Source organism: Sphaerodactylus townsendi, linkage group LG16 (assembly GCF_021028975.2).
Source record: "Sphaerodactylus townsendi isolate TG3544 linkage group LG16, MPM_Stown_v2.3, whole genome shotgun sequence".
Taxonomy (NCBI): Eukaryota; Metazoa; Chordata; class Lepidosauria; order Squamata; family Sphaerodactylidae; genus Sphaerodactylus; species Sphaerodactylus townsendi.
Window position 1 is genome coordinate 29,093,356 of NC_059440.1, and position 67,608 is coordinate 29,160,963.

Genomic DNA, 67,608 nt, shown 5'->3' on the forward strand with positions numbered 1-67,608 from the left:
GCAGCCAGGGAAGGGCCTGCGTGGGGGTGGGGTGGGGTGGGTGGGTCACCTGCTGCCTGGCTCCTGGGAGCTATAGAGCTGCAGCAGCGTTGTGTCAACTGGACCCCCACCCAGGCAGCACTGCAGAGGTCTGGTTGCCCTTATTGTGGCAGAGATCCAGGTGGACCAAGTCAGGGAAGGGGCCCATGGGGTAAAGCTGGGTGGCCCCTATAGGAAGAGGGGGGCTACCTAATAGCCCTGAAGCCCCCCAGAAGAGCCGCCTTGGACCACAGCACTGGGGTGCGGGGGCAGAGACAGGTCGGTGGACGGGAGCCGGGACTGACCCTTCATGAGGCCCTCTCCTCCCCTCCGGAGGGCAGAGGCCTCACTCCCCGCCTTTCTTTCCAGGCCGCCTCTCTTCGGGCTCGGCCGCCGTGAGGTGGGGCGACCCGCTAAGCCCAAGGGCGGCGGCGAGGGGGGAGCGCCCCAGCCCTTCGCTCCCGGGCCCGGCCGGCTCCGCGGTCCGAGGGGATGCTGCGTCCGGGCTCCCGGTACCGCGGCGGCCGCCCAGGCCAGTAAGGCGCCCCCCCCCCCCCGCGCGCTTGATGGAGTGGGCTGGAGGCGGCGGCGGCGGCGGCGGCGGCGGCAGGGGGGCCGTGGCGACGTAGCGCGCAGCCGAGGCGACGCAGCCGGGCAGGCAGGGCCGGGAGCGGCTGCAGCAGGCAGGCAAGCAGGCCGGCGGGCTGGCGAGCCGCAGCCATGAGCGGTCAGAAGGGCCAGGCGCGGGACGGCCCCGGTGCCCTTCCCAACGGCGCGCCCAGCGGCACCTTCGTAAGTCTGGCGGCGGGCCTGGCCTGGCCGGCCTCGCGGGGAAGCATGGTTGGCTCCGGGCGGGCGGGCGCGGACCCCCCGAAGTCGGCCCTCGCACCTGCCGCCAGCTCCCGCCGGCCTCGCCTGGCTGACCCCGCTGCTCTCCGGCAGGAAGACGACGACGACGAGGAGCCCCTCTGCGCGCCCGGCCGCCTGGCCTCGGGTGGTCCCAACGTCTTCCGAGACGGGCGCACCAAGATCGGTGAGCGGGGCCAGCCGACCGGGGGGGGGGGTGGCCTGGGCCCCCGCCCCGCCCGCGCTGACGGCCGCCCGCCCGACTCTCTCTGCCTGCCGCTTGCAGACTTCGTGCTGGTCTGGGAGGAGAAGGCGCGGCCCGCCCCGCGGAGGAGCCGCGCTCAGGCCCGCGCCCAGGAGGCGGCATTGGCCGGGCGCCACCGGCGCTGGCGGAAGAAATTCCTGCGCAACCTGCGCGCCGCCGGCCTCCTCCTGGAGCAGGTGAGCGGGGCGGCGGGCAGGTGAGCGGGGCGGGCGGGGGACGCCTCCTGGGCTCGCCCTCACCGCGGGGGGCGGGCGGGCGGTCTACTTGACAGGAGGAGACGTCGAGCGAGCGGCGGAGCATCGGCTACCTGAAGCTGAGCGCGCCCTGGGCGCTGCTGCTCTACTACGCCGAGGAGCTCAGCCTGCGGGCGCCGCTGCAGGTGAGTGGGTGGGTGAGTGAGTGAGTGAGTGGGGGGGGGGCGGGCTGGGCCTGCGCCAGCCAGGGGGGCACTCCCAACGGCCTGGCTGACGCCCTGTCCTCTGGCCCCTGCAGGCCCATCCCAACCCGGACCGCAACAGCTCAGACGCCCTCTTCCGTCCGCTGCACCTGCCCAACCCCATGGCCCAGCGGGTCCCCAACAAGCCCCTGGACTTCTACACCTGCGCCTTCCGCCAGTCCAAGCTCGACAGGCGAGTGGGGCTCCCTTGCTCTGCCTGGGCACTTTGGGGGGAGGGGGCCTCTGGAAGAGCGGGGCAGCAGCAGGGGCAACTGGGGGTCAGGGCGGCCCAGTTGCCCCGTGGAGGGTCGGCAGGGGGGGATTGTCCTTGTTCTGAGGAGTTTGGACCACCCTTTTCACAAGGAAGCCTCTCCTCACCGGTCCCCTGGAGCCCCTTTGCCCGCTGCTACAGGGACACCCACCTCTGGCTCTTTCAGGTTTCTGGGCAGCGACTCCCCCGACTCCTATTTCAGCAACACGCAAAGGCATCGCATTGTGAGTTGGACATAGAATCCTGAGGGACCAGGGAAACTTGCAGAGGGCTGTCTGTCTTGGTCACTAACTGTGGAACCTCCAGTTTCAGGTGGAGTGTACCTGGGAGGAGGCGCTGGGAGAGCAGGCCTTCTACTGGGCTATCTGGCTCCCATCCGGCAGGGCACTGCTGGTGATGTAGGGCTCGGGGCAAGTCGTAGTGCTCCTCCGCCAGGCACCCTGCTCGTCCCTCCTTTGTCCTGCGCGTCCCTCCGTTGTCCTGCGCCTCCAGGCCTAAGTTGTTGCGGCTTGCTTGTCTATGGCAGGTGTACGAGATCTTGGCACGGACTGTCTATGGGAAGAGGAAGCACGCCGAAGTGGGCATCGACCGGCTGCTGATTGAGGGTGTCTATTCTGCGGCTTTCCCCTTGCACGAGGTGAGCTGCTGGCGCTGCCCGTGAGATGACCGGGGGCTCCATCTTTCTGATCCCCGTGACCTCCTCCTTCCCCCCAAGATGGGAGTCCCGCCTCTGGAAATCCGCCCGAGGGCTCAGTCCTGGCGCCCGAACGAGAGCAGACGTCTTGCCTTTCCCCCTCCCTCTCCCTCCTGCAGGGCCCTTTTGAACTGCCCGAGTACGAGGTGCCAGGTGAGGAGCTGAACCCTCGGCAGACCCTGTACCGCTTCTGGGCGCAATGGAGCTGCTGGAGCAAGTACCAGCCTTTAGACCACATCCGCGAGTATTTTGGAGAGAAGGTGGCCATCTACTTCGCCTGGCTGGGTGAGGAGCAGCGGGGGGAGGGGGGCTGACTCTTTCTTTCCCCGCCCACTCATCCCCTCCCCCCCCCCCGCCCCGCACTGCTCCTTGTACCCCAGCCTTCCCCTAGATACTGAGCAGGGAGGCTGTGCACAGAAAGGGAGGGGGCCGCTTGGGGATGCCCCGTCTGGGCCCTGCCCTGAGCCGCCTTTTGTTCCAGGCTTCTACACTGCCTGGCTCCTCCCTGCGGCGGCTGTGGGCACCTTCGTCTTCCTGGCCGGCCTCTTTGCCATGGGAACAAACACACCAGCGTGAGTGTGGAAGGAAGGGTGGCCGGGGAATGAGGGGCACCCAGTCAGCAGCGCTCAGAGTACAGCACCAAGGCTTGGATGTGTCGTGGGGGGAGGTCATCTCCCTTGTTCTTGGCCTGGGAGTCTTCAGTGGGGGCAGGGCCAGACGGGGCCCTCCTTGGGCATCTACACCCCACCCAGTCCTGTGTCTGCAGATAGCTTAGTGGTGCTCAGTCCTGTTAGCCAAATGGAAACTCCAGGTTCAGAGGCAGTCTACCTCAAACAACAAATTGCTGGAGGCTTGTTGTGGTGGGTTTTCCGGGCTGTGTGACTGTGGTCTGTTCCTAATGACACATTGTGTAACAGACTTCCCTCTGTGATATACCTCTGAAGATGCCAGCCACAGATGCAGGTGAAATGTTAGGAACAAGGTCCACCAGACCACGGCCACACAGCCCGGAAAACCCACCAGAACCAGTTGAATCCGGCCGTGAAAGCCTTTGACAATAGCTGGAGGCTTGTTTACATGCGGGCTTTCCTGGTCTTTGGAGAGTCCACCAGCCATCTGGATGCTCCTGCTCCTTGTCACTCCCATTTCCTGTACTGGCCCTCTTCTCCTGGCTGGGTGGGGTACATCAGGGCCTGCTGTAAGGGCCCTGGCTGAGACCCCTGTCATGCACTGAGTTCCTGGTCCCCCAGGCTGAGTTTTGACATGGGAAGGGGCAGAGAAGAAAGGTGGGTGGGTGGAGGCGTGGCCTCCTGAAAGTGGTTGCTTCTGCCTCCCCTCAGGCAGGAGATCTGCAGCAGTGGGAGTCAGTTCCTCATGTGCCCCTTGTGTGACACCTGCAACAACTGGAACCTCTCTGAGATCTGCTCCATGGCAAAGGTCTGTGTGCCACGCTTGTCTGCGGGGGGGGGGGAGCAAAAGAGGATTCTCATCGCGGGCTTGCAGCAGAAGCAGCCACAGGGGGCTCCAGAAGGGGAGCACCTCTGCCCAGGGCAGCCAACTCCAGAGGCCGCAAGGGACAGTGGCTCCGGCAGTTGTGGCCCAGGCCGTGGAGGACAGTGGGCTTGTGACGACCCACATTGGGGGCTTTTCTTCCTGTCCCGTCTGGCCCTCAGGTTGGCTATCTCTTTGACCACCCGGGGACCGTCTTGTTCAGCATTTTCATGTCCTTCTGGGCTGTGACCTTCTTGGAATACTGGAAGCGGAAGAACGCCACCCTGGCCCACCACTGGGACTGCCTGGACTTCCAGGAGGAAGAGGCAGGTACAGGGCCCTTCTGGGGGCCCCCAGCTCCTCCTCCTCCTCCTCCTCCTGTCGGAGCAAGCACGGTGGGGAGGGGGGCGCTGTGGTTTGGGCAGGTGCCGTCAAGCAGTCCAACTGACCTCCTTGCCTGGGCTGGGGGGGGGGTCATCTGGGAATGGGGGTGAATCATGCCTTGCTGCTGGGCCAGACAGTGCCTCCCACGAGGTCTTGGGACAAGTGGGGTGGATGGGGGCTGACGGAGGCAGAGTGGGCTTGTCCTGTGAGTGAAACGTGGGACCAGGTGGTTTGAGCTGGGGCAGGGCAAGGTGGAAGCAGCACAGAAGCGGGGAATGCCTTTCGGTGGCTGCCTACCCCAGGTGAGTCTGCAAATGAAGAACAGGTATTCATTCCATCATGCCACATCTAAGTGTGTTCAGTGGGGGGGGGGCTGCTGCTGAATCTCTGCACACGGGGTTCAAGAGCTTGCTGGGAGCAGACTGGTTGCAGCTGCTGAGTCGCACCCCACCTTGCTTTCCCCCTGTGTAACCGGAGGTGGGGATCCAGCCCTGAACAATGGGGTGGAGTCACCCACATCTGCACTTGCCCCGCTCCCAATGCTCACTCCTGGGCTCACAGGAACGGCCCCGGCCAGAGTTTGCAGCCATGGCGCCTTGCATGGAGCAGAACCCTGTCACTGGAGTGAAGGAGCCCTACTTCCCGGAGCGGGACCGCCTGTCACGCATCCTCACCGGGTCCATGGCCATCATTCTGATGGTAAGTGGGGGCTCCTGCGTGCCCGGGGGGGGAGCCCAGAGCCTGGAAAAGTGGGCCCAGGAGCAGCAGCAGCCTCCTCCTGTGGGGTCCCTGGCCGGGGGCTGCCGAGGCCTGCCTAGTAAGAAGGTGACCTCACATGCCCCTGGTGGCCTGCTGTTTGCCCCCACCCCCCCGCAGCTGTGTGTGGTGATGATCTTCTTGGTGTCAGTGATCATGTATCGTGGGATCGTCAGCACAATGATGTACCGCACAGGAAACCCGCTCTTGGTGAGCCAGGTAAGAGGAGCAGGGCAAAGGAAGGGCAGCTGGCCGGGGGGGAGGTGGGGAGGGCACGGCTTCCTCTGCCTCAGCCTCTGCCGTTGCCAGTTGCAAAGGGGCATCCTGGCTGCCAGGAAGAAGACCTGCCGGGGTAGTCGTCGTCTTCGAGGGTATGCCAAGCCCTTCCTCTGAACTGCCTTGTTCCTTTCGACCACCAAGGAGCCCTCTGCCCGGAGCCCAGGCGAGGGGAAACGCACGGCCAGACCTCTGCTCCATTGCCCCGGCAGAGAGAAGCTCGGTGTCAAAGGCAGGGCGCATGGAAGCACCTGGGAGGGCTGGACAGCAGCTGATGCTGTGTGTTTGTTGCTTCGGTGTCTTGTGGAGCACGAACTGGCTCTGAAGGCCCCCAGGGCTCTGGAGTCAAGGGGGGGGGGGCGATTAGGCCCTCTGTGAAAAGAGCTCTTTCCTAGAAGACCTTTTCTGGGGGGAATGTGATCTGTATTACCACGTCCTATACCTTCAAGTATTCAGGAATCGGGGGCTCTGGGGATGCAAGGGTGCTTTGGGGGGTGCCCCTGAATTGCTAAGCCAGCAAGAACTGGTTAAGGAGAGGCAGAGGGGCACAAGGCACCTGATTCCCCCCCCCCGCCCCCGCCCCATACATGGACATCCTCCTGCTAGAAAACTCTCAGCTCAGCCTTTCCTCCTCCATCCCATGAAGCAGAGTTCAAGGAAACCCTGAAAGAACATGGGAGTGTGAACATGGCTCCTCTGTGTGAGTTTGGGGGAAGAGGGCCCAGTGCAAGCAGAAGGAAAGACCCCTTTCTGCCTGCCAGAGCCCCTCCAGAGAGAAAGAGAGGGAGCCCCCTGCTGGGCAGGTGTGGGGCTGCAGAGCAGCAGTTGGCTGTTGCTTTGGGGAGGTGTTTGTGGGGCAGAGCAGAGCAGCTGAGGTCAGCCCTGGATCTCCAGTGGGGAGGGAGAGGGGTTATTTCTCTGCTTGAGACCCCCAAGGCCATTGGGGTGGCGGGGAGCAGCAGTCTCTCTCTCGCGCGATGGTCCCGGCATCTCCTTTCTGCCTTCTTGTAGGCCGGGAACATTGCCAACATCAGCAGCTGCATGGTCAACCTGATCCTCATCTTGCTCATGAGCCAGGTCTACACCTCTCTGGCTGAGAAGCTGACCAGATGGGGTGAGTAAGAGGCGGGTCTGTATCCTCGCTCAGGGCTCCGCAGCACGTGCAGGCCGCCTCCGGGGGTTTCCTCGCACATGAGTTTTAAAGCAGCGGTCCCTGATGTGATGCCAGACAGCTGGTTTCCTGACTGGCTCACCTTGGATCTTGAATGGGAGGAAAGTGCCCCAGGAGCTTGGAGTCACTGCCTGGCAAGGCAGGCCAGCCAGGCAGGGAACAGCCTCTCCCTGCACCCTTCGGCTTGGTTCCAGTCGGGTGTCCTGATGTCTCTGGTCTGGGGCAGGCAGGGGCCAGGCCAAGCTGGCTCTGTCCCCCAAGTACGCAGCTGAGCCCGGCTTCCTGCCACTTCCTGGTTGCAGGAAGGGCTCCAGAGGCATGGCCTTTGCTTCTGTGGGGAGGAGCCTCTTGGGGTGTAGCGGCCTCTGGGGTCAAGACCCACCTGCTCAGCCTTCCTGGCTGAGGCTCCTCCTACTCAAAATTCCCCACATTCTCCTAGACTCAATAAGGTTGGGCATCTCTGTTTTGGAGTGGCACGGGTTCCAGCTGCCCCCTTGCCCCTCCCCCACCTGCTTCCGTGACTTCCATCACCTCCATGTCACCTCTGCAGAAATGCACCGGACACAGACGCAGCACGAGGACGCATTTACCTTCAAGGTGTTCATTTTCCAGTTTGTGAATTTCTACTCCTCGCCTTTCTACGTGGCCTTCTTCAAAGGCAGGTGTGGGAGATGGACATACGCACACAAAAACCATGGTGCCAAGCTGAAAGGCACTCCAGACGGAGGGGGGTACATAGCCTGGCCTCTCCCCAGCTATATGGGAAAGTCCTCTGCGTGGGCATTTCCAACCCCTGCCCCCAGGAAAAAGGGCTCCGCTCTCTTCTCTGGAAACCGTGGTGGGTGTATGCAAGGAAAAGGCCACCTGATGAGGGAGGGGGGGGATTGTGTGACTTTGCAAACCGGGATCCACCCCCTTGGCAGCTTTTGCTGGGTCCCTGCCTGTGCCCAGCCCCCTGCCCCCAATTCTTACAGGCCAGGGTCTTAGGATCTACCCTGGACAGGAGATCCCAAAATCCAGAGCGGAAGGGAGGCAGGAGTCTTTGCAGACTGCCCGCTGATGGGGGCATTCTATGGAGTCAATGGACTTCCTTTCTCCTGGCAGGTTTGTGCGGTATCCGGGTCAGTACGGCAAACTCCTGGGCATGCGGAACGAGGATGTAAGTGGGGTGGGGCTGACCTCAGGATGAGACCTGGCAATTTTACTTGTCTTCTGCTGCCTCGGCTGGTTTGCAGTGGAGGTCATGAAGTGGGTGGGAAAGAACAGGCCAGGCTGAAGGCAAGCAGCCCGAGAACGCTCGCTGTCTGTCTGTCTGCCTGCCTGCCTGCCTGCCTGCCTGCCTGCCTGCCTGCCTGCCTGCCTGCCTGCCTGCCTGCCTGCCTGCCTGCCTGCCTGCCTGCCTGCCTGCCTGCCTGCCTGCCTGCCTGCCTGCCTGTCTGTCTGTCTGTCTGTCTGTCTTGTCAGCCGCTACTTGTCAAATAGGGCATACAAGAACCTCCCAGACATTTGTGCGCAGAAGCAATTGTAGTGTTTTTATGGAGCAAACACTATTGGAAGGGAGGGACCCTGCTGTCTAGAACCAGGGGACCTGTTCCTAGATTGGCACAGTGATGGTGGGCAGGTGTGTGTGTGTGTGGGGGGAACTGTGCCCTCCCTTGGACAACTAGCAGTGCGGTCTGGAGAAGGTTTCTGTCTTGCTTGAGAGCTTCCCCATCACACTCTTGTCCTGCAGTGCGGGGCGGGCGGGTGCCTGATCGAGCTGGCCCAGCAGCTGTTTGTCATCATGGTTGGGAAGCAGATTATCAGCAACATCCAGGAGTTCCTCATCCCGTGAGTCCTGCGGGCCTGGCCCCCCTTCTTCTGGGTGCTGGAGAAGCGGGCAGGGGTCCCTGCTGTGGGAGGGAGCCCAGGGAGGCGCCGTGCCAGTGATCCCCCCCCCTCTGCTCCTGCAGCAAGGTGAAGTCCTGGCACCAGAAGCGGAAGCTGGCCCGTGTGCGGGGCACCCAGATCAGCCAGGAGCCCAAGCGCTGGGAAGAGGACTTCGAGCTCATTGAATGCGAAGGGCTCTTTGAGGAATACCTGGAGATGGGTGAGGGGACAGGAGCCTCCTCTGTGTGGTCTGTGCTGCTTGGCTGGCAGCAGCCCTCGGGAGCCCACGGGAGGCCATGATTGGAACGCTGGGCTCGGGCGGGCAGGCGGGAGTCCTTTCGCTCCCTCTGTAGACTGTTGCTGCCGCAGCCCGTGGGTGCCTCTGTCTTTCTGGGCCCCGAAACCCTCGCTACCAGTTTCTAACGGGGGAATGGTAAAACGGGCTTACGATGCAGGGTTGTTGTGCGGGTGACACAGCTGAGCTCTGTCGTCGTTGTCATCCTCAGTGCTGCAGTTTGGCTTCATCACCATCTTCGTGGCTGCCTTCCCCCTGGCTCCGTTGTTTGCGCTGCTCAACAACTGGGTGGAGATCCGGCTGGATGCCCAGAAATTTGTGTGTGAATACCGCCGCCCGGTGGCTGAGCGTGCCCAGGGCATCAGCGTCTGGTTCTTCATCCTGGATGTCCTGGCCCAAGTCTCGGTTGTTGTCAATGTGAGTAGGGAGGAATGCAGGCGCCCCTGGTCGGCCCGGATGCTTCTCTCCCAAAACAGCTTCCTTTCCCCCCCCCCTCCAGAATAGGCTTGCTGCTTTTTGTGTGTGGGGGGGGAGGGTCTCCTGCATCTTCAGCTACTGCACTGTGGCCAGGGTAGCTTCTTTCCCGGTTTGCTGACATTTTGGCATTTTGTGTTGCTCTTGGAAGCCCAGGAGCCCTGCCTGGAAGCAAGACGGTGGCGCCGCAGTTAAGAGCAGGTGCACTCTAATCTGGAGGGCCGAGTTCGATTTCCCACTCTGCCACTGGAGCTGTGGAGGCTTATCTGGGGAACTAGATTAGCTTGTGCACTCCCACACATGCCAGCTGGGTGACCTTGGGCCAGTCACAGTTCTTCGGAGCTCTCTCAGCCCCACCCAGCTCACAGGGTGTTTGTTGTGGGTGGGGAAGGAGATTTAAAGCCCCTTTGAGTCTCCTTACAGGAAAGAAAGGGGGGATATAAATCCAGACTCTTCTTCTTCTTCTAAAGAGGGTCTTGGTTGGGGTCTGATTTCCGTGTAGGTCTGAGAGAGGGAGTGGGTCCCAGGGCATACTTGCCTGAGCCCATCAGGCCACGCGTTGCCTGGAGGCCAAAGAGCTTGGCCCTCTCCCAGCTGGCTGCTCCAGAGAGCTGGGAAACCAGGCGGTTCTGGGAAGCAGTGAGGCAGTTTCGGCTGTGGGGCAGGGCAGGGGCCCACAGGAGCTCCACCTCATTGCAGTCTGCCGCCAAGGCCTGTAGAGCTGCCCGGTGGCTCAAGCAGTGAGGGGTTGAGAGGGGGGGGCGACCCTCTGAGCCTAGGTGTTGGTCTCTCTCTCTCTCTCTGCAGGCCTTCCTCATCGCCTTCACTTCAGACTTCTTGCCACGTCTCTTGTACCAGTACGAGTACGACAGCCACCTCCGGGGCTATGTGAACTTCACCCTGGCTTACTCCCCTCCCAGTTATGTGGACAGCAACCACACCATGTGCAGGTGTGCAGCCTGGAGCCCCCCATCCCTCCTACCTGGCAGAGGCTCCCTGCCCACACCTGCTCACCTGCCTGTTCCCCCTTGCAGGTACAAGGCTTTCCGCGACACCAACGGCAGCTACACCCTCTTCTACTGGAAGCTCTTAGCCATCCGCCTGGGCTTCATCATCACCTTTGAGGTGAGAGTCCCACCTCTCAGGCGGGCACGGGAAGGGCGTCTCCTGCCTCAGACTAGGTGGGGTCCCCTGGTTCCTCAACCGGGTGTGGAGGGAGGGGGCATGCCCCCTCGGAGGGGCCAGTGGCTGCTCCAGCTGCCTCTGCTGCACCCTCCCCAGTGACCCACTGCCACCCCCTCCTACAGCTGCCCGGTGGGGGAACCCCATCTCTGACTCACAGGGACTGCCAGCTGCTCAAAGGAGGCCGCTCTGCTCCCACCCTGCCCCTGCCCCTGCATGGGTGGGGGGGTGTCCTCTGCTGCCGCGGGTCCTTTGAGAAGGAGGCTGCCGTTCCCCAGTCCGGGTCCTGGCATTCACTCGTGCAGGCATGTATGGGCTCCATTTAGATTGGGACCATGGAGGGCTGGGGAAGGTGGCTTTGGTCCCCCTCCCCCCGCCCATGCACTCTTCCCAGGGGGACTCTCTTCACGGGTGCGCCTCGGTCTACCCAAGCCTTTCTTCCTTGTGCGTTGGGAGGCAGGGAGGCCGTGGCACTGCTGACTCCCTCCTCGGCTTGAGTCGTGTGGCGTACGACACCGCTGCCCTGTGCTACTTGCTGTCTGCCAGCCGCTTGGTCTTTGGAGTCACTGAGTGGGGATGAATCCAGGCATGGCTCTGAATGCAGAGCGGGGCTGCAGCCACTTGTGTGCCCCGGCCTGTCAGGAGGAGTGTCTGTCCCACAATGTCAGCCCCCCCACCCTGGCCAGTTCTCCCTCCGGCATCTTCCTTTGTGTGGCCCATTCAGGACTTCCGGTGTGCAACCAGCTCCCTGGGGCAGGGATGCAGGCCGCCGTTCCCCAGGCGAGCCCAGGTGGCGACCCTCCGGGGCTGGGCTGGGCTGGGCTGGGCTGCGCCCTTCTCATGTCCATGAGCGCCTCGCCTCCTTCAGCCTCAGCAATAGAGAGGATCCCACAGGAGTCTGCCTCACAGGACTGTTGTCAGGCTGGCTGCATGGGAAATACTTGGAATGGTGTTTTGAGCCAAGGGGAAAGGCAGGGCTAGAAACATCTGGCTAAATCCACCCGTGCGGTGGGCTGAGCAGCCTTCTGTGCGCTGGCAGCACGTGGTCTTCTTTTGCTTGCGCCTAATCGACTGGCTGGTGCCGGACGTCCCGGAGTCCCTGGAGGTGAAGATCAAGCGCGAGAGATATCTGGCCAAGCAGGCCTTGGCTGACAACCAGGCTGCGCTGCTGATGGTGAGTCCAGGCTCCTCGCCCTGCTCAGGTCAGTCGGGGTGTGGGAAGGCGCTGAAGGGGCCCCCGGTCCTGTGTGTTGATGTTGTTCCCCCAAGGCCCCACCCGAACCAGCTCTTGCTCCAAAGAGATCAGACCTCTGGGTGGACTTCTGTCCCCAGAGAATGCAGAGAAGAGCTGCCTCTGAGCAGGTCCAGAGTGTAATTCCTGCCCTACGGCCTCCTCGGTCACAGAGTACTTCTGCCCCCACATTCAATGAGAGAATCTGAGTTAGAGTATTTTAAATGGTTTTTGTCCACTCAAATGTTCAGCGGTGGAGGAATTCTGTAGGATTTATCCGTTAAAGGCTGTCTGATAATACAGACAAGCTGGGTGTGAGTCCTGTTCTTTGAAACCAAACTGAAAACTTTCAGAGACTTTTACTGACAAAAGAAATAGTTCTCTTTATTATGCACATCAGAAATTAACCCTACAATTGCTGCAAAGACATGTGCTACAATGATCAAAGTTCTTAACGGTGCATAATCATATTCTAGTGAGTAATATTTTAAAAGTAAGCCAGGATTCAAGTATTTGTCTCACTTCATATAGTGAGTATCAACAAGTGCAACATTCACGCACCCAGAAATCTCACCTAATGTTCTTCTGAGACTTCCACCCAGAGAAATCTGGTTTGCTTATCACAATAGTGCATTTTAATAGGAAAAAATATCAGTTTTATTTTCTTCTCCACATCTTCTATCATAATCATGTGATTACTATTTAGATAAGTGATCAGTTCTTAATTAAGCATGACATAATCAGGATAAGGGCAACTAAGCCACTCATTAGGTGCACAGGAGTTACATTTCACAAAGCAAGAGAAGGCCAATATTAACTCTTAACTTCTATTAAAAAGCAGTCAATCTAATGTTTCTATAACAGTTTCAATTAGCTGTCAAAGATTAAAGTGACTTTATTTATTTATTTATTTATTTATTTCGATTTATTATACCGCCCCATCCCCGTAGGGCTCTGGACTTTAAGCAGAGCCACCGGACAGCGGAAGACTGCGTGAACTCTCTGTTAACCAGCATAAAACTGCTAGAAAGAGTGAGTGAGAGGTCAGCTGCAGACCCCTGACTTTTGTCTGCCTGAAGGCGTCTTTCTGTGGGAACTGAGGCCACAGGGCTGAGACCTCTGAGACATGTTTGATGCTCTTTGAGTCTGAGGAATGGAGGGGGAGCTGCCCTCCCCCCCCCCTCGCAGTAGGAGAGGCTGCGTCAGAGCAGGCCCACAGCGCACGAGGGGTGGGGGGATGGCTGCTTTGGGGCTGGTGCTGCTTTCAATGCCCTCCCCCACCCCCACAACTCAAGCCCTGGATTTTTGGGTCCCCTGGAGGCTGTGTTATATGTTGTATGTTCCTGGTGCAGTGTTGTCATGCTGTGAGTTTGGTGTTGTTCTTTATATGGCAGCATGAATCAGGGAAGGGTTTCTGGAGAACGTGAAGAGGCAAAAGGAAAGTGCCAGCCACACCCCTGCTCACGGGAAGAGTAGGGTCTGCAGCGGCAGGAGTTCTTCTCTGCCAAACCTTCGACTTGTTCTGTGTTCCCCCAATCCTGCTGGAAGAGCAGCCAGGCATCAGAGGGCACGGAGCCTGAGACGATGCCCAGGTGCCCCTGGCCCTGTGGCCAGAAGAGGCCCGTCAGATGCCGTGGGCATGCCCACAAGCAAGGCACTTTGCCCACGGCGCTTGCTAGGCACAGCGCCCTCTATTTCTCTGGAGCTGGGTCCTGGCGCAGCTCTGACATCCTGGCGGCCCCGTTTCCCCCTCTCTTTTAAACGCTCTTTAGGAGTGTGGCAGAGAGGTTGACGGCCAGGAACTCTTTTTGCTGCTAGGAGAGGGTTCCCTTCGGGTGTGTCTTGTCCTCATCTCAAGGTCTTTATTTTTCTCTGCTCCCCCACCCCAGCAAGCAGCCTTCTCCCCAGCAGCCTAGCCTAGCAACACTGGGGGGGCTGCTGCAAAGTGAGCCTGCCGCCAGCTCAGCTCCGCCGCACACAAGGATCGCCCAGGAGACGTCGCCGTGGAGGCCCTTTGGGGCACAGACTGTGGATAGGGGCGCACCTGCAAGGACCCAGCTTGGATCTGCCCTCACCCTCTGCTGCCCTACCGCTTGGGTAACAAGGTGGGCTGGGCATCCACAGCCCCCAGAGGCGGCAATGCTGCGCACCTGTCTCAAAGCATTCTCCTGGAGGAGCACCGAGTCTTTCTGAGTCCAAAGGCCACAAGAACGTTCCCTCCCGGTCATCACTGGACTTGTGTTCCCCGGAACCTTTTGCAGCTCTGAGAAGTTCAGCCGAGTGTCTCGCCGCATGGGTGCTCAGGAGGAATGGCTGCAGAGCACGAACACCCCTGCCCCACACTTACTTGGGGCTCTGACCTGCTTCTCCTCCTGCGAGGTTCTTATGCATGAAAGCACGGCTTGCAGGGGCACCCATTCTGCTTCTCTGGCTCCTGAGACACCCTTGGGGAAGAGGGGCTGCATTCCCAGTGCATGGGAGGGGGGTACCCTCCTGCCCCATCCTGCCTTTTGCCCGTGTCCTCAGCATGCCGTCTCTCAGTAGGGGGTGGCAGTTGTCCCCCCCCCCCGGAAGGTGCGGGAGTGGGTGCTTGACAGTCCTGCTTGAGCGCATGTAAACGTGAGTCCATCCAGTCAGTGACAGAGGGAGAGGAATCTGCGCCCAGGGCACGACCTGCCTGCCCCCCCCCCATCCGCTCACGCCCACCAGCCATGTTGGGCTCATAAAGCTCAAAGAAGAGAAGGGTACTCCCTGCACCCCCCCCAAAAAAACCCTCCTCAGTCTCTTGACTGGTCCAGCGTCTCCCGTCTTGAGTGCGAGTGAAGGGCGTTTCCTTGAGGAAAGAGGCGTCTTGCTGCCTTCCCTTGGCAGTGCCCAAGCCCCTGGCCCCAACCCTGTCCGAGCTGTAGCAGACAGGGCGTGCCCTGCTCCTCCCTCTGACGGGGGGGGGGGGGGCTGGGGATCGGCAGGAAGAGGTAGGATGTCAGGGGTGGGGGGAGGCAAACACAACCCAAGGGCCACAGCCAGAGGGGGCTTGTTGAAAGCAACCTTGAGTAGGGCCAAAGCGGTCTGGGCAAACTGCTTCCTGGCCAGTTGCAAGGCCAGACTTCTTAAGGGGGGGGCAAGACTACCCTGAGGCTGGATGCCCCGGGCTTGCTCTGAGAGAGGTGCCCCTGGTAGCCCCGAAGGTACGCACTGAGGCCAGGGGGCGCACGATGCTATTGCTGGGGGGGGGGGAGGTGGGTTCCTGCATGTCTGGCTCCTCCCCCCAACCCTGGCCAAAAACCGCTTCCTGTTGCAGCCACAGTGGCCTCCCCAGTCTGTATGTTGTGGGGCTCCCCAATGTGGTGAATATTAAAAATATGAAAATAGCACTTGAAACCGTCTGTGTATATATATAACTATTTCATCAGTTCAGTAACAGCAAACATGCCAACCATATTCGAAAGGGAGGCACGGCACCACAGCAGCCTCACCTGTGATTCGCGTACCTGTAAAAAGAGGGATGTTGCCGGCAGGTGTCCTGGCCCTGAAAGTAGCACCCCCTCTCTCTCTCTCTCTCTCTCTCACACACACACACACACACGCACGCGCGCGCGCTGCATCACAGAGGGTTCTTGCATAGTTTTATTTGTAGCTCTGGCTGGGGCGTGTTGCAGGTGGGGGAGTTTGCCCTCTTTACGAGGAAACTCAGGTCCTTCCTCTACTGACCCCAACTTGCCCATTGGCCTCCGGAGGTCCATGAATGGCCCCAGGGTCAGCTGAGCGACTCTCCTCCTCCTCTGCACTTTCTCACTTGCGGGGCTTATGCCCCTCTGGCCCCCAGCATTCTCTGTAGTGCTGCAAGGAATCCCGCCCTGCTTCTCAGCGCACCCCCTCTGGCGGAAAGACCTGTGGGGTCAGCTCTGCACTGGGACCCGGGTCTGGGGCAAGCTGGCCGTCCCCCCCTTGCACTCTCCTGTTGCTTCTGCCTCCAGCACCGCCCCTGTTCCACGATGGCCCCCCTGGGCTGGACGCGGATCTTGTGGCACCGTGGCAACGCCCCTGGACTGGTATGGTCGTGCCCGTCTGCTTTGGGGTGGGTGGAAAGCAAGCCCCGCCCTCCCCACCATTTCTTAGTCGGTTGCAACAGACTGACGTGCTCCCTCGCTGCAGAGCCACCCAGAGGCTCCTGTGGCGCTGGAAGCCCTGCTGACCCCCCCCCCCGAAAGTCATTTCCGAGGCTTGCTCCCCCCCCCCGCGACAACGGCCAGACGTCCCCGAGCAGATGCAGCAACACCACACTGGCCCTGCTGTAGCCACGCCGGGTTGGCGGGGGGGGGGCGGGGGCGTAGGCGAGCCCGGGTCGACTCTCTCTCGCCCAGGCCGGCAGGTGCCGCCGGCGCCCTCCGTCGTCCGGCCATGCAGGCATGAAGTGCGCGGCAGAGGGCGGGGCATTTCAGAGGGACCTCCCCCGCGCGGCCTCGCGCACCTCCCACGAAGGACGGCAGGGGGCGCCCCTCCTCCCTGTCTGTTCCCCTCGGCCGGGCGGCGGTAGCCTGACACGCTGCTCCCCTCCGGAGCTCCCACTGCCCGCCCGGCTGGGCTCCTGCCTTTGAGAGAGCTCCCAAGAACTGTGACTAGCCCAAGGTCACCCAGCTGGCGTGTGCTGGAGTGCACAAATTTATCTGGTTCCCCAAAAAAGCCTCCACAGCTCAACAGGCAGAACTGGAAATCAAAGCTGGTTCTCCAGATTAGAGTGCACCTGCTGCTCTTAACCATTTAACCACTACACCACTCTGGAAGGGGGGGGGGGCTGCCTGGTGGAAGAGTGCGGCCGCTGGTCCCTGCTCGGCCGGGGTGGCGGGGGTTCCTCCTGGCGCTGGTTCTGGTGGGGAGGCGCCACCCGGCCCTCCCCTCCCCTCGCTCGGGCCAAGGGGGGGGGGTTGTTTGCCGGCCAGGCTAGCCGTGGGGCCTCCGGCCCTCCCCCTGCTCCGCCTTCTGCCAGCCGGGGGCTCTGCCCGCCCTCGCCTGCCTGCCTGCCTGCCTGCGTGCCGGCAGCGGCTCCTGGGGCGTCAGGAATGCAGCCGTGGGCGGCGGCGCGGTGGGGCGATGCGGAAGCGGCGGCGGCTCTTTTGTCCGCCCGCCGACCCGCCCGCATTCCTGTGCGCTGAGTGGCTCCCCGAGGGTGGGACGACGGGCGGGGGGGCTGCTGGGGAGGGGAGCGGCGCGGCGGGGGGGGCAGGGGGGCCGGCCGGCCCTTCCTCCGCTTGCGCCTCCTCACTCGCCCAGGGGCCGCCGCCGCTCGAGGCTCACCAAGCCCCCCGGCCCAGGCAGCCCTCCGGAGGCGGAGGTTTGGTGCAAGGCGGCTGTCTGCATGGGCAGGCCGCTTGTTCCCACGGGGATGGTTTGGCCCTTTCTGTTTTATCCACACAAGGACCCTGCGAGGTAGGCTAGGGTGAGAGGGAAACCATATTCCCCCACTCAACGAGATGACCCTTTTGAACCAGTGGCCAGGAGCAGGCACAGCTCGCCGCCTGGACCTGCTGGGGGGGGGGGGGTGTCCACAGACTGCCCGCCTTCTGCCCCTGGAGATTCAGGAGACCCGACCCAGGCTGCAGCCGCACAGCATCATGGGGGTTCCCTCCTCCAGCCAAGGGGTCACTCAAGGACCCTCCCTTCCCTGTAGATGCCTCAGCCACCTGGCCTCAGGCAGGCCCTGGCCTCTCCCAAGGGCAGGGGCAGGACAGCCCCAGACAAGGGCCAGCTCAGGTGGGGGCAAGAGAGGATCGGGACCGCTCGTGTTTACTGTGCAGATGTGAAGCCAGCAAGATGGAGTGGCAGAAGTGTGGCCAACAGCCCCCTGCCTCTGGTTCAGGTCTGCTTGTGGGCTTCAGTGCCTGTCCCCCCCCTCGCTAGTCCATCGCACCCCTCCCTGCAAGTCTGGGGCAGGATGCCCCCCCTTCCCACAAACTGAGTGGTGCATCTGCTTGACCCATAACATTTATGAGGACAAAGGAAATGCAGGCCCTACCTGGGCAGAGGGCATGAAAAGGGCCCCACTGCAGGGAGGGAGAGTATCATTTTCACTGGAGGTGACCTACTATTCTCCGCACCTTCACCCCACCTGAAGCAGCCCCCCCCCCCCACCACAAAGGTCTGGCAATAACCCTTTGCAGTTCCTGCCCCTTCCATTCATCACCCAGGGAGGGGGGATTGCATTTTGCCTTTGTGCTGGAGTTCAAAGACCCCCCACCCTGTGCAGAGCTGGAGTGTTGCAGTCAGTCTGGATAGGGAGGGGGCAGCATTCTGCATGTGAAAAGGTGGGGGCAGCCCCTCCCTCCAGCCACACGTTTCAGCCTCCAGCAGAGCTGTCTCTTCCGGCTGTTTCACAGCAAGACCTGGGGGCCCTCTCCATTCAGGCCAGCCATTAATAAGGGCCCTTCATTGTTTTACAAGGGGGGGGGTTGTCCTTTGAAGAAGGCCGAGCTGCTCAAATACTGCTGCGCTCCACAACAAAGTGTCCTCAGTTAAGGCCCAGCATCCAGGAAGTCCACCCTGCCTCACAGACAGAGGAGGCCAGCGGGACCCTGAGCCAAGAGGGCTGCAGCAGAGAAAGCTGGCCCGAGTCCTCTGTGCGATGCAAGGACCGTGGCCTTCACAGTCGGGGTGGGGAACAACCAGGGGTGCCAGCCTCCAGGTGAGACCTGGAGATCTCCTGCAATTACAGTTCACTTGCAGGAAATGAATGCTTTGGAGGATGTACTCTGTTGCAGTGCCCCCCCCCCCAAAAGTCCCTGTTCCATCCTCAAATCTCTTTTAAGAGTTTCCCAACGTGGAGTTGGCAACCCTATTTCACACACCCTCTGCCAAGGCTAGGGGCAACCTACATACCACATGCTCTACCGCTGGGGCCACCCTGAGAAGTCACTGGGGGTGGGGCTGTGTCCCAAAGCTCGCCCTGTGGCAGCAACTAGGGCCACCCCAGTCTTCTACCTTGTGACCTGCTCAAGGTTCCCCCCTCCGGAAATCACAGATTGCTTCACTGTGGTTAGCCTGAGTTGCCTCACTGCATGTTGGGGGTCTCTGGTGATGCCCCCTCCCCCCATGGACGTCATGCATCTTCTTGGGGGAGCTTTGGAGGGGCTTCTGCAGCCCTCAGTTGACTCCCCCTCCTTCAAGGAGCTCCTTTTCACACCCTCAGAAGTGGCATAAAAATTAGCTAGGAAACAGAAATGTGCTAAAAGGAGGGAGGCTGACAGACGGAGCGGAGTGGGGGAGGCACGGCCAGAAGGGTGAAGGCCTTTATGGTGCCCATATAAGGGGGTGGGTGGGGGTGGGTGGATGGGGGCTGGAACAAGGGAAAGTCAGGCCAGGAGGAACCCAGTGAGGCCAAGAAGGGATCGATTTTAAGGAGGAGCACAGGAGAAGGTGGCTGTCTCGTAGCCCAGCCAAGACCTTTGAAGATGCACCCGGAGCGTCACTGGAGTCAGCTGTGTTGAGAGAACCACACCTGGTGCGTGTGTTTCCCTTGCAAAAGCAGCAGAGCGGCACAGAGGCTGAACACAGGGAAGCTTACCTGGGCACACACGCATGGCTGAGCTTGCTAGAGAGAACTTCAGACACAAAAGGAAGTCAGAGTCATTTGTAGTTTCTAATCTAATGAAAAGAGTATTTATTAGTGAACTCCATTCTGGATAGAAAGGTGGAGAGAGAGGTTCACTATCTATTCTAATCTAGCTGGATGGAGACGGATGCGCAGGAGACACATCCTCTCCCTAGGCATGGTGAAGGTAAGATGGAGAAGAAGGTAAAATGAGAAGAAGGCGGAAGCAAGGGAGGAAGTCCCTAAGAGTATCAGTCTACCTCAAAGGGATAGAGTCAGCATGATAGAGTAAAGGTGAACAATTCCTAAGTCCCTATCTAGCCACTAGCTCGCTAGTAAAAAACCCCTCTGTAGGATGAGGCAGGAAACAGTGTAAAGTCCCTTTCTTCCAACAAGCTGGACTTTTGGGAGAAGCCAAGAGTGGACTGAGGAGTTGGACCGCTGCTTTCGCATTCCTCAGAGGATCGTGCTGTTATCTTGTGGGGTTTGCGAGTGTCCCCCCCATAGCAGGGGGAGGCAGGGCTGAGTGGGCAGCAGCTTGCTGAAGGCTGCTGAGTGGATTCACGCCACCTGTCTTTCAGGCACCACAAGCCCCCGACTCTGTTCTGTTGGCAGAAGGTGAAGTGAAGCCCTGTCCAGGACAGAACAGCGACCTATTGGAGCATGTACAGAGTTAATTCCTGGACAACTGGAGTGATGTATAGAGGCCCAGAGTTTGAGCTGGGAAGGCCCTGGGATTTTCTCCTCAGCCATAAATGCATACAGGGCTTGGAATAGGCCACTCTCTTAACTTATTAAGACCAGCCTACTTTACAGGGCTGCCATGAGGCAGTTCTTTGAATTGGATAAATACTCCGGGTTCTCCTGTCATGGTGCCTCTCTGGGAGCCTTCCAACCCTGTCATCCTACAAAGATGGATTTTCTCTCAACAAAAAATGGGAAGTCCCGCCCTCCCACTGCCCCCCCTGCTCCCCTGACAAGGAAGACTTCCCCTTTGGGTCAGTTCAGAGGCAAAAGCTTTCTGCGTGAGGTCACCCATGAGTAAGCGGAACACAAGACATTGCGGGCTGCGTTTGTCTGGGTGACTGATAGGCTACCCCTGACGTCATGCTGTGTGTATGTGTCAAGGCATTTGTGCGGCCTGGAGGCACAGGGCGAATTCCTGTGTGTGTGTGTGTGTGTGTGTGTGTGTGTGTGTGTGTGTGTGTGTGAGAGAGAGAGAGAGAGAGAGAGAGAGAGAGAGAGAGAGAGAGATTTCTCCACAGGGTCCGTCCAGCCACGCAGAAGCAGGTTTAAGCCAGCCAGGGCGACACTCCCTTCTGGTCCCAGGTGGAGCAGCTCCGAGGTGGGCAGAACGGCTCTGATGCTATGGAACATCCAGAGATATTCCGGCTGCTCAGGCTGAAGTTGTCAGTAAAATAAGCATCATGACTTCTGGGTGAAAACTGAACTATAGCTACGGGGGAGGGGCTCACTCAGGGCCGGTTTGTTTGCAAGTCAACTCCCACCCTGTGTATGTATGTGTGTGTGTGGGGGGGGAGTGTTCTGCCCTGCACACCCCGGGAGCTGGGGGGCGGGCGGGGTCCTGTTCCCCGAGAAGCCGTTTCACGGGCCGTGTTATGAAGGGGGTGGTATCGGCCTCCTCCTTCCTTTCTGCGGCCCGGGGGACGGGAGCGGCTCCGATGGGCGCGCGCCGGAGACTCGCGGGAAGTTTGTGCTTCCGCGTCGCTGGAGCCCGACGCCCTGGGAGGAAGCTCTGCCCCCCCCCACCGCGAATGCCTTGGGCGGGGCGGAGGGCGGGGCCCTCCTGACGTCGGCTAGGGCATGAATGAACTGGGGCCGAAGTTTCCCACCGGCGGCTCCCATTGACGCCTGCGAGGCCCGCGCGCCCCTTGCCAGCCCGCCCGCCCGCCCGCCAGCCGGGCCCATGAGCCGCACCGGGGCCGCCGCCGGAGCCCTCCTCGCCCTCCTGGCGTGCCTCAGCTGCGGCCGGAGCCAGGAAGAAGGTGAGGTTTCAGCTGCGCCGCCTGGGATCGCCTGGGCTGGCCGGGTCCCCGAGACCCTAGACGGGGCCCTCCTCGCCTCCCCCCTCTCCAGGACCGGGGGAAAAAGTTTGCCCAAGTCGGCGGGGGCTGCCTGTGGCCACGCGGCGGGCCGGGCCGGGGGCGCTGCTTAGCGGGCGCGGAGGTGGCGAGTGGGGGGGGGGGAGGCGGTACCCAGGCCGCCCCCCTCCCGAGCAGCTCGGAGCTGAACCCGGCGGAGGAGGGGAGAGCGACGCCCCTTCGGCCGGCCTGGGGGGAAGCGGAGCGGCGCAGGGGGGCGCGTTCGGTGCATGCCAGACCAGCGGCCTCTTTCTTCGCCTGGGCGCCGCAGCACTTGCCCCGCCGGCCGGGACAGCGGGGGCTGCAACGAGAGGCTCGCCGTCCGCCGGAGAGGGCTGTCTCCCAGCCCGACGATCCTGCCGCTGGGCGCTTCCGCTGGGCCGGGTCCAGAGCCTGAGTGAGGAGGAGTCGGGTTTCCGGGCGGTGACCGTCGCGGCCGGACTTGGCGGGGCGCGCTCTGCCCAGGGGGGGGGGGGGGGCGTCGTTTGTGGCGACTGCGGGGAAAGTGCCCTGCGAGGCTGTGCGGGGCCGAGCAGGAGAGAAGCGCTCTTTTGGCGGCGGACTCGGCTTCCGGGCTGGCGAGGGCTCCGGACGGCCCTCCGAGGCAGCCCCATCAGGGCAGGAGAGCGAGAGCCGCCGCCGCGGGGACGTTGCTGGTTGCGGCTGGCCAGGTGGTCCCGGCAGGGAGGGAGGGAGGCCCGCGGCCCCTCGCCCGCCCGCCTGCCTGCTGCTGCTGCTGCTGCGGGGCCGATTCTGGGAGGGCTTCGGTGGCTTTAAGCCAGTCGGGCCTCTTGCCCGGCGTTTAAAGCTCTGATGCGGGAGGGGGCGGGGGCGGGATGTGTCCCTCCAAGTCCGCTGAGGGCCGTGAAGCAGGAGCAGAGAGCCCAGCTCAAGTGCCGGGAAGGGGGTGCAACGGCAGATCCAAGCCCCCCCCCCATCTCAAGCCCCAGAAAAAGGAGGGACCGTCTCCCCCGCCCCAAATACAAGGACTCTGCCCAGAGCTACGGCCCTCCTGCCTGCATTCCCTCAGGCCTGGCTGCCGTCGATCCTGGCCAAGACAGAGGGAAGTTCTTTGCACATGGCCAGAGATCCTCTTGTGCGGGGCCTCTTCTGCATCACTGGATTTTCCCTGAGCAATGATGCCTGGGATCTCTTCCTGTGTCAAATAAAGGGCAGGCCCTGAAATCTCCAGCTGGGGAGGAGGGGGGCAAAGATCTCTGCTCACCAACTCACCTGGTCCCAGCAGAAGGCCCCGCCCAGTCAGCAGGTGCTGACCCTGATTTGGTGATGCCCCAGTGGGGAGGACTGTTGGAAGCCCTGGGTCTCATCCAGTGCACCCCCCCACCCCACAGAGAGCACCCCAGCTCCTGACGGAAGTCCAGCCTGTCTTCAGGGTGGGATGCCCACCAGGGGAATTGTCTGGCACACAGGTTGGCACCGTTCTCTGCAAAGCCCTGTCCCACATGGGAGGGAGAGGGCCAGGAGGCGCCTGGACCATGAAAAGAGCCCTCACCTCTCTGGGAGGGGCTTTCCCACCCCCGTCCCCTTCCCTGGGACCGGTTGCAGCACTCCAGGCCCAGCTGAGCAGCAGGCAAGTCAGGGGGACACCCCCCCCCCCAAGCCCTGAAGCTGGGCTGAAACAGGCAAGCAGCCCTCCTTCCCTAAGATGCTCCTTTCAATGGGAGGGCCGGAGCCCTGCAGCCAGTCCTGTCCTGGGCCTCTGAAAGAGATCGGCAGGGGGGGGGGTCTCTGAGATCCCTGGAGGACCTGGAGGGAAAGTCCTGGCGGTGCCATCTCTAGCAGCCTCCATGACGAGGCCTTTTGAGCTTCTTGCTTCCTCAGTTCGTCCCCCCCGCCCAGCAATGGCCCTGTGAGCTCCTGAGACCCCCTCTCCCCAGAGGCCTCCTGGAGCTTCTGTCCTGGTGCCAGGTTTGGGGGGTCACAGGAGTGACCTTGCCCACTGGGAGCCTGACAGCCACTGGAGTGGGGCGGGGTCACAGGCTGACCTCTCGCCCTACCCCTTTCTTTGCCGTCCTGGAGCCCTTTGCCCCTGGGCCACCGCCCTGTTCCCAAACAAACCACCCCTGACTCAGCAGGTTGGGCATTTCCTTGGATACCAACAAACAACGATCCTCCAAAGCCCTTGGCTCTGTGATAATTGAGATCACGGAACTGTCAGTGTAGCGTGCTCCAATAGTTTGTGTGTGGTTTTGGGCAACCAGCCCCGTGGTCTCTCGCTGGCAGCCACCGCTCCGGTTATCGTCTGCTGGCGGAGAGTGGGGTTCCCACTGAGTCACTCTCTGCACAGGTCTCTGTGCTGGGCTGGCCTCTGGGTGGGGATGTGGCCGTCCACAGCAGCACTTCATGCGTGGCGGGGTGTGTGTGTGCGCGCAGCGGGCAGCCTCCTCTGAGTGATGCTTGGAGTTCCCAAGAGCCTGGAATTATGGGGCACATATTTTTCCTTTTGTGGGGAGGGGGAAATGCTGTCTGCTGGGGGGAGGGCAGGAGGGAGGCCTCGGTGCTCTGCAGTTTTGGGGGAGGGGGGAGGAGCTCTGCAGTGTCCCTCTGCCTTTTCAGGTGGCAGCGGTTTGGGTAGCCTGTCTGATGGGCGCGGGTCATGTGCTGTGTGGCTGGCTGGCTCTAAGCAGCTGGGGGGCCACCCTTTGCAGGGCAGCGTTGGGCTGTCGCCCCCTCTGGCCTTGCACAAGAGAAGGCCAGGCGCCCCCCTGGCCAGAGCTGCCCTCCAGAGCAGCCCACGGGAGCCTGGGTACATGACCAAGGCCGTGGCTGCTGTGCTTGGGTGCCGTGGCCCACAACTCCTGCTTTGTGTGAGTGTGAACCCATCTTTGCCCAGGCACTTACTGAGCGGGCTGGTGGCTCCCGGGCCGTGACAGGCCTCCCCCCCCCCCCCGGTCTCCTCAGCAAGCCAGAGGGCAGGGCTGCATGCTCGTGGGTGGAGCTGCAGGTCCCTTCCGGACCCTGCAAGGGGATTGGGGGGGTTCGGTTGCCATCTCCAGGGTGGGGGCGATGGGAAGATGGACCTCAGCAGCAGGGCCCACCTGGAGGCTGGCTTCCATGGTCATGGGCAGAGGGTGGGTGTGGCTGACCAGAAGCCGTAGTTTTGGCAAGGAACCCAAGGGGAGGCAGTACTTCCAAACATGTGCAGAGTTGCTGCTGCCGCTTTCCAAGCCATCATACCTTGGGTGGGGGGGCGGGGGTGGAGGCAAGCATTCTGAGTCGGGGGGGGGGGGCTCAGGTTTGGCCTTCCCTTATAACAAAAGGGGACATTGTTCAGGAGCTTGGAATTGGAGGGGGCCAGTGGTGGTCCAGTCCCCCCACCCCACCCACTCTAGTTCTGCTCTTTCGATGGCCAGATTCCCCTTGGGCCGTGCTGGGCTTCTTCCTAGACCACTGTTGGCCACTTCAGGACTCCCTTCTTCTGGGAGAAAGAAGCCCTTGTGGGAGGAAGGGAGGGGGGTCTGCTTTGCTGCTGAAGGGGGGGCATGTGGGGCAGCGATCCGCTCCCTCCCTCTGGGTATTGACGTGCGGTGCTTTGCTTTTTCAGTTGTCCTGCTGGACTTTGCCGGGGCTCAAGGGGACCTGGGCTGGCTCAACCACCCCTACGGCAGAGGGGTAAGTTTGGGGCTGGGAGTGGCCAGAGGCCAGAAGATGCCCTCTGGATGTTTGTCTTGCCCCCCCCCCCGGGAGAACAGTGCAGGAACAAGTGGGAGGGGGGAGGGGTAGTGGGGAGGCATTTGATCCTCCCCTTTCTGACACAGGTGGGGGCTAAGCCCCCCTCACTGATTTTGCTTCCCTTCTCTTAGCATTTCCCCCCTTTTGAAAGCCTGTCCCAGCCCTTTCGGGCCACTTCCAGGCATGGGTTTTTTGTTCCCTTTGGGTGCATCGAAAGCTTTCTGCGTATCTGGGGAGCCTTCCAGCTATGCCAGCCTTGTCTGAGTTTTCCGGGCATTCCACCTATTGCTGCCTGGTGTGATTTCTGTGAGAGTCTCCCAGGCATCCTGTGGCAGGGAGTTCCACGGGTTGCTCATGCACTGCATGGATAAAGGTTCCCTTCCTGGCACCAATGCTCTCTCTCCTCTGCCAGTGGGACCTTCTCCAGAACGTGATGAACGAGACCCTCATCTACATCTACTCCGTCTGCAACGTGATGGAGGGGGGCCAGGACAACTGGCTGAGGTCTAACTGGATTCACCGCAGCGAGGCACAGCGCATCTTCATCGAGCTTCACTTCACCGTCCGGGACTGCAACAGTTTCCCCAGCGGGACGGGCACCTGCAAGGAAACTTTCAACCTCTACTACGCCGAGTCGGACGTGGACTACGGCATCAACTTCCAGAAGCGGCAGTTCCGCAAGATCGACACCATTGCCCCCGACGAGATCACCGTGCGCGAGGACTTTGCCGCCCGCAACGTCAAGATCAACAAAGAAGTGCGCCCGGTCGGGCCGCTCACGCGCAAGGGGTTCTATGTGGCCTTCCAGGACATCGGGGCTTGCGTGGCCCTCCTCTCAGTACGGATCTACTACAAGAAGTGCCCCAGCGTCCTCCGCAACATGGCCAGCTTCCCCGAGACCATTGCCGGAGCCGACTCGCAGGCCTTGGCCAAGGTGCGGGGAGCGTGCGTGCCGGACGCTGTGGCAGAGGAGGCGCCGGCCATGCACTGCAACTCAGACGGAGAGTGGCTCGTTCCCATCGGGGAGTGCCTCTGCCGCCAGGGCCACGAGACACACGGGGACAGTGGCTGCAAAGGTAAGGCCTGGCTTTTGTGCACCTGCCCGTGCCGGACTTTTGTCCTCCCCACCCCCGTTCCCAACCATCCCAGAGGAGATCTTGAAAAGTACCCTGAGATCCATCCAGGAAATGCCACGGACACCTCTTGGGGCCCAGGTGTGGAAAGGAGTGGGGCCCTTTGATGGGGGTGTAGTTGGGTGAGACCAGAAGTGGAGGTGATCTCTCGAGGGCCGTGGGCCTCTCACCCCCCTCTCTCAGCCTCACCTACCTCAAAGGGCTGCGGTGAGGACCAAAGGAAAAGAGAGCACGGGGCTGCTTGGGGAAGGGGGAACGGGAAGGGGGCCACAGCCGGCTGAACGGAGGGCCCCGGGGAACGGATCGATTGCAGGCGGCAAAGGGGAAAGACGGGTTCCTTTGGCAACCTGTCAGGGTAGCGGGAGCCCCTTCCAATGAGGGCTTCCAGGCTGGATGTCCACACTTCCGTGGCATCTGTGGGAAATGCTCAGGGGGGTCCTGGTCCCCCAGGTGGGAGCGGTTTCTCCAGCCAGTCAGAGAGGCTGCTGAGGGGGTCCAGGGGGGTTCTGCGAAATACTTGGGAAACTTCCCTGATGGGGGAATGTCACAGGGGGCACCTTCTCCTCTCCCTCCCCCCAAACAGCCTGGAAAGACAGGAAACTGGACCACCGCCTCATTTGTGTCTGGACTTTTGGGTGGCCCTGAGTATCTGTGGGTTGGCAACTCTTATTGACCGGCTGGGTTGCAGCCAGAGAGAGGTTTGATTCCTGGTGTTTGTACACTTCTGTTCAGCCCCTTTATGGGCACTGAGAGGCAAATATCTCCCGTGGGCCCACTTAGCCAGTTCATCCTCTGACTTCCAAGCCCAGCTAGGCTGTTTGTGGCACCCGGGCATTCTGCAGACGGCACCACGAGACCACCCAGCGGAGAGGGCCACCTTTTCCGCACGGTCCAGTTTCATGACCTGAAATGGCCTGCTGGCGAGGGGGGGGGGCCTTTCAGCCAGGGAGTAAATGGCCCCCCCAAGAGGCAATCATTTCCAGGTGGGGGTGGCAAAGCATGACCTTTTTGAGTAGCTCGCAGTGCTCAGGGGAGCCAGTGCACCCAGCGGTCAGGCCTGGGATTGAGAAGCCACTAGGGTGGGCAATGGGTGTGGAACAGGCTGCAGTGGCCCCCGCGGGGTTAATGGTTCTTCCTGTGAGGACCAGGGCGACTTCCATGCTGGGCCAGGGAGGGAGGTGTTGCCCCCCCCCCCCACGTGGCAGGTCCATGCTCTGCTCCAGAGTTGCTTCTCTCATGGTTCCTGTGCACCCTGCATGGACCTGAGGGGGCTGTGGGATAAATCCTGGAATCATGAGGGAGGGGTCAAGGGTCAGCTTGGTCTGGACCCTGGGCAAGATCAGCTGCCCTTTGGGAAGGCTGGTCAGTGCTGGGAGTCTCCCTTCCAAAGTCCCTTGGGAGACCCCACAGAACTGCCTGGAGTCGGGCTGCCAGCTCCGGATTGCGAAATACCTGAAGGTGCTGGGGGGGGGGAGGTGAGGAGGGGGAGGTCTGGGGAGCGGGGGGGGGGGGCTTCAGGGGAGTCGAGTGCCCCAGAGTCCGTTTTCCAAAGCACTGGGGTCTCCATGCGAACCAATCTCTGTCATTTGGAGGAAATCCCCTTGGAGGTTGGCAACACCGGCTGGGCACCACAACTCACGCCGGCCATCCGGTTAGGTGCCGGAGGGGAGAGAGGAGGCAGAGGCTCCGGGTGCTGCTGCTTCCGGTGCCTGGCAGAACCCCACCTGGGTCCTCGGCAGGCAGGGGATTTCTCCCGTGGCTGCGTGGAAGCAGAGTCAGGGCAGGGTCCCTGTGATGATGGTGCGCGGCTTTCAGGGAGAAGTTTCCCGGTTCAGTCTCTGCGGGAGATGCATGAAGGACAGTGAGGCTCAGTGCCCCCCCCCCCCCTGCCCCTTCACCTGCATCCTGTGTTTGAGTTTTGTTCAGGATTCTGCTTGAGGAATGCGCCTGGGTTTTGCAAAGCGAGATAAACAGCTTTCAAGGTGATGAAGTAATGCAGCCTCTTGAGCAAGCTCCCCCCCCCCCCCGCTTCCAAAAGGCTCCCAGGAAGGAGGGGGCCATTTGCCCTCCCAGCTGCCTGTGCCAGGAGGAACAGCCCTGCCAGAGGCTGCTAGTGGCCAGCGTGGCGCTTGTGGCAGGAGGCCCTGCAGAGACAGCCTTGTCTGGCTTCTCAGGGCCCACAGGGAGAGTGACCCGGCTGGGAATTCTGCTTTGCCCCACATTGACTGGAGATGTTGCCCATTTCTGCTGAGGCTTGGTGGGGGCCGGCTGCACTCCACAAGACTGGGCTTCTGTTGCCCTCGCTACCCCTACCCGCCCCCTCTGTTGTGGCATGGGGCTGCTATCCTCCTCCCTCCCCAGCCAGCTGCCTGTAGACGCGGCAGGAGCTTCCCACAACGGAAGGGGGGTGGAGGAAAGAATGTGCCCTTTTGTGTGTGCGAGCCGCTGGCCTCCCCTCCCTCAGCCTCCCGGCCTCTGCAAAATGGGAGGCCCACGGGCAGGCAGGCAGGAAAGAAAGGCAGGCGGTGGATCTGCAGGAATAAACACTGCTCGTCTGGGCTTCCTGTGTGTGCACCCCCCTCCCCTCCCCTGCCTTTCCCACTTGGCCTTTCCCCACGCTGCCAAGGAGGGTCTGTTCCCCTGACAGCATTGGGGGGGGGGATCCTTGCTGTGCCCACCTCCAGCTAGCCTCCAGGGGATCCCTTCAGCTGGTGCAGGCCTCGGCCTCTGCTTGAGGCCGGCCAAGGAGAGGTCAGCAGCATCGCCCAGAGGCACATCTCACATAAGACACACATTCACAGGCACCCACAAAAGCAACCAAAAAGAAGAAAAGAAGTAAAAAACATAGCAAAGTACAACCCATTACACAACTTACAACAACTTACAACTGTCTCATCTTTACTGAAAGTTAACTCTAGATTCACACATATAATTTTTTAGAATTAGATCACTTATGTGCCCAGTGGCACGATCAAGGGGGTGCACTGGGCGTGGCAAGATGCCCGGAGCAGAGCCCAGCACCGACGGCCCACTCCTGTGTGGAGAGCGAGGAGGTGGCCGATGCTTCAGCCAGGTGCTGTGCTCGTGTGCCTCACTTTCCAGTTCCCGGGGAATTAGGACATTTTCACTGGAGGAACGTTCGTAGGGAAGAGAGAAATGCAGATGCGGTCACCATCCCTGGGTGGAGCTATGGGGAGGAGCTCCTCGTCCCGCCAAGCAATGCCCCCAGCTGACCTAGCAAGTGCAGAAGATGCCCAGTCCGAGATTCAGAATATGCAGGATCCTAGCAGTGGGGGGAGGGGGGAGTGGCTGGAGTATCCGTGGATCCTGCTTTGCTGCATGGACTGTCTGGGCCACCTGAGAGTGAAGTGCATACCTGGGCCGTATCCTGGCCTTTCCCACCCTGACTACATGGGATGCAGCTGCCAGCTCGGCCACCTGCGGAAGTGCTGGACAGACGGTCAGCCCAGCTTACTTCTGGGGGGCAGGGAAGTGAAGGCTCTGGGGCTGGACACAGGCTGGGCCAGGCAGGGCTTCTTGTTCCCAGGCTCTCCTCTAGTCCCTTCCCTTCATGAACCCTGTGACCCATTTGCCTTCTCCTCTGTTTCTAAGAAAGCAGAAGCATTCAGCCTGCCCCCTCCCCCACAAAAAATCTGGACAGGGCAGGTTGGCAGAGGGGCTATGGCTGAAGCAGCCGCTGCTTCATTTGGCAGCTAGAAGAGCCATGGGAAGTGGCTGAAGGGGGGAGCCCGAGAAGGTGCCTGACTGCTGGGGACCAGAAGGTCTGGGGCTGCCCGGTTGAAGCTGCCTTCTGCCCAGCTGTAGGTTCCCTCCAGGCTTTGGAGCCAGCTGAGAAAGGTCCTCCATTCAACTGGTGAGGGAACCGGGGCAGCTTTGTGGCCTTGCCAGAGGATGGGAGTCTCTCCTTCCTTCCTTCCTTCCTTCCTTCCTTCCTTCCTTCCTTCCTTCCTTCCTTCCTTCCTTCCTTCCTTCCTTCCTTCCTTCCTTCCTTCCTTCCTTCCTTCCTTCCTTCCTTCCTTCCTTCCTTCCTTCCTTCCTTCCTTCCTTCCTTCCTTCCTTCCTTCCTCCCTCCCTCCCTCCCTCCCTCCCTCCCTCCCTCCCTCCCTCCCTCCACACCCACAGCCAGACTGGCACACAGTGTCCCCTCTTCATCTGGGATGGCTCACTGGGCGGCCTTCCCGCCCTCGCCCTGTGGGGCCAGCAGTGGCCACCCCTTCAGTCATTCTGGGCTTCTGAGGAGGCCAAGGGCAAGAAATGTTTGGCCAGAGGCGTGGCTTCTTCCCTTGGGACGGCCTTGCCCTCGACAGGGGAGGAGCTCTGCTGCCTCTGAGGAAGAGGTTACATCTGGCTGCGGCAGCCCAGCAGACGTCTGGGGTTTCCATCTGTCCGGCTCGTGAAAGAGCTTCCTGTCCTCGAGGAAGTGACGGGGTTCCAGGGGGACCTCATGGAGCAAATGTGCTTCTCAGGGAAGCAGAGACTCTGCCAGGAAATGCACACGACTCTCCAACATTCCTGTGCCTGGACAAACTTTTCCCCGCACAACCCCTCCCCTCTGGTGCAAACGTGCTGCAATGCCTGCCCGCCCCTGCTCTGGGGGTGCGTCTTCCTTCCTGGTGCTTGCTCCTGATCAGCTGCATGGCGAGGGCCGACCCGAGCGCCTCTGAGCATGTGCCACCACCCCACCCCGTTAGCTCTCAGTTGGTATGGCACGTTTGCTTCCCGGTTTCTCTTGTGCCCAGAGAGGGCCCTGCCGCCGTCTGCCTTGAATCTGGATCTGTGGGGGCCAGCTAACCCCTGCCCCCTTGGTCTCCCTTCACTGCAGCCTGCCCTGCCGGCTTCTTCAAATCGGACATCTCCAACAGTGCCTGCTCAAAGTGCCCGCTGCACACGCTGCCCTCTGCTGTGGGCGCCACCTGGTGCCCCTGTCAAGAAGGCTATTTCCGGTCCTTGACTGATCCAGTCTCTTCGCCCTGCACAAGTAAGTGAGCGAGCGGGCCCAGAAGGGCAGAATCCCCCCTTTAAGAATAAAATTCCCTCCTGCCTGCCTCTTCCGCCTTGCTCTTCCGAGCTGGGGATGTTTAGCCTATCCCCATTCATAGGAACCAAGTATGAGACCATTTTACAGCTGGGAAAACAAAGGAGGAGGAGAGTTTGGATTTATACCCCACCTTTCTCTCCTGCAAGGATACTCAAGGTGGCTTTCCCTTCCTCCCCCCACAACCGACACCTTGTGAGGCAGGTGGGGCTGAGAGAGTTAAGAAGAACTGATTAGCATAAGGTCACCCAGCAGGAATGTGCGGAAACACATCTGGTTCACCAGATAAGCCTCTGTCACTCAGGTGGAGGAGTGGGGAATCAAACCTGGTTCCCCAGATTAGAATCCACCTGCTTTTAATGGCTGCACCATGCTGGTTTAGATGGAAGTTCACGGGGCTAGATGGAAGTTCAAGAAAGATAGTTCTGTGAACAACCGTGAATGGAGCCTCCATACTCAGAGGCAGTTTGCTGGTATTTATAGAACAGGTGTATGGAAGAAGAATGGGGGGACCTTGCTGTGCCTGAGACTTGGAGGGAAGTAAATGTGGCAGAGGGCATCTCTTTTATGTGTGTCCACAAGGGTCCAGGAGAGAATCAGAGCCAGAACAGATGGGCTGGGTCGGCAGAAGGTCTCAGTCTGGCGACGAAGAGGGTGGCGGAGTGCCGGGCATCTCTTTGCAGACAGCCGTCGTGATGACACGTTTTCCCACTTGTTGTGGCAGCCCAGCCTTAAAGAGGGTTTTTGTCTCACCTGCTGCTTCTGCAGGCCCCCCATCGGCCCCCCAGGGCGCCAGAGCGATCGGCTTGGGGGCCAAAGTGCAGCTGCTCTGGTCCCCGCCTCAGGACCCTGGAGGCCGCCAGGACATCGTGTACAGCGTGACGTGTGAACAGTGCTGGCCGGAGACAGGGGAATGCCAGCCCTGCGATGCGTCTGTCCGGTACTCGGAGCAGGCTCATGCCATGACAGGCACTGTCCTCACAGTCAGCGACCTGGAGCCGCATGCGAATTACACCTTCACCGTGGAGGCCAGGAATGGTGTGTCATCCTTTAGCACAGAGCGGAGTTTTGCCGTTGCCAGCATCACGATCAACCAGACAGGTAAGAATATTCACATACCCTCCCCCGCCACGACAGGCGGACTAGACCCACGTGTTCGTTCCTTGTGCAGGCCTGCAGGTACTATTGACCCAATAGTATTCCACGAGAGGCTGCCCCACTGCTCTGTCCGAACACATGACAATATTGACTGATCCAGGATGTCTCAAATCAGAGCACAGTGAATGTCGTCCTTCCACATTTGCTGGGCCCTCCCTGTCCCAGTCTGACCTCACCACAGTGATCTCCAGACTAGACTACTGTAACTGGCTCTATGCAGGGCTGCCCTTGAAGCTCCTTTGGAGATTATAATCGGTCCCTGTTATAATTGGAGGCATCCGGGATCAGCCCCGTCTCCTGGGTTAGGTTCAAGGTGTTGGTGCTTAAGTTTAGGGTGCTGCTGTGCCCCTGGACTGTTCAGTAACAATATTCTTTATTGAAACAGCATCAGGATAAACAATTTGGACTTCTATTGCCAGAACTGAGAATTAGGTGCCCAAACAGCTTCCGTCACACCCCCACTCCATGACCCCCACCCTCCACGTATCGCGACACCACGTCCCACCACCAGTCCCCAGGGGAGGGAACCGCTCCCCTTTGCGCTCATGGGAAGGCGAAGGCACCCAAACCGCCTGGGAGATGGGGGGTTGCGCTTCGGCCCTATCCTGTGGTGGCCAGTCACTGACCAAAGCAAACCACATGAAAGCCAAGGGTGTTGGGGAGGGAGGATGAAATCTCTCTGGTCACTGCTCACCCTCTATTCTGCTTCCCCACTGTTCAGAACCCCCCCAAGTGACCTCAGTGACCCTGGATAGCCGCACAGACACCAGCCTGACCGTGTCCTGGACCGTCCCTCCCCGGCAGCAGAGCCATGTCTTCAAATATGAGGTCACCTACAGTAAGAAGGTACCCTGCCTGCCTGCCTGCCTGCCTGCCTGCCTGCCTCCCTCCCTCCCTCCCTCCCTCCCTAACTCCCCTCCCCTCCCTCCCTTCTGAATACTCATCTAGCTCTCTCGTGCTGGGAGGGGCTCCTCTGATCCCCCCCCCTCCCCGGCCGCTGAGGACAGTTCCCACCCATAATCTCTGGGTTTGTTTGTTTTGCAGAGGGATGAAAACAGTTACTCGGTTGTGCGCTGTGAAGGCAGCTCCAACTCTGTGACCCTCACGAAGTTGACCCCGGGCACCAAGTACCTGGTGCGTGTTCAGGCTGTGACCCAGGAGGGCTACGGGTCCCAGACCACGGATTATCAGTTTGAGACGCTTGATGAAGGTAAGGCCTGTTCTGAATGCTGTGGGAAGGGCGGGTCTTGGGAAGCTGTCTCCATTTTTCTTGCAGAGGCCATTTCCTGACTACCCCCTTTCTCCTTTCTTCTGCAGGCTCTGACCGCACAAATAGCGCCTCGGTCCTGTGGGGTGTCATTGCTGGTGTCATCTTCATGGTCTTGGTGGTGCTGGCCATTGTCTTATTCATTCTCCGGAGGTGTGCATTTCACTGTCTCTCTGTCCAGGGCCACGTGGGCTTTCAGTGGCTCCGTCAGGTGTGGCTTCGCCAGGGGGATCCGGTGCTTTTGAGCTACTACGATCCCGTGGGCTCTTTCCGTGGGACTAGAGCCCGGCTGTGAGGCCCTGCCCAAGACCCTTCCACTGCTGGGGCCTGGCCTTGCTTATAGCTTTGGCACTTCTTGGGTGGAGCAGGGGGTGGGGTCATAGGCGGGGGATGGGCCCCCCACTAGGTGAGCCTCTCTTCTTGAGCAGTGGAGGCGGTTGACTCTCGGAGGTTGGTTTCCAGGGAAGGCTGGTCTCTTGCACCCTGGTGCAATCCTGGGGGTGCTGCAATTCATGAAGCCCACAGCCAAGCGTTGAAGGGGGGAAGGGGCTGCTCTGCTGAATGGCGGCTCCCTCACGCCAGAGGCCTCCTGACTCCGGAAAGGGCATTAGTGGCATCAGAGCACCGCTTTGCGAGTGTTGCTGTCACGTTGGCAGACTGTGCCAGAGTTTCAGCACCGTGAGAGGGCCCTCTGAAGCCTGGGGTGTGGGAAATAAAGCCAGGAGATTTGAGCAGTGAGACCTGCGTTGAGATGCCAGCTGGGCCACACAGCCGACTGGGACTGCAGGCTCCCTGCCCCCGGCAACCTACCTCAAAGGGCTGTCGTGAGGATAAAGGGGATGACCATTGACCCTTCCTTAAGCTCTTTGGAGAACAAGCAGGATAAAAATGCAGGTGATGAACCCCCGTGGCAGAAGACATCCACGCTGCTGCATCTTTTTGTAGAGTTCGTGTCTCACGTGGGTGAACAGATATGTGTGCCTATACGTTTATATTGAAAAAGCATTGATATTGGAGAAGTGCAGGAAAGAGGCGGAGTCATGGGAAGGGCTGAATCTCTTGCACGGGGGGGGGGGGGGGTCAGTGGAAGCAGCTGGACTGCCTCGCATGCGGGGGGGGGGTCTGATTCCAGCCTCTTCTTGCTCTTAGGAAGAAGAACTTGCGAGCACGACAGACGTCAGAGGACGTTTACTTCTCCAGGGCTGGTGAGCAGGGATCTCCTCCTGAGCTGGCAGCTGGGCCAAATCTCTCCACGGCTGCAGGGCAGGAGAACTGTCCTCCCCGGCTAATCACGAGGGGGGGCTGCAGAGCATTCAGATGGCCACGTGCCAAAGGGATCCATTCACACCATTCCTTGTCTCATTCTTGGGCCTCTCAGACCAGCTGAAGCCGCTGAAGACCTATGTGGACCCCCACACTTACGAAGACCCCAGCCAGGCTGTGCTGAAGTTCACAACGGAGATCCCTTCCTCTTGTGTTTCCCGGCAGAAAGTCATTGGGGCAGGTAGGGACAGCAAGGCTGCGAGGATCAGAGGGCGACAGAGGGGGGAGGAGGGGAGGGCAGAGACCCCTCCCTTGGGCCACCAGAGTTGGTTCAGGAAGGAGAGGATGGCTGCAGGGGAGAGAAGGCCAGACTCCAGAGCTTGTGGGGCAAGCCTGCTTCCCTGGAGACGGCATCGCTTTTCCTTTTCTCCTGCCAGGTGAATTTGGGGAGGTCTACAAGGGGATCTTGAAACATGGCAAGAAGGATCTCCCGGTGGCCATCAAGACGCTGAAATCGGGCTACACGGAGAAGCAGCGCATCGACTTCCTGAGCGAAGCGAGCATCATGGGGCAGTTCAGCCACCACAACATCATCCACTTGGAGGGCGTGGTGTCCAAAGGTCAGCCCCCCTTGAGGGAGTGGAAGGGCTGGGCGGGTGGAGGCCCCACCCTGACAAGCCACTGTTTTCGCCCTGGCGCTGCCATGGGTCATGGCTGTCCCTCTCTCTTTTTCCAGCCAAGCCTTTCATGATAATCACGGAGTTCATGGAGAATGGCGCGCTGGATCGATTCCTACGGGTGAGCGTGCCTGCTTAGCCGGGGGGTAGGGAGGGAGGGCCCACGTGTGCTTCGCTTGATCCAGCCCTGCAGGCCTCTGCAGACGGCCGTGGAGCAGCCTGGTGAGTCCCTCGTGCTTGTCTCCCCAGGAGAAGGATGGGGAGTTCTGTGTCTTGCAGCTGGTGGCCATGTTGCAGGGCATTGCTGCGGGCATGAAGTACTTGGCCAGCATGAACTACATCCACCGGGACTTGGCTGCTCGCAACATCCTTGTCAACAGCCAGCTAGTCTGCAAAGTCTCCGACTTCGGTCTCTCCCGGGTGCTGGAGGATGACGTCGATGCCACCTACACAACCAGTGTGAGTCTGCCCTGCTGCCACCCTGACTCTCAGCCACCCGGGAGTGCCAGGAAGTGGGACCAGGTCAGGAGGGCACGAGGGGCCGGGGCCTTCCCGTAAAGCGTGCTGCGGAATGAACGGCACACCTGGCTGGGTCGTCATGGCTTAGCTTCTTTGCCCTCTGGGCTCAACTCAGAGTAACCCCACAGATTCTGCAGCTGCCACCTGCCGATGTTACTGCTAGGCCACGTTTGCTGTGGGTTTTCTGAGACCCACAGGGAGCAGCGTCTTTCTGGCCCTCTCCTGGATGCTCTCACAGCTTGGCCATCTCGGTTAGCTTTGAGCTTGGTGTCAGGAGGACTCAGAAGGCGTGGAAGAAGAGTCAGGAAGAGAGGTTTGGCCTTGGGCAGTCTTGGGGAAAGGAAGAAATCCCTGCTTCACTAGCTGTGGGCTGTTGAGGCTGAACCCCACTTGGGCATCCTGCAGGAAGAGACCCGATAACCTCGGGAACTCAGCGGGCCGTTGGCTATCCTGTGGAAAGGCCTGCCATGGGGACAGAGTTGGTGGGGTCTTCTGAGGCCGCCATGGTGCTGAGGGGCCTTCTGGGTTTTGTGTGTTGGTCCCCACAGGGCGGGAAGATCCCGATCCGCTGGACAGCACCTGAGGCCATCTCGCACCGCAAGTTCACCTCTGCCAGCGATGTCTGGAGCTACGGGATTGTGATGTGGGAGGTGATGTCCTATGGAGAGCGACCCTACTGGGAACTCTCCAACCAAGAGGTGAGCGTCTCCTCCAGGGCAGCAGGGCTGGGTTGGTATTTCCACCGTTGTATATTCTGCAGTTTGTTTACATCCACAGACTGAAAAGGCACCCCTGGGAGACGTGGGTTGGCTGGATCCCCTCCAGTCCCATCCCCGGGCATTCAGGAAGGTCCAGCCCAGCTGAGGCCTCGCCTGCCCCACCCTTCTGCAGTTTGAGTGTAGCAGCACCCTACAGCTTCCTCTGCCCCCCCCCCCCACACACACACGTTTTCCCCCAGGGCAGCACACAAAAGTAGCCTTGGAGTGTGGGTTGTGGGGTCACCTGGTCTTCCCGGGGGGGGGGGTGTGAGAGGGAGGCGCTTCCTAATCAGCCAGCGTGGCGTCCCTGCGTGCTCTACCCAGTGGCAGCTCTGGTGCCGGGCTGAGGGGGGGCCCAGACCTTGGGAGCCAATTGCCTGCTGCCAAAGTCCTTGCTGCGCTAGTGGGGTCATCTGCTGCCCTGCGTGTTGGCCGTGTTCAGTTCTGGGGCTCCAGCAGGGCTCCTCACGCTTCACTCGCCCCCCCCCCATCAACCCCCACTCTTCCTCCCTTTTCGGGCAGGTCATGAAGGCCATCAACGAAGGCTTCCGGCTCCCAGCCCCCATGGACTGCCCATCCACCATCTACCAGCTGATGATGCAGTGCTGGCAACAGGAGCGGAGCCGCCGGCCCAAGTTCAGCGACGTGGTCAGCATCCTAGACAAGCTCCTCAACTCCCCAGACTCGCTGAAGACCTTGGCAAACTTTGACCCTCGGTAGGGGCTGCTGCCTCGTCATCAGGGCACCTGGGGGTGGGGCTGGGGACCCCCTCGCCTGGGGAAGCAGCAAGCCCACCTAGTGGCTGCAGGAAGGGCTTTCCTCTACCCCACCCCCACCTCAGGAGTGGAAGCTGAGCAAATGGAGCTGGCAAGCAGGGCTTCCTCTGTGAGGCTCCCCCCCCCCCAACAAAAGCACTCTCAGGAGCCACGGGCTCTGTTGTGTCTCTGAAGGGTCTCCATCCGCCTGCCCAGCACCAGCGGCTCTGAGGGGATCCCTTTCCGGACAGTGTCCGACTGGCTGGAGTCCATCAAAATGCACCAGTACACAGATCACTTTGTGGCCGCCGGCTACGATGTCCTTGAGAAGGTGGTCCAGATGACCAATGAGTGAGTGAAGGGGGGGGGCTGGCACAGCAGTTTCACTCTCGGCCAGACAGGCTGGCTTCCCCCTCCTCTCGGCCACTGGCAGGCGCCCCCCTCCTCACTACAGCCGAGCCAGGCAGGGTCTGCTCTTTCCGGGAAGGACAGGCCACCCTTCATCCTGGATCGGCTATTGGTGTGTCTGCGGAGGGGTCGTCACCACAGGGCGGAGGCGGACCTCTGGGGTCTCTGCACCTTCCTGTGCTTGCCGTCGTCTTCCCAGTGGCAAGTAGTGCCCTCTGCAAGCAGGGGAAGGGCTGCCTGCTCATTCCGGTGCGGGGGGGCAACTTTTGCTCTGGCGGCTTCAGCCTCCCTGGCTCAGGTGTCTCCAGCGACAAACACGCCCTCCCTGTGGAGGCTGCCCTGGATCCATTAGTCTGGGGAGGGGAGGGGGCTGCTTTTCCTCAGGGGAGGGGCAGGGGGAGAGCCTTCAATGCTATCGAACTGTCTGATTTGTGGGGGTGGGGGTGGGGAGAGCAGTGGGTCCTGCCTGTCCACTGTCCAGATTTCTCACTTGTCTGCCCCCTCTCTCTGTTCCCAGGGACATCAAGAGGATCGGGGTGCGTCTCCCGGGGCATCAGAAGCGCATTGCCTACAGCCTGCTGGGTTTGAAGCAGGAGGTCAGCGCCGTGGGCATTCCCATCTGAGGCCACCGAAGGGGCCTGACCTCTCCCTCGGGTGGCTCCGTCCTCCGCAGTGCAGTGAGGACCCCCTTGAAGCCCCCTGGCTCCTGGGACGTACTTGAAGTGAGGAATCCAAGCACCGCCTCACCCGCGTTGCTGCCCGCCTCGTGCCAAAGGCCAGTGGGCTATTGCTGCTGCTTCTCTCCAAGTGCCGTATTTATTGCTCCTCCTTCCAGCTGCTCTGGACAGTGAAGGCTGGAAATGTTCCCGGTTGAGGGTCCGTGGCAGAAGGTGGCCATGCAGATCTGGCCACAGGGGCCACTAACCACTGGTGCTGCCTGCCAAAGGATAGCCCAAGCGACACATGCCTGGCCAGCTTCTGGAAGTATCTGGAAGATGTGCCGAACCAGCCCAGAGACCTCCTTGTGGAAGGGTTGTGGCCTCCTTGTCTTGCAAAGAGAATGGAGAAGGGGCCCCCTTAGACACCCAGACCTCCCTGCCTCCTGGGGGGCTGCTGGCAGTCTCCCGCCCCCCCCCCCCCCGGCCCACTTGGCCTAGACCTGACCAGCAGCTGCAGTCGTGGCTCACCCTCAGCCTCCTCCCTGGCTTGGATCCTCCTGGAGTTGGCCTGGCAGGAAGCCTTCACCGGCAGTCGCCATGGGCACCAGCGCCCCCCCACCCCCCCAGGGCCAGGTCTGCTCCACGTGGTCCCCACAACATCGCTGGCGCCTCTGAGGCTCTGCCTGGCCAGGTGTGTTCTTGGGGACCTGTGAAGGTCCCTATTCTATTCTCGCCATGAGCGCAGGTGGCCGAGTGCTCCTCTGTTCCAGCTGGGTGGGGGGCCCTGCCTTTTACCCTCTCGCGTCGAGCCTCTGGGCTGAACCCCTTTTTGGCCCTGAAGGGGTTTTGCCGCCTTCCGCCTCCCGCTTCCTGTCCCCCGTTAGTTCTGCTCCACGCTGCCTCTCCTCTCCCCCCACCCCACAAGGCACTCTTACTTCTGTGGACGGTTCTTCGTTCATTCATAGTTTTGTCTTTTTTTAAAAAAGAAAACATAATTTATTTTTTATATTTATTAATGATAAACTCATGCACAGTTTTCAACAAAACATGCAAACGACTTTATTTCTGGTGTGTTTTGAGTGGTGTTCTCTGGGTTTAATAAACATTTGTAATTCTTTTAAAAAGTGGCCGTTGTCGTCCTTCCCGTCCTCTGATCATTCCCTGCAAAGCCTGAAGTTCCTTTCGAGCCCCTTGGCTGGCAAGCCTCCAGGCGGGTGGGGGGCTGTCCTCTTGCCTGGGTCACCTTTCTCCCCTCCTGCCGGGGGCTTTGCGTATTGCACCGAAGGCAGGCCCCCTTGCTTGCCCCAGACCAAGGAACCTTTGGCTCCAATTCAGCGAGGCTGCCCCGGTTCCTTCCTGCCCTGCATGCCACAGCAAGGGACATGCCCCCTTGGGCCCGGCAGCAACTGAAGGGCCCCTCTGGCTTCCCCCCCATAAGAACAAGCCAGCTGGATCAGACCAAAGTCCATCTAGTCCAGCTCTCTGCTACTCGCAGTGGCCCACCAGGTGCCTTTGGGAGCTCACATGTAGGATGTGAACGCAATGGCCTTCTGCGGCTGTTGCTCCCGATCACCTGGTCTGCTAAGGCATTTGCAATCTCAGATCAAGGAGGATCAAGATTGGTAGCCATAAATCGACTTCTCCTCCATAAATCTGTCCAAGCCCCTTTTAAAGCTATATAGGTCAGTGGCTTGCTGGCGCTGCTCTATTACCCGAGGATGGGCAACTGGTATTTGGAGGAATACATGGAGGTTCTGCTCGGCCATGGTGCCAGCTGCCACTGGTGGCCCCCTCCTCCATGAACTGGTCTAATCCCCTTCTAAATCCACCTGCACCCCATGGCAGGGAGTTCTACGCATCAATGCTGTGACTACTAGTCAAAGAAGCTTCCTACGTTCCCCTGTGTCCATGGCAGCGCCAGCTCTGGGGGAACACACAGCTCCCAGTGGTGACTGTCTGCTGCCACCATGATTGAATGAGGTGGGGGGGCATTCCTTGAAGGGGTGGGGAGAAACGGGGGCCAGCTGCTTCCCAGCAGGCCACGCAAGTTGCCCAGTCTCTCTGCCAGGAACTCCAGCAGCAGCAGAAGCCCCGTCCCTGGGGGGTGCCAAGCAGGAGGGTGCAGGGCACAGCGCTGGCACTCGACTGCTCTGCTGCCACCAAGCTGGTTCTCAGCCTGTGGGGCAGGATTTTGCAGGGTTTGGTTGCTGGGGGGTTGCAAAATCGTGTGTGTGGGGGAGGAAGATTGCTAAGTGGGAGGCCAGGCGGGGCCAAGGCCTGCAATAGCCACCAATTCCTAGAGAAAAGACCCCTGGCTGGGTGTGTTTGTCCCCTTGGAGTGGGTTCTGGGCCGGGGCGCCTGCTGGCTTTTGCACTTCAGAGCGCTGCGGAGCGTGGGTTGTTTTGGCCTAAGTGAAGGCGAGCTGGAAGGGGCACCATTCCCTCCGCGGGGGCGGCCTGTGACGCGGGAGGGCAGGGTTTGGGGGGCAGTGGAAGATGTTTCGGTGTTTAACTTCAGTTCTGGCAACGGCAGTCTATGTGCCTCTCCTGACGCCGTTTTTCAATAAAGGAAATCGCCTGAATACAAAGTCTCAGTATGGAGCAGGCTCGAGTCAGACCCCGCACAGCTCTGGCAGCGGTCGAGGCAGCCAGATGGTTTTTTGGGCCAGTGACCACCAGTGAGTTCTTGCATGCGGAGCATAAATGCTCTCTGGGGGTGTCTACTGTAAGAGAAGTTCTCCCAGGCATGGTGGTCCCAGACCATCTGGGGCTTCAGAGGTCAAGGCCAAGATCTGGAATCTGATCTGGTACTCCATCTGGAGACAGTGCAGTGGGCAGAGCCCTGGCTGGATGTATGTCCTCCACAGGACTCTGTCAGGACCCGTCCCCAAACCCCCCCCCGCCGCCGCCCCCTGGGGGTAAAGCCCTCTTCAGAGACGCGCAGGATGTGCCAGCATCAATTACAGCTCCTGAAAAGAAGAGGCAGGAGAGCGCTTTGGGGCCTGAGAAACACAGCACTGAGGACAGACCTCATTGGAGGGGCCAATTTTTGTCTTTTGTGGGGAGCCTGACTGTTTAACTGCAAAAAAGCCCTCCCAGCTGGTGGGGGGGGCAGGAAGAAGCGGACCCCCACCTCCCAGCTGACTGTACGTTGGCCAGGCGATTCAGGCAGTAGTCTGGCGGAAAGAAGAGCTTGCCTCAAGATGGGGAGCAGGGCCCAGTCCGCAGGTGCTGCTGTCCACGTACCTGTTGGAGGAGGGGCTCAGGGCAGGTTCAATTGGTACCTGTGCCCCTGATTCCCACCCCCACCCCATCCCCCACCCCACCCCCCCTCCACCCCATCCCACACCCCCGCTGCTGAGAGCAGAACATGGGCTGGCTCAGAGGGCTGTAAAAAGCAAATAGAGCGTGAACAAGCAGTGGGGCAGAACACAAGGGGGGGCGATGGGGTCGGGGTCTGGAGAGAGGCAGCTTTTGAGGGCCAGAGGGGAACTCTGGGCCAATGGGTGGGCCACTTCCAAGGTGGCTGCACACAGGCAAAAAGTGGCAAGGGTGTGAGTCAGAGCCCTGAATCAACCCATGGCCACGCATGGTGGATGCCCCCCCCCCCCTTTCTGGTGTGCTATGATGCATCAGGAAGAGAGGGAGATTTGGAGCCAGGGGTGCGCAGCACGACACAATGCCAGCCGCACCTCACCTGCCTGCAGTGCCAACGTCCAGCTTCCTGGGCTTCCCAAGGGCGGCCTCTGGGGCTGGGCCCACTCCTTCTGCCACCCTTATGGCTCCACAAAGGCCCAGGCTCTGTTGTCAACAAGCAGGAGATACGGTGGCCAAGCCAGCCACACAGCCTCCCTTCTGCGGTCTGCAGGTGACTCTCTGGGAGTGGCAGGCTTTGAGAAAGGCCTCAGGGCCCAAGAGACCTTCCTGGATTCCATGGGGTTTTTTCCCCCAGCCTTGCTGTGACCTCATTTGAGTCACCTGCTCCCCTCCCTTTGGCCTGAGTCACAGTTGCACACAAGTAAAATGGGTCTCATCCTGCGCCACTCTTTCCCCAGATAGCAGTGATGCATCGATTACACACGCATGAAGCAACCGGGGTTTGATGTTCTGCCCTGGGACACGTCCTGCCCACGTTCACCAGGGATCGCCAGGGTGGCACCACTGTGAGCAGAAGACGAAGGGCTCAGGTGCCCTGGATGTGCCGCGTGTCCCCTTTTCTGGGTAGGTGGGATCTGGGGATCCCCTGGGATTGCAGCTCATCTGCAGCCCACAGGGATCAGTTCCCCTGGGGGAAAATGGATGCTTTAGGCTGAGGGGGTCCTTTCCTCGTAGGTGGGGGGGGGCAGACACCCCTTATGCAAAGCACAGCTGCCCTGTTCAGGAAAGTCCAACACCAGGCACAGTTCTGAGGGCAGGCAAGCCCCCCCCCCCCCGGCTCTGGCACCGCTCCCAGGCCTGAGCTCGGTCCCTTTGCCCAAAGCCTGCCCCACAAAGGGCCCCAGCTCTGCTCTCCGGAGGGGGTCTTCTCCCCCCCCCCAGCTTTGCCCGCAGGCCTGGGCAGCTGCCTGGCTGGCCCTAAGGAATGCCAACGGCTCAGAAGTGCCTGGTCTGGAGGGAAACGGGAGAGATGGTGGGAATGCAGGGAGGGGGTCCTCCGTCTTCCTGCCCCCTCTGTCTGCCTGGTAATGGGGCTGCTGCCCATCTCAGCCTCCGGTCCCTCTCTTCCCACCCGCCCAAGGGGCCAAAGGGCAGATCCGGAGGTGCTGCTGCCCCACCGAAGTGCTGCAGAAACCTTCAGGACTGGCTGCTCTGCCTGAACTCGGGGTGGGGGTGGGGCTCCAAACGTCTCCCGGCACATTTCCATCATTTGTCCTTCCAAAGGCTGCAGCTCTCTCTCTCGCAAGCACCCTGGAGAGGCGCCGCCCCAGAGAAGTCAGCTGGGGGGGGGGGGTCCTCCTCCCCAGCCGGTTCCCCAGGGAGAAAGAAGATCAGTCGTGAACGCACGCCCTGCCCCCCCCTCCGTGAGGCTGCCATCCCTCCCCCCACCTGGAGAACGACTCGCCTCCCCCCAGTCCCCAAAACAGAAATGGAAACGATCTTGGCTGTTGGCCGCCGCTCTTCCAAGAGAGCGGAGCGTACTTGTGAGCGGGCGCCTGTGGGGAGGAAGGAAGGGCACTATTGCCGGAGGTCTGGAGGTGTGGGAGGGGCACGCATGGGGCAGCCTGCATGGGTCCCGGCTGCAGTGGGAGGCATCGCTGTATCTTCCTTGCTTTGGCAAGTCTCCTTGTGCTAAGCTAGCAACCGCGAGTGGCTGGCTGGCCAGTCCGGACTTGCACGGCTGGCTGGGCCAGGGCGCCTCCGCCCCCTCCCTTCCCGAACCCACCACACGGCTTGGATGTCTCTTCCAGGCCTCTCATTTTCCAGGCTGGGTTGCAGGGGAGTGGGTGCCAGCAGCCGGGCGTGTCTTCTTGCCAGAGGGGCTGCTGCGCGGAGGGGGCCCGGGAGAGCATCCAGTGCCGCATCAGCAGCTGCGCTGCCTGCCAAGGTGTGGGAGAGAGAGAGAGGGCCAGGCCCATGGCTGCCCCACAGAGCCCCGGATGTCTTCCCTGGGGCTCCACTGGGGCAGCAGGAAAGAGCGGGAGGGGGCAGGTCAGCGAGCAGGAGGCTGGCTGCAGCCCAAATCAATGGCTCTCCTTTCCCCCACAGGCTGGGACGGCCATAGTGCCCCCCTCCTCCTCCCCCCCAGCTGAAGCCAGAGGCGTCCCAGTCAAGGACAGGGCTGAGGGTACCAGCGGGCAGCTCAGGACAAGAGGAGGGGGTGATTCATTTTTCCTGACCTTTACGTTCCCAGACGTTTGGTCTGTGCCATGCTAAGGTACTCTGCACATGCTCATGGGCACTTTAGTTTAGCTTTGAAGACAGCCATTTTATTTTTGGCTTTAACTAGAGTTTTTTTTAAAAAAAACTATTACTTTTTAGATTGCCTTGAATTACAAGGAAAGAGACAGTATGAATGTTATAATAAATAAATACACAAACAAATCAAAGCTACTAATCCACAAAGCTGTGCCTGACATTGACACAGCTCCAACAGCCAGACAAAAGCCAAGCTGCAGCCTGCTGCCCCCACTCAGAGCTGTGTGTTCCCCAAGAGGTGGCGTCGACTCGCCAGAGCTGATCGAGCAAGTGGTTGTTTCCAGGCGTGCTCTGTGGCCACCTCCTGGGTCCCTGGCCGAGGGGTCCCTGCTGGAACAGGAGGGCTCCAAAGCCCTGCTGCTCAGAGAGGCCTCGCCCTCCGCTGCCTCGCCAAATGCCTCTGGTCTGTGTGGCAGGAGAGCTGTGACCACAGGGAGGATGGTCTCCCAAGTGCCTGCTCTTCCAAACCATCTCTGGAGCCTGGCTTCCACCGACTTTGGACTGGGGGTGAGTCATCTGGCCGCTCCTATTTCACCGCTTTCCTTCCCTGCCTCGTGGCCAGTCGTACCCTCGGATCCCAGCTCCCCATCCTGAGTTCCTGATGCACAGCGATGCACGCTGGCGCTTGTGGCTGTGAGCATGGCAGGCCAGCACCTGCCTTGGCACGGAGTGGCATGAGAGCGGAGGGGGTCATCCGAGAGCACTGCGGGGGGGCAGGGGGCAGAGGTAAGTCCTCCTGGGTGTTGCCTGACACCTCTGGGCTCCTGCCAACTGTTGAAAGCCACAAAGAGGAGGAGGAGGAGGAGGGCTTGCTCTTTCCCCTCTTCTTTGGCTACAGTTCAGTTCAAGATGAGAAAATAAGGAGTATGTTCCAAAATTAATTATTGAATTCACACCTCCCATCTGGTCTTGCCTGACATTCTTGGTTTGCTTGAAAGCAAACAGCAAGGGACACACAAGGCTGTGCATCATCAGACCAGAGCTGCCTGCTGCCCCTTCACATCCGTGTGTGTGTGTGTGTGTGTGTGTGTGTGTGTGTGTGTGTGTGTGTGTGTGTGTGTGTGTGTGTGTGTGTGTGTGTGTGTGTGTGTGTGTGTGTGTGTGTGTGTGTGTGTGTGTGTGAGCTGAAACCCCAGCTTGCCAAGGAGAGCCTAGGTCCAGTGAGGCAACTAACAACAGAGCTCAGTGCATCAGGGTGGGCACCGTGAATCAGCGGAGCAGTCTGGGTGGGTCTTGCAAAGAGCAGGCCTCGACCTCTCAGGTGCCGTAACTGTCAGCAGCTGGGTTCTGTATTTTTCCCATGCTCAGAAGCACACCCTGTGGCCCCTGGACAAACTGCAGGGTGGCCAGTAGCGGGCTAACTCCCAGTCCTGGCTCTGGATTTGCTAAGTAGCCTAGAGAAAAGTGTACTGTCTCTTAAAAGAGCCTCGGGTCCATTAAGCAGGAAACGCTTACCTCGGGACTCTTATCTGCACAGTGGGCTGAAAGAGGGCTCTCCTTGCATTTCTTTGTTTACCAGGATGAGTTTTTCTGCTTGGTTCTCTTAACTCCTCCATTAAGCGATTCTTAAAGGCACAGATCTAATTACACCCGGTAGTCAAGACTGCTGGATTAGCCCTTTAAGCTGCACTGATGTTGATATTACTGTTCCACAACTAATTCTCCCCCCAACCCCATGAAAGAGGCAAAGCAATTCCCTGAACCACAGGCTGCTAAAGAAGGGCACTGTCTTAGAGCAGATATTATCTCCCTTCCCCTTCTCTCTCCCACTGCTGCTACTGCTGCAGGACAGAGAAGCTTGTTATTTCCAAGCTCTAGAGCTTGGTGCTGTGTGAGTGAGCTTCTTTTCTGTGCCTTGAAGCAGCCAGCAACATGGGAGGGGGGCGAGGGGGAAGGCGTGCAAAGTGGCACAAGGGAGAGGGAAGGCTGGCTGTTGGCAGAGGGAAGATCTCTGGGGCAAACCTGTGCTTACTGACAAATTTCCCTGCTCTGGCAATGAAGCCAATGAAAAGTCATGCCAAAAGTGGTCTCGCTTGCCACGGAGAAAATGGAAAGCAAAAGCGGCACTTGAGGAAATAGGTTCGTATGAGAAATGTTGCTGCAACGGACACTCATCCCCATCACGCAGCAAGTGCATTGTGTGGAAATGGGCTGCTGAAGCTTTTCATGGCAGGGAGGCAAATAATATAACCAGTAAACAGTATTAAAGGGACAGGAGGATGTCCTTTCTCCAAGCACCTGGTGACGCTGTCTGCCTGGCACCGTTCAAAACCACTCTGACCTCACTGCCTGTGTGGAGGGCCCAGATTCAGAGGCCCTTGCAACAGGTGTGGCTTACCCATTCATAAAAACATGTCAGATTGGGGCTGGAGGGCAGGAAAGACCCTGAGAGCTGCTGGTGGTGCAAACGGCCCCTAACTGAGTGAAAGGGATGAATGAACTGAATGCAGATCAGCCAGCTGTGGAGATCCAGTGTGAGAAGTTCTGACTTGGTACCAGTTGGGCAGCTCAGATTCGACACCATCAGGATCTCTTCGGGGGGGAAAGAGCTTTTAGGAAGCAGTTTGGGCGTGGGAAGCGCAAGCAGGAGGAGGGGGCCTGTCTGTCCCCAGTCTTCCACCCCCACCCCACTATCTTCTGCTCCCGCCGTCTCTGGGTTGGCCCTCCGCTTTGCCCGGCCCCACAAAGATCCCTCGGCTGCCTCTCCAGCACTTGGGAAGATCAACACAGGATCTTCCAACTTGCCCCAAGTCCTTGGGAGAAGGCAGGCAGGCAGACGAGAAACCCGTCTGGCCTCTTCCGGAGGTGCCTGCCCAGCAAGAGGAAAGCGGCAGGTGCAGCTGCACCCGGCAGAGCAATCCAAGGTCAGGTGAGACTGTCCTGGTGTTAGCGAAGCCGTGCTCTGGGGGTGCTGGCAGAGGTCCAGCCCAGCCTGGGACAAGCGCCATGTTCCACAGTGGCTTGGAAGGCAACACACGCCACACCCCAGTTGCCACAACACTTGGGGGTGGAATGTGGCAACATTCGAACATACTGCAAACAGCCTGTTCTAGATGGCGTTGTGCTCCCCTTGGAGGAACAGGTCTGTAGTGTGGGGGTTGTCTTGAGCCAAGGCAGGTGTCCGCTGCAGCCAGAAGAGCCTTTTAGCAACTTCAGCTGGTTAGCCTGCTGCAACCTTTCATGTGCATCTAGAGTAGATTACTACAATGCATTCTGTGCGGGGCTGCTCTTGAAAACTGTTTTGAACATTTAAATTGAGACCGAACGCTGCAGCTCGGTTGTTGACTGGAGTGGGTTGTAGTGCGGACCACATCACTGCAATCTTGGCCCATCTACACTGGCGTCCAGTTTGTTTCTGAGCAAAATGCTAGATGCTGGTGTAGACCTTCAAAGCCTTATAAAGTTTGGGACCGACATCTCTGAAGGTCCACCTCCTCCCTCATGTACTTGGCCAACCACTGTGGCCATCTTCCAGGGTTCTGCTTTGGGTGTCCCCGACTTCTGGTATTAGGCAGGTGGCAAAGCCCGAGAGAGGCCTTCTTGGTCACGGCACCAAAGCTTTGGAACTCCCTCCCACGGAGAGCCGTCCCTCGCCTTTGCTGCCATCTTCCACCACCAGGTGAATACTTGTCTGTGTTGTTTAGCCTTCCCCCAATGATCCTTCCTTCCAAATCAAGGCTTTTATGTTCTGTACGTATTTTAACTGTTTTAAAAATTATTTTAATACTATGTGTTTGGGAAATGAGTTGATTTTGATGGTTTATGATGCAATTTTATAATGTCTGTTTTAAATTGTTGGCTTCCTTGGCAACCCTTGCAAGTGTGGGAAGGCAGGATACAAATTTATAAATAATAATAATAATAACAACAATAATCAAATGTACTATATACAGTGCCTTTTTGTTTCATACTTTCTTTCAGTGTTTGATAATTTCTTTAAGTGTTTTCAATTGGAATGAAATCAGTGCAAATAAGATGGTTTTATTTTATCTTATTTACTTCGTTTATAGCTCACCTTTCTTATTGAGACTCGAGGTAGATTACGCAATATGGAAAGCGATTCAGTCCAACGAAGCAAACAAAAACAGCTGTCTAAGGTGTGACATCCCATGAGGCGGAAAGTAGAAGATCGCGTAACATAAGCTAGGTGATTCACGCAGCAACAGGGCAACACACAGCAAGTTCCTTCTCTGAGCCAGGCAGTCCACACGCTACTCTACCGAGCCCCAAATCAAAAGGCACTCCTGAACTATTCTGTTTTGCACCCTTCAGGCCGGCCATTCCACAAGAGGGGAGGCACCGCAGGGGATACCCACGAACAGACACTTGCAGGTGGCATGCTCAGGTGAGGGAAGCAGTCGTGGTGTGGGGCATAGCAGAAAAGGTGTGTTGTCTCCCCCCTCCAAGGCCATGTTGGGCCTTGTTCCTTGTGAGTAATGCAGGATATTAAGAAATCAGTTCTTTAACTGAATGTACTCGAGAGACACAGCAAGGAGGGAGCGGCTGACCAGAGCACCCAGATCCGCATTGCTTAGGAAGGGAATCTGGGCAGGGCTTTGAACAGTGCCCACCCACCGCACTCCCCCTGACCCAGGAACGTCAGCTTTCAGGCGGGGCTCTTCCGGAGGCTGGCAGTAAACTCCTTTCAGATGCCGCCACATGTTCACATTTGGATACAAATGCATATTCGGGCACATTTCAAGCGTTGTCTCCTATATATCTCTCATCTGTGCCTCCCTCGACCTGCCAGAACAGCTCCCCGAGAGTCTCTGCATGGGGTGAGATCTGGGGGCACCAGATCCAAGCTGTCCTGGAAACAAGATTGCCGTTTTGCCCCGTGGCCCAGGAGGGGCCGGCATAGTCTCCATTTCGGCAGGGCTTCTCCAAGCTATCCAGATGAAAATTTGGAAGACGCCGCCTTCCTTTCCAGCCCACACAGAGAAGTCCCGCTGCTGCTTCCCAAAGGTCCGCTCAGACACACCGATGTCATGGGCAGGAGAGGTGTGGTGGGCAATTTGGATCAACCTGCTTTTTCAACCGGCCACCTTCTGGGTGGAAATAGGGTTCTTCTAGTCCAGGGGTCTGCAACCTGCGGCTCTCCAGATGTTCATGGACTACAATTCCCATCAGCCCCTGCCATCACGGTCAATTGACCATGGTGGCAGGGGATGATGGGGGCCAATTATAGTCCATGGTATCCTGGAGAAGCTGGAGATGGGACCACTGGCTTGACTAGTCTTTGGCCGGTGCTTTGTCCAAATTGACAGACACAGAGAACAATAGTCAAACGACTGACCCGTGACCACTACACAACCAAGCAGCCTCCTGGCTAGCTCTTGATGACTTCATGACTCTCCAGATGCTTCCCAGCATGCAGTAGGGAGGGGGGAAGAAGAAGAAGAAGAAGAAGAAGAAGAAGAAGAAGAAGAGGAGGAGGAGGAGGAGGAGGAGTTTGGATTTATATCCTCCCTTTCTCTCCTGCAGGAGACTCAAAGGGGCTGACAATCTCCTTGCCCTTCCCCCCTCCCAACAAACACCCTGTGAGGTAGGTGGGGCTGAGAGAGCTCCGAGAAGCTGTGACTAGCCCAAGGTCACCCAGCTGGCGTGTGTGGGAGTGTACAGGCTAATCTGAATTCCCCAGATAAGCCTCCACAGCTCAGGCGGCAGAGCTGGGAATCAAACCCGGTTCCTCCAGATTAGAATGCACCTGCTCTTAACCTCCTATGCCACTGCTGCTCCTTCCACTTCTGCTCTTCCACTTCTGCTTAAATATCTTCTGTGTCTAACCCCCCCCCCCCACCATTAGTCACCTCTTTGGTGATGGCGCCTCCCCCCACCCCAAGCGCCTCTCCTGAGCAAACAGGCAGCCTTAATCCACGCTGGGAGCCTGCGGTCAGCAGCAATAAAGCTCTGGGCTGTAAACCTGTTGCAATCGGCAGGAGCTGTGGCGGAGGTTTGTTCAGGAGCTTTGCACATAATCCCCTGGTGAGACATCAGGTTCCTGTTGATGATGAGCAGAGCTGTATTGGGCAGGGCTGCGCCGCGTGACCTTTGCACAGCCTGTGCATGCCTCGTCTGCCCTGTCGCATGCCCCTGGCTGCCTCTTTGGGGCTGGGACTTTCCTCTTCCTGCTCTTTTCTTCATCAGGGCCTTTCCTTGAACAGATGGGTCCTAGGAGTCTGCTGACCACAGACCCCGCTGGTGCTGGAGGGGCTGCTGGGCTGGGGAGGAAGGGTGGCTGCCTCCCCTTCCATCTGGGCATCCCAGGCTCCCCCTGCCTCGCTGTAGCCAGCGGGACTCTCTGCCTCACTGATTTTTCAGGGAAGACCCTCAGGCTAACTGTCCTTCCCAAACAGCCTTTGGCAGCAGAGCCCTCGTGCACACGCATGTAGATTTCCCATAACCTTTCTTAGCAGCAGCAACTCAGAGCCTTACAGGGTTCCTTTTCCTTTGTGAAACCAGCAACCAGGGTGGAGACACAGTTCAAGACCTTCCCTTTCTCAGATCAGGAGGCAGGTTGCCAAATGTGCTGGAGGGTGTGCGCCGATCCCCAAACCCTGACACCTTGCATGACAAGCTGCTGCTGCTGCTGTGCAAACACGGCTCTGGAAAGTCCCCAGAAGCCAAGAGGCTTAATTGGCAACAGTTCCCCGTAAGACACAGTGGCACGGATGTGTCATCAGTTGAGTCTGGGTTGGCTGGGGGAGGCAGGTTCAAATCCTGCTCAGATCCTGAAGTTCGTTGGGCCGCCGCAGCCATTCACTTCCAGGAGAACTGAGATCCAAGTCTGCTCCTTGGAAGGAAGTGGGGAATAGGAATGCGTCACTCGTCCCTCTGACCTCTCCCTGGTGTGTTGTACAACCCTGGGCTGTGATGCATGGCAACTGTGAAGGAAGGGCAGTTGTATGTCAGCGGCCTGCCTCTCTCACTGTGTGTGTGTGTGTGTGTAAGACACACAAATCATGGAACATCTGACAGATGTTCTTGGTTTAACAAATGGAGCTGCCCACAAGATTTTGTGTTTGTGGGACAAGGAGGAAGACACCGCCACCCTCGGCCCCAAATAGTCTCACCCTTCGTGGCACTTGGAGCCCTTCAGAGAACTGGAGTTGCCTCTGAGCTATTTTGGGAGCAGCAGTTTGAGAACTCTTTGCACAGACTCCAGGCTAGCTGAGACAAGAGCCTATCCCAGCAGATCTCAAGGGTGTGATCCCCTCATCCATGGCAGGGTGCCATTTTGGATAATTGGAGCCATGAGCAGACAGCAGCGCCTTTGGGCCTGTGAGGAGAAGATGCTTCCTCTGTCCCCACTCACTGCTCCTCTTCCTGCTTAAATGCTGCTGGTGGCACATCACAAAACATGTTATAGGCTTAATAAGGATAATCATTGCAGAATTGAATAATGTTGACAGAAATGAAGGTGCTGACATTAGACACAAGATGGCAGCGGGGAGCATTTAGGGGACATCCTTACGAGCAGCTTCTGCAGCTTCGTTTCCATTCTGGAGTCAGTATCTTGAAAAGGCTGTGGTGGAGCTGAAAGGGGGAAAGAGCGGCAGCCAGAATGAGGCTGGGGACTCTGGGACGTTGCAGCCCAGAAAGAAGGCAGCTGTGGGGAAACATGGCGGGGCCAAGGGTCCTAAAACTATGCAGGGCGCAAAGAGAGTCAATGCAGGGAGCATTATTTTCTCTCTCCCATAACATTAGAGTTCGGGAGCACCCTATGATGCTGATGGGGAGCAGCTGTAGATACACAAAAGGAAATAACTCTTTCCACAATCACTGTTGACATTGTAGAATTCACAGCTGGTGGATGTGAATGCAGATCTCTTTAGTGGGGTTGGATGGCTGGCTGGACAAGCAAAGAGCCCAGGGCAGTGGGAGACCTCCCTTCCCTTCTGGCCCTTCAACTGTGTGCAAAGAACTGATGGAGGAAGGGATATTCAATAGCTACTAGCCATCATGGATAAAGGGAACATCCATATCCAGAGGCAGTTTACCTTGAAACCCAGTGCTAAGAAGCAGCATCCAGAGGGCGGGACTTAGCCTCTATGTCTTCTTCAAGAGATCGCTGGCTCTAAAGCAGCTGGCTCTCCTCAGCCAGAGCCAGGGATTTTTTTGTCCCTGGCCCAGGCCTGGTGGAACGTTCTCTTGACTGAGACCCGCTGGGATCTAGTTCCGTTCCGCGGGGCCTGCACGACCGAGCTGCTCCTCCAGGCCTGAGGTTGAGGGCAGCAATGCTGATTCAGCCCTGCCCAGTTTTTAGTTTTTCAGTTTTATTTGCCTGTGTTGCTTCTTTGCTTTGGTATTTTGTATTTTGTTCTGGTTTTTGGTATTTCTTGTTTTGCTCTGGTTTTCACTGGTTGTTGATTACTGATGACTTTGGAAGTAGTGTTGTTGTCCCAACCCTGGTCGAAATGTATTTAGAAGGCTGCCATTTTAGACATTGCTTTGTTTTTTTGTTTTAATTGTATATTGATGGTTGTACCCCGCTCTGAGCCCGTTGGTGGGGAGAGCAGCCTATCAGCCAAACAACCAACAGCAGCAGCAACTAGACGCTCCCTCACAGCCTTGTCTGAGCAGACAGGAGTCGAGAGTTGCCACTGGGCTTATATCTTGGAAGGGTGAAGCCCCAGCAGTCCCAGGCTTGTTTCTCTGAGGTCTGAGTTGGATCGGGACTGTAGCCCGTGGGCAGAGGGCCAGTGCAGTGTGGCAGTTCAGAGTGGCAGTCTCTGGTCGGAAGAACCGGGCTCAGTTCTCCTCTCCTCCTACACACAAAGCCTGCTGTGTGACCCTGGATTGGTCACAGTTCTCTCAGAACTCTCTCAGCCCAGCCCTCACCTGCCCCAACAGAACACCTGTCTGTTGTGGGGAGAGGGAGAGATTTTGACCTGTGCTGAGCCTGCTCTCCACCCCTGGCTTCCTTGTACAGCTGATTGCTGGCCCGGGGTTCAAGGTGCGCTCGTTCCTCCCTGTCCCACAGTAGTCGCTGGAAATGAGGTAGGTTTACCTGGAAGTATCAGAAGGAACAGAAAGGATGCCTGCAGCCTGTGCGATGTTATTTGCCCCCTGGAAAAGAGGGCCGCTCAGCACTGCAGCTCATTGGGGCGGGGCGGGGGGGCTCTAGTGAGTGACAGAGGGGCATTCAGCAGGCCACCTCAGAACAGTCCTTTTTGGCTGTGGGGACCATTGTTCTCCATGGGGGGAGGGGGGACACATTACAAAGTACTCAGGTGTGCAAAGACACCCAGCCTTTGGGACGAAGCAATGCGCAGCCTGCGTGGCATCTGATCCCAGCATCCTCTGCTCTATTGCATGGAGGGTTGCAAAGGTCTCTAGCTCTGAAGGGCAACATCTACGGCATCCACCTCATCCCTGCTAAGCCCCCCCCCCCCCGCCATGCCACCCTTTCCAGGCCCTACTTCCAAATCTCCAGGAATGCCCCAAGCCAGAGCTGGCAACCCCAGCTGCACCTCCCATGCCTAGGAGTGGTGGGGCTGCTCTTTACCAGACCTCCCAGCTCTGCCCATAGCAGGGAAGTAACCCAGAAATATATTCCATCCCTCCTGAGCACTGTCTCTGTCATAGGCCTTGCAAAATGTGTAGCCTTGATATATATATTGGATAATAAATAAAACCTGCTCAGAATTTTATGAGGCTCGCTGGGTTTTATTATGATTTTTCGATGTGTGATGCAGCCCGTTTAAGATGTGGATTCCCTGCCAGCTGCCCTGTAAGTGCCACAGCAATCACTGAAGGCTTCAGAGCTAGGGCGGGGGGGGGGGGGGAGGTACCTAAACAGCAGATTCACCATAACATTACCCCCAAGTCCAGATGTCAGCTCTATGGCTCCACTGCCAACGTACAGACCATGCACGAGATCTCAACGGAGATCACTCCGCATGGGTCAGCTATCCCAGCCTCCACTTGATTTCTCTGCTTCATTCCATTGTCCTCAGTGCACATTCATGCTTATGGAGGCATGAAATCTGTGGCTGTGTGGGGGCGGCAGATGAAATCAAGCGATTAAGGCCTGACACAGCCTAAAGCCACCTGAGTGGCTTGAACGTTTCACTCTGTTGTTGGGGTGTGCATTTGGACACGCCCAAGCTGAAAATATATCTGGAAAAATACTTATTGGTATCTTTGGGGTTTATTGGGCATCCCAAATATATCCAGATCATGTCAGAGGAAGACGTCTGGACAGCTTGTTTTGCCTTTGTACATACAGAGAGTAGGAGTTTGGGGGCGGGGTGGTCTCAGGCTGAGGAGTGGGCAAATCATCCCTTAGGTGGCAAATTGATAAATTCTTGCATTAAGAATGCCCCTACGAGGCTTGGGGGCAGCAGCAGCAGCCCGGGGCTGTTCAGTCCTCAGAATGCAGACAGGTAGATCTGCAGCAGCTCCATTAACTGCAGCCGTGTTCCTGCCTGGGACAATAGGGAGGCGACATGCTGTCTGGATAGGCTTGTAGGTCATGCAGTGGAGAAGGCCAAAAACACAAAAGATGAGTTTAGTGCAACAAGGAAACAACAACGTTGGTTGTGGCGGTTTTTCCGGGCTGTGTGGCCGTGGTCTGGTGGATCTTGTTCCTAACGTTTTGCCTGCATCTGTGGTTGGCATCTTCAGAGGTGTATCTGGACACAGTGTGTAACCATCTTCTCTCTGTGACACACCTCTGAAGATGCCGGCCACAGATGCAGGTGGAACGTTAGGAACAAGATCCACCAGACCATAAAAGCTTCTATAACAATTTATAAGGTTAGCTAGTACCACGAAGGGTATATACAATAAATCCAGCTTTCTCAGTCAAAATCATACAGTCAATATTGGTGGAAAGAAAGTACAATGAGGGGAGCTAGACCCCAAAAGGTGCAAATAGTCAAACTAGCTCCTTCAATCCCTTTCTACATGATTACAAATAGTCAGAATGAGACAACCGGTGTAATCAGTCCCATTTCACAGGGAACTAAGGCCCTTCTTCAGCTTTCAGAGACGCAGTTGTTATTCTGCGGCTGCCGAGTTCTTTGCAGGGTCAGGCACAGCTAGTTGGCATTTTCAGTTGCTAGTGCAAAAAGATGCCTGCAAGTACCTGCCCAGCCCCCGTGGTCCCTCAAGCCTTCCAGCCTGTGGTGGCTCTCAGCTCAGTGCTGGAAACGGAGGCCACGGCTGGCTCAAGTGGTTAGTTGTCGTCTCCCCAGCGGCCCTCCTGACTTTTCTGTGGCTGCTTTTGCTCAGGACGGGGTTTGGCTTTAGAGATCAGCAGCTGTCTGCCCCACTCCACACGCAACAGAGACAGCTGCCAACAAAGGAGGATCGCACAACTAATATTGCTTATGTTTATTTCAGTGCTTTGGGGTGAAAGTTAAGTATCAAGTTGTACATCTGGCTCTACACAGATTAACTGTGAAAAGGTGGCCCCCACCAATCTAAAACGTGGCATGGTGGAGGAAGGAGCAGAGAAGGTGGCGGTGAGTTACCAGGAGAAGCCAGAAGGGCTGCAGTCGAGTCCAGCAGGCAGCATCTGAGAGACCAGCGAGCACTGGAGTGCGAGCTCCCTACAGTCGGAGCTCCCTTGGCCAGGCCTGGTTGCAGCAGAGAGAGCCACGCTGAGCCACGGGGGGGGGGGGGGGGGGGGGGGGGGGGGGGGGGGGGGGGGGCCCCCCCCCCCCCCGCGCTCCCCACCCCCCCCCCCCCCCCCCCCCCCCCCCCCCCCCCCCCCCCCCCCCCCCCCCCCCCCCCCCCCCCCCCCCCCCCCCCCAGGGGGGGGGGGGGGGGGGGGGGGGGGGGGGGGGGGGGGGGGGGGGGCAGGGCAAGAGCGGAGGGTGAATCCAGTCATCCCCACCCCCCCCCCCCCCCCCCCCCCCCCCTCCCCCCCCCCCCCCCCCCCCTCCCCCCCTCCCTCCCCCCCCCTCCTCCCCCCTCCTCCCCTTCCCCCTCCCCCCGCCCCCCCCCCCTCCCCCCTCCCCTCCCCCACCCCACCCCCCCCCCCCCCCCCTCCCCCCCCCCCGCACCCCCCCCCCCCCCCCCCCCCCCCCCCCCCCCCCCCCCCCCCCCCCCACCCCCCCCCCCCCCCACCCCCCCCCCCCCCCACCCCCCCCCCCCCCCACCCCCCCCCCCCCCCACCCCCCCCCCCCCCCACCCCCCCCCCCCCCCACCCCCCCCCCCCCCCACCCCCCCCCCCCCCCACCCCCCCCCCCCCCCACCCCCCCCCCCCCCCACCCCCCCCCCCCCCCACCCCCCCCCCCCCCCACCCCCCCCCCCCCCCACCCCCCCCCCCCCCCACCCCCCCCCCCCCCCACCCCCCCCCCCCCCCACCCCCCCCCCCCCCCACCCCCCCCCCCCCCCACCCCCCCCCCCCCCCACCCCCCCCCCCCCCCACCCCCCCCCCCCCCCACCCCCCCCCCCCCCCACCCCCCCCCCCCCCCACCCCCCCCCCCCCCCACCCCCCCCCCCCCCCACCCCCCCCCCCCCCCACCCCCCCCCCCCCCCACCCCCCCCCCCCCCCACCCCCCCCCCCCCCCACCCCCCCCCCCCCCCACCCCCCCCCCCCCCCACCCCCCCCCCCCCCCACCCCCCCCCCCCCCCACCCCCCCCCCCCCCCACCCCCCCCCCCCCCCACCCCCCCCCCCCCCCACCCCCCCCCCCCCCCACCCCCCCCCCCCCCCACCCCCCCCCCCCCCCACCCCCCCCCCCCCCCACCCCCCCCCCCCCCCACCCCCCCCCCCCCCCACCCCCCCCCCCCCCCACCCCCCCCCCCCCCCACCCCCCCCCCCCCCCACCCCCCCCCCCCCCCACCCCCCCCCCCCCCCACCCCCCCCCCCCCCCACCCCCCCCCCCCCCCACCCCCCCCCCCCCCCACCCCCCCCCCCCCCCACCCCCCCCCCCCCCCACCCCCCCCCCCCCCCACCCCCCCCCCCCCCCACCCCCCCCCCCCCCCACCCCCCCCCCCCCCCACCCCCCCCCCCCCCCACCCCCCCCCCCCCCCACCCCCCCCCCCCCCCACCCCCCCCCCCCCCCACCCCCCCCCCCCCCCACCCCCCCCCCCCCCCACCCCCCCCCCCCCCCACCCCCCCCCCCCCCCACCCCCCCCCCCCCCCACCCCCCCCCCCCCCCACCCCCCCCCCCCCCCACCCCCCCCCCCCCCCACCCCCCCCCCCCCCCACCCCCCCCCCCCCCCACCCCCCCCCCCCCCCACCCCCCCCCCCCCCCACCCCCCCCCCCCCCCACCCCCCCCCCCCCCCACCCCCCCCCCCCCCCACCCCCCCCCCCCCCCACCCCCCCCCCCCCCCACCCCCCCCCCCCCCCACCCCCCCCCCCCCCCACCCCCCCCCCCCCCCACCCCCCCCCCCCCCCACCCCCCCCCCCCCCCACCCCCCCCCCCCCCCACCCCCCCCCCCCCCCACCCCCCCCCCCCCCCACCCCCCCCCCCCCCCACCCCCCCCCCCCCCCACCCCCCCCCCCCCCCACCCCCCCCCCCCCCCACCCCCCCCCCCCCCCACCCCCCCCCCCCCCCACCCCCCCCCCCCCCCACCCCCCCCCCCCCCCACCCCCCCCCCCCCCCACCCCCCCCCCCCCCCACCCCCCCCCCCCCCCACCCCCCCCCCCCCCCACCCCCCCCCCCCCCCACCCCCCCCCCCCCCCACCCCCCCCCCCCCCCACCCCCCCCCCCCCCCACCCCCCCCCCCCCCCACCCCCCCCCCCCCCCACCCCCCCCCCCCCCCACCCCCCCCCCCCCCCACCCCCCCCCCCCCCCACCCCCCCCCCCCCCCACCCCCCCCCCCCCCCACCCCCCCCCCCCCCCACCCCCCCCCCCCCCCACCCCCCCCCCCCCCCACCCCCCCCCCCCCCCACCCCCCCCCCCCCCCACCCCCCCCCCCCCCCACCCCCCCCCCCCCCCACCCCCCCCCCCCCCCACCCCCCCCCCCCCCCACCCCCCCCCCCCCCCACCCCCCCCCCCCCCCACCCCCCCCCCCCCCCACCCCCCCCCCCCCCCACCCCCCCCCCCCCCCACCCCCCCCCCCCCCCACCCCCCCCCCCCCCCACCCCCCCCCCCCCCCACCCCCCCCCCCCCCCACCCCCCCCCCCCCCCACCCCCCCCCCCCCCCACCCCCCCCCCCCCCCACCCCCCCCCCCCCCCACCCCCCCCCCCCCCCACCCCCCCCCCCCCCCACCCCCCCCCCCCCCCACCCCCCCCCCCCCCCACCCCCCCCCCCCCCCACCCCCCCCCCCCCCCACCCCCCCCCCCCCCCACCCCCCCCCCCCCCCACCCCCCCCCCCCCCCACCCCCCCCCCCCCCCACCCCCCCCCCCCCCCACCCCCCCCCCCCCCCACCCCCCCCCCCCCCCACCCCCCCCCCCCCCCACCCCCCCCCCCCCCCACCCCCCCCCCCCCCCACCCCCCCCCCCCCCCACCCCCCCCCCCCCCCACCCCCCCCCCCCCCCACCCCCCCCCCCCCCCACCCCCCCCCCCCCCCACCCCCCCCCCCCCCCACCCCCCCCCCCCCCCACCCCCCCCCCCCCCCACCCCCCCCCCCCCCCACCCCCCCCCCCCCCCACCCCCCCCCCCCCCCACCCCCCCCCCCCCCCACCCCCCCCCCCCCCCACCCCCCCCCCCCCCCACCCCCCCCCCCCCCCACCCCCCCCCCCCCCCACCCCCCCCCCCCCCCACCCCCCCCCCCCCCCACCCCCCCCCCCCCCCACCCCCCCCCCCCCCCACCCCCCCCCCCCCCCACCCCCCCCCCCCCCCACCCCCCCCCCCCCCCACCCCCCCCCCCCCCCACCCCCCCCCCCCCCCACCCCCCCCCCCCCCCACCCCCCCCCCCCCCCACCCCCCCCCCCCCCCACCCCCCCCCCCCCCCACCCCCCCCCCCCCCCACCCCCCCCCCCCCCCACCCCCCCCCCCCCCCACCCCCCCCCCCCCCCACCCCCCCCCCCCCCCACCCCCCCCCCCCCCCACCCCCCCCCCCCCCCACCCCCCCCCCCCCCCACCCCCCCCCCCCCCCACCCCCCCCCCCCCCCACCCCCCCCCCCCCCCACCCCCCCCCCCCCCCACCCCCCCCCCCCCCCACCCCCCCCCCCCCCCACCCCCCCCCCCCCCCACCCCCCCCCCCCCCCACCCCCCCCCCCCCCCACCCCCCCCCCCCCCCACCCCCCCCCCCCCCCACCCCCCCCCCCCCCCACCCCCCCCCCCCCCCACCCCCCCCCCCCCCCACCCCCCCCCCCCCCCACCCCCCCCCCCCCCCACCCCCCCCCCCCCCCACCCCCCCCCCCCCCCACCCCCCCCCCCCCCCACCCCCCCCCCCCCCCACCCCCCCCCCCCCCCACCCCCCCCCCCCCCCACCCCCCCCCCCCCCCACCCCCCCCCCCCCCCACCCCCCCCCCCCCCCACCCCCCCCCCCCCCCACCCCCCCCCCCCCCCACCCCCCCCCCCCCCCACCCCCCCCCCCCCCCACCCCCCCCCCCCCCCACCCCCCCCCCCCCCCACCCCCCCCCCCCCCCACCCCCCCCCCCCCCCACCCCCCCCCCCCCCCACCCCCCCCCCCCCCCACCCCCCCCCCCCCCCACCCCCCCCCCCCCCCACCCCCCCCCCCCCCCACCCCCCCCCCCCCCCACCCCCCCCCCCCCCCACCCCCCCCCCCCCCCACCCCCCCCCCCCCCCACCCCCCCCCCCCCCCACCCCCCCCCCCCCCCACCCCCCCCCCCCCCCACCCCCCCCCCCCCCCACCCCCCCCCCCCCCCACCCCCCCCCCCCCCCACCCCCCCCCCCCCCCACCCCCCCCCCCCCCCACCCCCCCCCCCCCCCACCCCCCCCCCCCCCCACCCCCCCCCCCCCCCACCCCCCCCCCCCCCCACCCCCCCCCCCCCCCACCCCCCCCCCCCCCCACCCCCCCCCCCCCCCACCCCCCCCCCCCCCCACCCCCCCCCCCCCCCACCCCCCCCCCCCCCCACCCCCCCCCCCCCCCACCCCCCCCCCCCCCCACCCCCCCCCCCCCCCACCCCCCCCCCCCCCCACCCCCCCCCCCCCCCACCCCCCCCCCCCCCCACCCCCCCCCCCCCCCACCCCCCCCCCCCCCCACCCCCCCCCCCCCCCACCCCCCCCCCCCCCCACCCCCCCCCCCCCCCACCCCCCCCCCCCCCCACCCCCCCCCCCCCCCACCCCCCCCCCCCCCCACCCCCCCCCCCCCCCACCCCCCCCCCCCCCCACCCCCCCCCCCCCCCACCCCCCCCCCCCCCCACCCCCCCCCCCCCCCACCCCCCCCCCCCCCCACCCCCCCCCCCCCCCACCCCCCCCCCCCCCCACCCCCCCCCCCCCCCACCCCCCCCCCCCCCCACCCCCCCCCCCCCCCACCCCCCCCCCCCCCCACCCCCCCCCCCCCCCACCCCCCCCCCCCCCCACCCCCCCCCCCCCCCACCCCCCCCCCCCCCCACCCCCCCCCCCCCCCACCCCCCCCCCCCCCCACCCCCCCCCCCCCCCACCCCCCCCCCCCCCCACCCCCCCCCCCCCCCACCCCCCCCCCCCCCCACCCCCCCCCCCCCCCACCCCCCCCCCCCCCCACCCCCCCCCCCCCCCACCCCCCCCCCCCCCCACCCCCCCCCCCCCCCACCCCCCCCCCCCCCCACCCCCCCCCCCCCCCACCCCCCCCCCCCCCCACCCCCCCCCCCCCCCACCCCCCCCCCCCCCCACCCCCCCCCCCCCCCACCCCCCCCCCCCCCCACCCCCCCCCCCCCCCACCCCCCCCCCCCCCCACCCCCCCCCCCCCCCACCCCCCCCCCCCCCCACCCCCCCCCCCCCCCACCCCCCCCCCCCCCCACCCCCCCCCCCCCCCACCCAGCTGCTTCTCCAGGGAGAAAGAACAGTTTCTGCCTCATGACAGAGATGGATCCCAGCCCTCCCCCACCCCCCAAAAAAGTCTCAGGAAGAAAAGATGGGGGCGCTCCCCTCCCCCCTGGTCTGGCATCTCCTTGGCAACATGGAAACACCACGTTTTCTGCAAGGTTAACTTGAGCTGAGACTCACTCGGGGTTAGATAGACACGGCTTCACGTTGAGGCCATGGTTAATAATGACCCAAGTCAAGATAGGCAGTAAAAGTCTGCCCACTTTAGAGAGCTGAAGGCAGCGGAGGGTCTGGCAAAGGAGTGCGAGTGAATCATTAGGCAAAAGCAAGAAGGGAATGTGAGAGACAGTTTGCTAAAAGCGAAGAGACAAGAAACATGTCTGGAAACATACCAGGAAACCAGGCAGAGGAGCAGGTGGGCCTTTGGATGACTAAGAAGGGGAAGGTGTTGCCAAGGGAAGATGGGGCAATGGCAGAGAAGCTGCATGAATTTTTTGCATTGCTATTCACTGTGGAAAGTGTGGGGCACGGACCCGCGTCAGACTTTGTCAGGGTGTCTGAAGAGCTGAGTCAAATTGGGAGCGAAGAGGTGAAGTTATGGACATAGTGGAGAAGCAGAATAGCAGAGATGCCTCATGACTCTTCCGGAGTCCTTCGAGCAAGTGAGCAAGGGTGCGGATGACAGGGATCCAGGAGCCATCGCGTCCTTGGACTTCCCAAAGGCTGTCGCTGAGGCACCTCCCAAGTCAGGAGAGTCGGGGGACAAGAGGGCAGGTCCTTTCACTGATGAAAATGTGGCTAAACACAGGAAGGAGAAAGTGGGAAGAAACGGACGGTCTGTCCAATGGAGGGAAGCGAGCAGTATTGGTGGTCAGTGCTATTCAGTGTTCACAGGTGATCTGGAACTGGGGGTGAGCAGTCTAGAGCCCTACTTTACCCAGGACACAAAATTATCCTAGATGGTGAAACCTGACTGAAGATGGTAAAGAAAAGGGTTAAAAATAACACCACTATTATAGTCCCCCTGCATAGATCTTCAGTGCAGCAGTCTCACTGGGCATACTATGTGCAGTTTTGATTGCCTTATTTCAAAAAGGACATTGCTGAGCTGGGGCAACCAGGAGGATACAAAGGCCAGGGAGGCAAGGAGATTGTCAGCCCCTTTGAGTCTCCTGCAGGAGAGAAAGGGGGGATATAAATCCAAACTCTTCTTCTTCTATTCCGCTAAGCTGCCTCTCTGGTGTGTGGGGGTAGAAAACCGTTCTAAACAGAGCATACAGCAAGAATTGCAAGAATGGCTCTGAACATTTTGGAGAGGAGACGTCTTTTGGAGAGGAGACGTCTGTGGGGAGTTTGAAGTCTATAAAATTATGCATGTGGTAGAAAATGTGGACAGAGAGACATTTTTCTCTCTTTCTCACAACACTAGAACCAGGGGGCATCCATTGAAAATGCTGGGGGGAAGAATTAGGACTAATAAAAGGAAACACTTCTTCAAGCAATGTGTGATTGGTGTTTGGAATATGCTGCCACAGGAGGTGGTGATGGCCACTAACCTGGATAGCTTTAAAAGGGGCTTGGACAGATTTATGAAGTCGATCTATGGCTATCCATCTTGATCCTTCTTGATCTCAGATTGCAAATGCCACATTAGCAGACCAAGTGCTCGGGAGCAGCAGCAGCAGCAGAAGGCCATTGCTTTCACCTCCTGCAGGTGAGCTCCCAAAGGCACCTGGTGGGCCACTGCGAGTAGCAGAGTGCTGGACTAGATGGACTCTGGTCTGATCCAGCAGGCTAGTTTTTATGTTCTTATGTTTAGTGCCCTATCGTTAACCACAGGGCAATCACAACTTTACGCGTTCCCCCAGGGTGGGGTGGCTGTTCGTGGCTCACCCCACATGTCTGCTCCGGATGCGGGGTAAGTAGGGCAGCTTCTTGACTATCACGGTGCCATCGTAGAAGGAGGGCTGGCACTTCTGGGCGATGGCGTTGGCAATGAGCACGGCCAGGGTGACGGGCAGGATGTGGGCAATCTGCCCCGTCATCTCAAAGACCAGCAATGCTGTGGAGAGCGTGTGGGTGACTGCGCCAGAGAAAGCCGCTGCCCCTGTGGAAGAGACAGAGACGGCTGTTGCCGACAGAGGCCAGCCAGCCACAAAGGGTTTGTCCCCTGCAGCTGCACCAGGAGGATTCCTGTCTTGCCATCTCATACCGGAAGGGCTGCCACGGGTGGCCCCTGGGAATGGCGGTCTGGTGGAAGGGCTCCAGGTTGCCTCCTAGCTGTCCTGTGTCAAGAAGTGTTGGATGCTGGGGGACGGGGACTTTGGTCTCAGCATCCTGTTCTGTTCCTGTGTGAATCTGCGGTTTCTGTCTGTCTCTTATCTGCTTGCTAGATAGCTAGTGAAGGTCACAAATTTCAGTCTGGCACAGCAGTGGGATTGTAAGGGGGCGGGGTAAGGATTGCTTTTAATCTAGGAGACTAATCTGGAGAGACTTCAGTACAGAGCTTCACATTGCCTGCAGTAAAGAAATCTTTTGTTCACAACAAATGCTTCAGTTCTGACATTCCGGAGTCTGTAGGGGGACTGGCTTGGGGGAAGCGCCCAGACACCAGAGGTCTCCCAGGGGCCCCGGGCCTCTCCTGTGCCTGCACGCCCTTCCTGACTCACCTGCTAGGGCGTACCCTCCAGGACTGATGAGGCCAGTCCCCTCCGAGGCTATGCCCCTGGGGAAAAGGAAGGCCACGGCCTCTCCCACCAAGCGGCCAAGGGCAGCACCTGTTGGAAAAAGAAGTCAGGCCAGATACAGGAGCTCCGTTAATCCATGCTGTTCCCCACCATAAGAACATGAGAGCCTGCTAAATCAGTCCAGAGTCCATCCAGTCCAGCCCTCTGCTACTCGCAGTGGCCCACCAGGTGCCTTTGGGAGCTCACGTGCAGGAGGTGAAAGCAATGGCCTTCTGCTGCCGCTGCTGCTCCCGAGCACCTGGTCTGCTAAGGCATTTGCAACCTCAGATCAAGGAGGATCAAGATTAGATCGACTTCTCCATAAATCTGTCCAAGCCCCTTTTAAAGCTATCCAGATTAGCAACCATCACCACCTCCTGTGGCAGCATATTCCAAACACCAATCACATGTTGCATGAAGAAATGTTTCCTTTTATTAGTCCTAGTTCTTCCCCCCCCCAGCAGTGGCGTACCTAGGCAAGCTGGAGCCCTGGGCAAAACCTGAGTTTGATGCCCCACCCATGGGCAGCCACCCTCCCCCACCGTGACAAAACAAAGTTTTTTCCACCAGGTCATTTCAAAGTCACCATCACATTCTAGAACATCCCCCAACTCACAAATCTGAACACAGCAGAAATTTTTTTTGAAAACATTTTCAAAATTCTTTCAAAATGTTTTATTTCTGCTATGAAAACATTTTATGGTGTTGTGTCCAGTCCCCCAATTGGGGGAAACAGCATCACTTTCAATGTTAGTTGAACTGGGGACCCCAGAATCTACCCTCTGGTAGTGGGAGTACCCACCGTAGATGAAGACGGGCATGAAATAGCCAGCAGGCATGGGCATGGTGGTAGCCAAGATCAGCATCCAGAACTGTAGAATCAAGGAGAACATGGCTGACGGACGGTCTGCTGGCTCCACCCATCCCTGGAGGATGTGGATGGGCCACCGTTTTCTCTTTAAGTTTTGTTTTCTCTCACTCGCCTCCTCCTGTTCCTCTGATTCGGTCATACATTTACCAGTCTAACGAGAACTCAAGAGAACGGGAACACTCGGATTCATTCCCCTGCTCTTTTTACTAACGTTAACTCGATAGAACGGGGGCTTCTTGCATAGTCGCAGGCGCAAATTTCTGCAGTAATGGATGGGGGTTAATCTCATCTCCAAACAGCGTGGCCATTTCCTGCTGTGACAGTGCCAAAGGTGAAAAGCATCCTTGCTGTCTGGCCACTCCCCCCCCTCTTTTTTGCTTGCTTCCTGCGTGTTTTTCTGCATTCCTGGCCCTTGAAAGCATTTATCAGGAAGCAGGTGTTGGATCATCCTTTGGAAACAAGAAGGGATGGGGCACCCCCTTTGGGAGTCCATAGCTTTGGACCCCCTGGACCAAACTTCACAAAACCTGGGTAGTATCAGTGGGAGACCCTCCTGATGTGACCACCCAGGGTTGGTGAAGTTTGGTTCACGGGGCCACAGTTATGGACCCTCAAATGTGTAGTCCCATCTCCTATTAGCACCCTAGAAAACAATAGCCAATCAAGAGGCAGGGGCATCGTTTTCTCGTTGTCACGTCATGACATCATGACGTGATAATATGCTGGAAAGTATCCACCCCGACACGGCACAACAGCCAATTAGGACAGCCCTGGCAATCCGATCCCACGGTAGTGGGTAATGTCTGTCTCCTGGAGTCAGAGACAGGACCAGATGCTCTCGGAGAATAAAGATTTGTATTCCAGGGTTTGATTCAGAATCACCAGCCAGACCTCCAGGGAAAGGCACCCCCTACGCAGAAGAAAGGCGTCTCTGCTGTTTTGTACTCTGCAGGCAAAGCCATGGCCGACCATGTTCTTGTTTTATAAGTGTGATGATAAATACCGTAACAATAACAAGAAAAATAATGAGAGAGGTTTTGCCTGCTGAAATCCATACACAGGAACTTATAACTAGCACTAAAAAAAACCTCTTGAGCCAGGCACAGAAAGAACAGGGGAGAACGATCCGGAAGCCAGGGGAAAGGAAGAAAACGTCAAGTGGCCGTATCATTACCTGTCCAGATCGAACAGTCTGGCGCTGCAGTTGCATTTTTTTGTTTAAATCAGATCTGGAAAAACCACCCAAGGCCAGCAGGGCCCCCACCCACTGGAACACGCTGGGCCGGGCCACCCAAGCACCCACGGATACTCCAGGCTCCCGGGCGCAGAGACCCACCAGCGCCACGTCCTTGTCAACTGTGTTGCCCCAGAAACTCCCCGCCTTGGAGATCTGGTACCTTCATCACCAGGAAAACCACCAGGCACCCAAAGAAGGTGATATTTGGGTCCCACCACTCAAGCCAGAGATCGTGGGGGTCAACGTGAAGAGGCCTGTCCAGTGATGCATTCTGGGAAAGGATGCCCCAGGTGCGGTTGTCCAGGAGAGAGGAGAGAAGCTCCTTCATGCTTAGCTGTGAAGAGAGAGGAGCAAGAGGCACGTGGCCGACCAGCCACCCTCCGAGGAGGAGGAGAAGCACCAGGTTCAAGCCCCGCTGGATGCCTCCCCTCCTGTACCACCAGGGCCCAGACCTGGAACCCTGACAGTGTGAGGCCTCGGCCTCCCCCAAGCCCCCAACCACTGTTGGCTGGTCAGAGGAGGGAACCATTCACCCTACAGGCCAGCACCACCGTGGGTCAGGGAGTCGGGTGACTGGAAGGACCAGTCTGCTTTCAAGCTCCCAACTCTGCTGCTGCTCCCGACCGTCACCCCAGAGGGCCAGTGGGTGCTTCCCTCCATCCCACCAAGGGAGCCCTTGCGGGCACCGGGTACTGCTGGGTCCCCAGCAGGGTGGGGCAGGCACCTGGTCAGCATCTGAGGCTCCAGGGTTTCAGCCCCAGAGAGGGGGGAGGGGGATGCTGATGACTTACCCTGGAAGCCATGAACTGCCCCAGGCTCCGGGGGAAGGTGAGGGAGGAGAGCAGGAAGGCCACCAGCGCCGAGTAGAGGGGCTTCCTGGGGTGGGAGGAGAGTCAGTGCTGTCTCTTTAGGAGGGTCCAGATCCAAAGAGTTAATTCTGCTGGGGAAAGGGCAGGGCTCCCCCAGTTTGAAGCAAGAGCGCCAGGCTTGTTTTGGGTGAGGTGGGGGCGGGGGGGGGGGGGAAGAGTTCCAACCATCTTGGGTTAGACCTGATTTTGTTCAGAGAAGAATCTGCAGGCTTTGGGAGAGACACAAAGCTCTACCACTAGCCAGAAATCTATGAAAGGTTCTGTATTAGCAGAAAGCTTGCATGCTATGAAGTACAATGCTGCATGATTTGTTTTGGGGTGGTTGTGGTCTTTTGTGCTGTGATTTAGGAAGGTGCAGAGCCAGGGCCAGAATGCTGGGTGGGAGTGATCGCTGGCAGCCCCCAAGCACAGCCCCAAAGTGTCATATATGCAGAAAGATCTTCGGCTACTGTTCCTTT

At 61.0% G+C, this 67,608-nt stretch overlaps 3 protein-coding genes across 4 annotated transcripts in view; 2 read left to right on the forward strand and 1 right to left on the reverse strand.

Annotated features, from left to right (window-relative positions):
* The first annotated feature begins 395 nt into the window (after positions 1–395).
* Positions 396–15,040, forward strand: LOC125445901 (anoctamin-7-like). 2 transcript variants are annotated; one of them, XM_048519332.1, is made up of 23 exons: positions 396–810; positions 961–1,051; positions 1,151–1,305; positions 1,401–1,508; positions 1,622–1,758; positions 2,003–2,060; positions 2,363–2,473; positions 2,650–2,815; positions 3,012–3,102; positions 3,871–3,967; positions 4,204–4,347; positions 4,967–5,104; positions 5,282–5,380; positions 6,449–6,551; positions 7,159–7,270; positions 7,713–7,767; positions 8,341–8,438; positions 8,561–8,697; positions 8,984–9,189; positions 10,054–10,196; positions 10,281–10,371; positions 11,468–11,630; positions 13,549–15,040. In XM_048519332.1, the coding sequence occupies exons 1-23, from the start codon at positions 739–741 to the stop codon at positions 13,578–13,580; spliced, it is 2,607 nt and encodes an 868-aa protein (XP_048375289.1). In that variant the 5' UTR covers positions 396–738; the 3' UTR covers positions 13,581–15,040. The 2 variants fall into 2 exon arrangements, with proteins under 2 accessions (XP_048375289.1, XP_048375291.1); XM_048519334.1 differs by having other exon boundaries at positions 397–810; positions 11,468–11,602.
* Positions 15,041–20,898: 5,858 nt separating this feature from the next.
* Positions 20,899–39,816, forward strand: EPHA2 (EPH receptor A2). Its single transcript, XM_048518980.1, has 17 exons — positions 20,899–21,250; positions 24,912–24,979; positions 25,452–26,115; positions 31,016–31,171; positions 31,997–32,329; positions 33,108–33,232; positions 33,431–33,596; positions 33,704–33,806; positions 34,803–34,858; positions 35,032–35,157; positions 35,354–35,536; positions 35,653–35,714; positions 35,843–36,052; positions 36,661–36,810; positions 37,393–37,586; positions 37,821–37,976; positions 38,551–39,816. The coding sequence occupies exons 1-17, from the start codon at positions 21,073–21,075 to the stop codon at positions 38,654–38,656; spliced, it is 3,036 nt and encodes a 1,011-aa protein (XP_048374937.1). The 5' UTR covers positions 20,899–21,072; the 3' UTR covers positions 38,657–39,816.
* Positions 39,817–63,336: 23,520 nt separating this feature from the next.
* The window catches only part of LOC125445554 (chloride channel protein ClC-Kb-like), a 13,016-nt gene continuing 8,744 nt past the window's right edge, over positions 63,337–67,608 (reverse strand). Inside the window, exons 10-14 of the mRNA XM_048518641.1 lie at positions 67,073–67,157; positions 66,442–66,615; positions 64,976–65,045; positions 64,117–64,224; positions 63,337–63,554 (exon numbers count right to left, since the gene is read on the reverse strand). Coding sequence (XP_048374598.1) covers positions 63,337–63,554; positions 64,117–64,224; positions 64,976–65,045; positions 66,442–66,615; positions 67,073–67,157 — 655 coding nt within the window. The remainder of the gene's footprint in view (positions 63,555–64,116; positions 64,225–64,975; positions 65,046–66,441; positions 66,616–67,072; positions 67,158–67,608) is intronic.

Bases quoted from the DNA above. Each gene is read 5' to 3' on its own strand.
- EPHA2 (XM_048518980.1), top strand. From the start codon at position 21,073: ATGAACTGGGGCCGAAGTTTCCCACCGGCGGCTCCCATTGACGCCTGC. The intron at 24,980-25,451 runs GTAAGTTTGGGG...CTCCTCTGCCAG, and splicing joins ACCACCCCTACGGCAGAGGG to TGGGACCTTCTCCAGAACGT. The intron at 33,597-33,703 runs GTAAGGCCTGTT...TTTCTTCTGCAG, and splicing joins GTTTGAGACGCTTGATGAAG to GCTCTGACCGCACAAATAGC.
- LOC125445901 (XM_048519332.1), top strand. From the start codon at position 739: ATGAGCGGTCAGAAGGGCCAGGCGCGGGACGGCCCCGGTGCCCTTCCC. The intron at 3,103-3,870 runs GTGAGTGTGGAA...GCCTCCCCTCAG, and splicing joins ATGGGAACAAACACACCAGC to GCAGGAGATCTGCAGCAGTG. The intron at 8,439-8,560 runs GTGAGTCCTGCG...CTGCTCCTGCAG, and splicing joins ATCCAGGAGTTCCTCATCCC to CAAGGTGAAGTCCTGGCACC.